Source organism: Aquila chrysaetos, chromosome 15 (assembly GCF_900496995.4).
Source record: "Aquila chrysaetos chrysaetos chromosome 15, bAquChr1.4, whole genome shotgun sequence".
NCBI classification, from domain to species: Eukaryota; Metazoa; Chordata; class Aves; order Accipitriformes; family Accipitridae; genus Aquila; species Aquila chrysaetos.
This window is the reverse complement of record NC_044018.1, coordinates 10914273-10975220: the sequence shown is the minus strand read 5'-3', so window position 1 is coordinate 10975220 and position 60948 is coordinate 10914273. Positions and strand designations below refer to the sequence as shown.

The 60948-nt window shown below is 45.2% G+C and overlaps 1 protein-coding gene across 9 annotated transcripts; it reads right to left on the bottom strand.

Annotated features, from left to right (window-relative positions):
• Window positions 1–3620: 3620 nt before the first annotated feature.
• Window positions 3621–32574, bottom strand: LOC115351194 (protein LYRIC-like). 9 transcript variants are annotated; one of them, XM_030037684.2, is made up of 12 exons: window positions 32007–32574; window positions 22135–22194; window positions 21058–21148; window positions 19523–19591; window positions 17435–17650; window positions 15893–15967; window positions 14267–14365; window positions 8551–8657; window positions 7724–7843; window positions 6629–6703; window positions 6331–6460; window positions 3621–5945 (listed from the first exon to the last, which is right to left on the bottom strand). In XM_030037684.2, the coding sequence occupies exons 1-12, from the start codon at window positions 32352–32354 to the stop codon at window positions 5827–5829; spliced, it is 1509 nt and encodes a 502-aa protein (XP_029893544.1). In that variant the 5' UTR covers window positions 32355–32574; the 3' UTR covers window positions 3621–5826. The 9 variants fall into 9 exon arrangements, with proteins under 9 accessions (XP_029893544.1, XP_029893545.1, XP_029893552.1 ...); XM_030037685.2 differs by having other exon boundaries at window positions 3621–5868; XM_030037692.2 differs by lacking the exon at window positions 32007–32574 and adding an exon at window positions 29519–29630.
• Between the last annotated feature and the right edge of the window lie 28374 nt (window positions 32575–60948).

Here is a 60948-nt window from a genome sequence, read left to right as displayed (position 1 = left end):
CACAGAGAAACTTATGTCTTTACATAGATACTGCAGTATGTAACACTGGATCCCTTCAATAGAATCAATAGAAAAATCAATAGAATTGGTGCAGAAGATGTGAAAAATACCTGGGCTGAGAGCACAGATTGGCTTTTTGCTTCCTTAAAAAAGATAAGAATGTATTGGAGTAAAAGCAAAGCATTAACATATCAATGAGGGGAAAAAAAACCTAAAATAAATTAGTCAGGAGGGGAACTTTCCTGTTGGTGACTCACACAGTGAAATCCTAGATATCCTGAAGTCAGCATTAACAAATTTTACCAGCCTTTTCCTCCAAGATGGATTCTGCTCAAGAAAACATGCTAATTCAGAGATTCAGTGGTTTCTTGTAAAAGAGATAAGAAAGCAGTAAGAATGTATGGCAATGAGTTCTGTGGTTATTGGATTTTACTTTTGTTTATTGAATTAATCAACATCACTTTGGGTTTCCTAATGTAATGTTCCAAGCTTCTGTACTTTTTGTTCTAGTTGATTGCTGTTAACAGTATGAATTATCTTTTACCAGCAAGAGTCAATTTAACTCAGTTCCAAACAGTTTAACTCACAACAGATGGATCAGAAAGTCAGGGTTAGAAAAGCAGCTAAAATATCACAGCATGACGTCAAACTTTTATTAGCACAAGACTGTGTTTCTGGGTTACTCGCTGTACCCTCAGGTTTTCTGAATATCAAACACTGAATAAAAATTCTTGTATTCATTTAGAGTATCAAAATCTGCTAAACTAAAAGAGCTGTGGTTCATTTATATCAGCCTTCATACTGCTGAGGAGCTATAAAAACGTCTAAAAATAACGTAATCCAAAACGGTGCTTGCAATTTCGATATCTCAGTACTTTCACATGACCAAAAGTGAGTGCTGGAAATGGGAAATGTCCTGTATTTAGTGGCAGTCTCCCCCTTCCAGCCCTCGGCCCGGACTTGCCTCTCCATGAATCCCGGCAGGGTGAACAGGAGGAACCTGAGGGAGGACCTGAACACTACCCGCTCAGCGCAGTAGAAAGAGTTACCTTCTGGTGATTGTTAGTTCTTTACACGTTGGCTCTTCGAATGGGTTTGCAGACTGGGACGTTGGCAAAGATTTCCAGGAGGAACACAGTGGCAGGCAGCTGATGCTGCCAGAAGTGCGCGATAAAGTTAAGTTACCACATCTCTGTAACTTGCACTACGCAGAACCACTACCAAAGGAAAATGGTGCGTGCAAAGAGGAGTCAACGTTTGACAAGAAGTTTACCAAGTTTCTAATATTCTCTTGATGGGACAATACAAGGGTCAATTCCTTTTACGGTGACTTTTTCCCAAGAAGACACAGGGAGTTTGTTTCTGAGACCAATGCATTACAGTGTCCTTTCAGCACGGGAGGACGCGCCCTTTGCAGATGAGAACATCTGCGGAGCCGAATGTCAGGGATGGCATATACTGGAAAGTTCAATTGCCTTGAAAAGGCCCCCGAGTCTGGTTCAGTACGATCACAGAAGGACAAGATTTCCTATACCTGATCTTTGTAGCCCATGACTTAAAAATCCCCTCTCCCTACAAGGAGCCAGCTACCCTTAATGGAGCAGGCCTGTGTTGTTAGCATAGTAAATAAATTATTTTCTGCCAAGCAATTAGCATGTCTACCTGATACTCGGCTCTTGCAGATATGTCAGCTGTGCCACTGAACTGCAGATTGGGTGGAACCTTGATAATTATAGATAATTACAATGATCAATTACAGATAATTATGGAACAGCAGGCCAAATTCCTCTCCACAGTTGCCCCACTTAACCCTGACAGCATTACACCATAGTTTGAGTGTGAAGCAAAGCTTCAGCCTCTGCAAGTGCATACTGCAGTCTATGAGTAAACACAGCTTTGTAGGTCAGGAGTTCATCAATTACGGCATTAACCACATCTTAATGCCCCAGATACCGTCTCACGGACCCATCGCTTACGGATACGGCCCTATTATTAGGGATATAGCCATTCTTCCACCTTCAAAAGGCTTCCCACAAGAAAGAGCATCGTTACAAAAATAGAGCAGACTGAGTTTAAGAGAAAGTTGAACTTAAAGCAGTGTATTTCATCATTTGCAGCTGCTGCTGTAACAATTAATTGCTTGCCTCTAACCAGATCATAGATGTTCTCCCAGCCACACTTCATCCTGCCTCCCACGGCGAGGCTGCACCAGAGGCTTGATTTCCAGCGGCTGGGGTGTCTGCAGGCACAGGGAGATCTTTTGGCTGTTCCCGAGGCATGTGCCACTCAAGCAACTAATAAATTGCTTAGGGAAAAGGCAGGGGAGCCAGCTGGATCTGGCCCATGAACTGGCAATTAGACTTAAACTGGGTTGATGAATGACTAAAGAGAGGCTACTCTAGATTTACCCTTCTAAGGGATAAGTTATGTGGAGGATAAAACCATTCAGCTATAGCATGAGCAATGCTACAACTTGTTGGTGGGATGTTGAATCTCCTGTCTGAGGACTTATGCTAGTCTAGTCTCCAGCTAGTAAAGATCAGAGACTAGCAGAATTAGCATATCAAGTGCATTTGTTTAACACTCCCGGTGCCAGAAGCAGCATAGCAGGCTGATGATCTGCACAGAATGGTTAATTCTCACAGAAGAGAAGGGGGGACATGTCTTAAAAGCATAGAAACCAGGGAGTAGCCTGAACATGCAGTGATGAAAGGAAAGGGGAATTTCATAAGGGGCTCAGAGGTCTGCTTTTCAAAGGCACTGGCCATCTGCAAAGACCATTTCTTAAGCTGAGTGATGTTTTTTCAGCCCCTGAGGACTAGGAAGTGAACGAATGGAAGTTAGCAGCAGTTGCCGAGTGCTTTGTGTTTTGGTTTGGTTAGTTTTTTAAACTCAGCCCCTTCGCTGAGGAACCAGACCCTCAGCACGCTTTCCCCTCCCTGGGAGCCGGTGTAGCAGCAGTGCTGGGGGACGCGGCGCAGAAAGGCGCCCGGCTCCACCCCAGCCACATCAACCCAACCGTACCCGACATACCCTGCCCAACTACTCGCACCAACGGTACCGATACGGCAGGTGAATCGCACAAACAGTACGTAGCCACCAAATCTGCCCTGCAGAGAGCTTTGCAATTACTTAGGAAAGCCTACAATCAACAGTATTTAGTTGTAGGAGTGTATTTTCTTTGCCTACATTAGAACGTGGTATTAAATAATGTGCTGCTATAAACTATTGAGCCCATCTGTATTACAGTGATGACTTCCTATCTGTGAAACAGTGGAGCCAGAAGAAAAATACAGCTCTTATCCTGATACCGCTGATGTCAGTAAGAGTGGACTGATGAATTTGACAGAAAACCTGGGTGATATAATTTGTAGCTGCTTGTCATCAGCACCACAGTCAACTTCTCAGTGTTACAGGTTTGGATTGTTCTTTCATCCCAACAACAGAAGAGTGTCATGATGATTTCCTAAACATAAAAGGGTTCAGATGAAGGAAATCTCTTAAAAAACATTTACAGTACCTCCTTAGAAGCTTGAAAATGAAATATTTTTAGCCAAAACCACGTGCTCTTACTCACATACATACAAACTAATTAAATAAACTGCTCATGAGGGCTGGGCTTTGGGCAAAAAGTTTTGATTTTTTAATTATAAAAACAATGAACATTTGAAATACTGTAACATGTTGAAATAAAACATAATTACACAGACATCAAAAAGTTTCCAAGCAGATATAGAGAAAAAAGCAGAAACAATCTGGAGTCTACCAATCTTGTGAGCTTCTCTATCATCTCTTTCATTCTTCTTTTTTTTTTTTTTTTTTGGATGACAGAGGTTATCTTCAATGCTAAACAAAGACCTTGGGCAACATCCTGGCCCCAATGAGGTCAATGAATGTTTTCCATTGGCTTCAGAGATAGCAGAACTTTACTCATTACCCACATACCCATTAACACATCGTCTAAATCCTTGAACTTGCTGTACTTGTTTCTCCAGTGAGGCCATGTATTTTCTTGTTATGCATCTGCTCCAAACCTGTTACTTTCCAGATAAAAGCTCGTTGGTCTATTCAGTCCATTCATAAACTGCCTGTATTTCCCCTATACTGAGACACAAACACCAAGATGTGCAGATTCTAGACAGTGGGCTCCTAAGTGGTCACAGTTAAGATTACCCCTCACCTGTCTGTCTGAAACAATCCTGCTGTGCTAAATTTCAGGGCACACTGTACAGCTACCTACCCCAAAAATCACAGCACAAGAGAACTGCCCTTTCACATACAGTAGCTAAACTCCAAACACAAATACATTGCTGCAATTAATTGCCTCTCTGAAGGATACAGCTGCTTTGACAGGTATGCAACAGATGAAGGCCATCAGGTAAAAGTATTGAGCTGCAGGTAAAGCTCAGACAAGCCAGCATCAGGGACTGGGTGGCTGTGATGGCAGAAGCACAGAGCTCTCCTCTGGCTCCCTGATGCAAACAGGAGTGCTGCTGTAGAGCTTTAACGCCATTAACAAACATCCCTGGTTACTCAGTGTCCTACGTGAAACGAGTTTCACAGCATCAGCCCAATGCCTACAGACGGACCGTGCATACGTTTAACATGCATTAATAACATAATCTTCCCACACAATCTCCAAAGACACAAAGTCGAATGCAGATGGAGATTTGACAATCACTGTCTCATCCTTTGAGGCAGCACTCCTAGGTTGGGTCAGGTGGAGGCACAGTCTCAGGACCATCTGAAGAAACCCTCACAGCTACCGCTAAACCTGCGGCTCCTCTAGGGATAAAGGGCTTCCGCTTTTAGTGGTGTCAGCTCAGCATTATTTATAAAACACACTATTCAATTGCAACACATTCCCTCCTCCATACTATAAGCCCTCTGACAATGAGAAATACAGACTCTTCAATAAATACTAAAACCACATTTTAAAAAATTTTGGCCACAAATTTAGTTTATATTAGAATATTTAAGTAACAAAATGATAAAAACTTCCAAACATCAGATTAAGAAGAATGATTTCAAAAAGTTACTTCAGTCTACTATAAGTACAAATGCAACATGCTTTGGACATACAGACTTTAAACTTCAGCCCACCATGAAATCTGAGGAGAAAAAAAGGGTTTAGACCATCTTTCCAAATAAGTTTAAAACCTCCTTTAGAAATTTTCCCTTGTGGAGCAAGCTAGCCTGACGTGGGTGAAAAGTTTATACTTACATGTCAGGGTATGAGGCAAAAAGCTGACTGTAGCAGCCAACAAGGATTTAAAAGATTTAGGAGGTTTGAGAACGATCCATGTTGTTCTCCCTTTGTCTCTGAACAATGCTTCCTTCTGTACATTACTAGCCTGTCGATGAGCACCTCTGCAAAAATGCCAGAGGAGACCAGACTAGCCGGTGGACCCTCCATGGAAATGAAGTACAATCACGGTCAGGTACGTCCCGACCATTTCTACAATGGCATATAACATTACAAGTTGACGAACAACATGACAGTGAAAAACTGAAAGGACTTAATGCAACCAGTCAAAACCCATTCAACAGCTTTTAATCAAGGGCAGCAGTTTGTAATGAACAGCCACACTGGTTCAATGCCACCTCCTGTGCACAGCGTGCTCATGCTCTCCGTTTTCTCACACACTCACGCTCTCTGGCTCACTGCTCCTCTTCTCTTCCTCTTGCTGGGAGGTCTCCTAGAGCCTCTCTTCCCTTTGGGCTCAGCGCGGCATCGCAGAAAGCAGAATCCTTGCAGCTCATCGGCATGCCTGCCCCATTGGGTTGTCACTCTGGCAGCTGCACAGCTCCCTCAAGTCTCCTTCTTCATTTTCTTCCTCTTCCTCCTCTCCTTTTTTCCAGGTACATCTGCCACACAAACAACAGGGGCCAGTGCCCAAACCTTCCGTGTGCAATCACGTCCCTGGGAAATGTTGGCTTTTTGACTGAAGAAGGGTATTTTGGGGTTCTTAGATGTGTTTTACAAGAGCCACCTACTTACAAGGGTAATCCAAAGTCATGGGGAGGGCTCTGTATGTTTTTAGTGGGCTCTGACTCACACATACATTTGCTTCCGCTTCACATTTAAAAGTGCTGTGCAAAAATTACTCCCACTAAATGCAATAGCAGTTTTGCTCATTAGCTCTGGCAGGAGCAGGAACAGCTATATGTCACAGAAAAAAATATAACAGAGCCTCTCTAAGAATTAACACGTACAGCTAAAGCAGAAGCATTTTGCGTATTCCCTTAAAAATGCATTTGTGAACACTTCTCAGATTACACATTATTCTGAAACCACAATTCATCAGATGTACAAAACCAATCACTTACTGTTATTGGGTGAATTATTAGCAATGTCCAAGGATTTTCTGAAGGAAGCACAGACTGCATCACTGCTATGTTTTGTAGATATCAAGTCCCGTGGGCCTTCTTCCATTCTTGTTTCCAAACCTTGCTGGGGCTTAATTGAAACAATATGCTTCACTAAGCATATGAGTTAAACGAAGCATATGCAAGTACAAAATATGAGAGAAAATGTCATTATTGGAGGGAATTAGAGTATTTAAAGAAACTGCAGGACAAATTAGTTTTTAAATGGTTAGAATATTCTGCCATGTCATCTACCTACCTCCTGTTTATTTGTTTTAGAAAGGATTAAAGTATTGAAATTGCCTTTCACTACCATCTTTCCCCTTGTTTTCCCCTGTGAATAGAAGAACAGCAAGATATATTGAGGTGAAAGTACTGTAATTGTATAGTAAGACTGAAGACTAAGATGTGCCCAGTGACTGCTAAATGACCACAGTCCACAGCACTATTCAGATTATTTATTAAGGTACATACAAAGCTAAAGCAACTAATTGGATGTGCAAGAGAGAGAGAGGCCTGGCAGCACTCTGGTGACTCATGGGCTGTCCTAATGACCATCTGAAGGATTGTGGTCAATGAGTTAGTTAAAAGCTTTTCCCTTAAAATGGAAGCATCAGAAGTTCAGGGAGCACAATTGTCCCAAGGATCAGGAGAGACCACAGTGGGTCTGAGGGGAAGACAAATAATACTACACAGCTGTATGAGTCCAGAGCAACATATTGCTAAAAAAACAATTAGGACATTTTGGGGGGTGCCACCCCGCCCTTTCCTCATTTCACTGAGCAGCAAGGACATCGCAGCCAAGGACTGGTCCAAAACCCAGTCAACACTCTGTTCCTTTGTACTTCCTATCCCAAATGAGCTGACATTTTCCACAGCCTTTGTCTGTTGCACTCTGAGACATTTTCCTCTCAATAAGCTTTTCACTGGTATAACATTGGTCTCACTTTATCTTCACACTGGCTTTTGGGAACCGCCTTTGCATTACTGTTAATATCTCCAGGTGACCTTCCGCCATAGATAAAACACAGCCCAGTTGTACACTAAACTTGGAGTGCATCTGCCTGAGAAAGCATTTTTTCTTCCATGATTAAAGCCATCTGCTCCTCTCTGCATTGCAAAATCAAACTGTTTTGTAAATATGTCAGGGAATACCGCGTTGCAAAAACCCACTGGTCACTGTGCTCACCCTTCTTTTATGGGAGGGCAGGGAGAAAAGAAAAGAAAAGAGAAGAGGAAGCCAGAAGATGGAGAGGAAGAAAAGCCCCCCTTAGGTCACATCATCCTAATGGAGAAGACATCCCCCTCTGCTCTTGGAAAACCAGACGCTACTCTGGGAATACAAAATACTCACATGCCTCAGTCCAGCTCCACCCCTTGCTTCCTTCACTTCAATTTTCTTCTTCTTCTGCTGTGTTTTGCTTTCAAGTCCGGAAAGGCAGAAATGAATGCTTGCTTTGCCTTTTGGCAAATCCTGAAATCATCAGAGATTTTATAAGAGGAGGTCTGGGACGTCTGATTCCTGTTTTTTTCAGGAAAACTGATTACCTCCAAGAGTGTGTGCTGACAGCGTACGAGCAGGGCATCTCTCTGGATAAGGTACACACCTCGGCTTAAGACAGCTGTTTGCAAAAAGCTCAGCACGCTCTTTCCCACTGCTGCCAAAGAGGGACATTTCCCTGGGCTTCTAGAAAGCATTTAAACAGCAAGCCTTCTGCTTCTACCTCTCTACCTAAGCTACGACTGTATCACTGTCAGCAAACCCTCTCACTTAAATAAATACGTCCCAATCGCCTGGGAAGGTGTGAAGGCTGGTGTCAGCTGTGGACTCTGTACACCTCTTTTAAGTCCCAGGAATTCAGGAAGGTCAGCAGCAGTAGAAAGAGTTCATTCCCGCAGGGTGGCAAACGCCTGAAGTTTGCTGCTCAGGTCAGCAATGCCGTCCGGATCGTGAGCTCCCAGAACCAGCCAGCTACCCTAACCCATCTCACGTGTCCTGCAACTGTGTCCTCCAGCTTCTCGGAAAGGTCACTCAGGGGAGCGACCACACCGCGTGCCTCCTCCCAGTGTGAGACAGCCCTCCTGACCGGGGGAGCCCGGCTCTAGGGCTGGGCTGGACACCCCAGTCTGGCTGACCCCAGTGGAGCAGGTCTCCCTTGGTCATCAGTGCCACTGCCTCACCTTCTCCTTTTCGTCCCCTGTCTGATGCCCCTCATCTCCTGTCCAGTTTCCCCACTCTTCCGTGGGAGCCTTCCAGTCAGAATCTAGGTCAATTGCTGAAGGATCATCTAGTAGGACAAACATATGAATGAGTTATGTTCAAATCCATACTACTTCCCAGGTTCACACTAGTAACACAAACGCTGCAGAGAATAGCTGTCATCTTCCTGCTTGCCAATGGGACGTCTGGGTGTGCATGTATGCGCACACGTCTTAAACGTATTTAAAAAGTATACGTTGACTGCTAATTCACAATTAGTGACTGCACTCTTCAGGAGAGGAGGAAAATTAAAGAAGGGCAGAAAAACACATACAGGAACAAAAGCCCTTCCAGCCTGCGCTTCAGGAAAACAAGCCGTACAAAACTAATAGCATGGCTTGTCAAACATTTTCTTTTAATTTCATGGAGTAGGATTCAGGCATATCCAGAAACATTGGCAGACACAGCAGGCTCTTCCACTCACTGCAACACACCATCCTCAGGGCAATTATTTGTATGGAAGAGTAATATTAGCAAAGGATTTGTGCATTTGTTAATGCTCTCACTGGCATTTTCTTTCCTATAAAAAATAGAACCAAGTGCATTCTGGACTTCATCTTCCTTTTCCATTTTCTTTTCTTGAATGTAAGCCAGAAAGGCACCATCACGGCATAGATTTCCAAAGCTCCCCAACATGCAACTCTAAATATGCATGAAATAGATAACACTCACCCTGCATCAGTTCTGATCAATTCATGGGGGCTAGGCAAAAAACTTTTGAAAATCTTTTGGGTTTCTGTATCTGCCAGCATCTGGTACCTTTGAAAATCTGGCCGCAAGCCCTCAGCTGCCTCTCCACAAAGCACTGGCAAATGATCCTCAGGCAAGAAGGCAAAACAGACAAGTCTAATTCCTTTGCCCAGACTGAATGAGGTGCAAAAAAGCAGATAAATCAGCATAAGATGTTGAAAGGACTACTTGATTATTTTTTAATGGTTTGAATGTCACAATCTTAAGACTTATCCTAACAGGGAGAAAGACTTTGAAAACACAACATATAATAATAACTCTTAGCTGATCACGTCTCTTAAAATAAAAAAAAAAAAACAAAAAAATCCCAAGCTGGATGGAAAAACTTCTAGTTGAAGCAGGGCCAAAACCAAAAGCATGCTGGGGATGATAAAAGAAAACTGTTTCCAAAAAGTTGCTCTGTCCAGTTTGCTGCCAAATGTTATAAACACGATTATAAACATTGCTCAAGTTTCTCAGTTTAAAATCCATGCCCTGTACATAGACACTATTTCTTTCCTTCTTCAAAAGGGATAGGAACAAGTATTTTTGAATGCATTCCCCCACAAAATTCCAGTCTAAGTATTTTAGGCAAATGAATGCATCTAGATTTGAGAGGTGCACAATATACATGAATGAGTTGGATGTCTGAAGAACAGTTTGTGTAAGCTGCAGCATGGGATACCACCACCAAAAAGCTTCTGCTGCTTCTCCCCCGTTAGCTTACCTGAGGGTCTGGCTCACAAATTCTGGAGGATTCAGCTGTCGCGGCTGCAGGCAGTACCAACCTGCACTCCCCACCCCGTACCTATGCTACAAGGCGCATCAGGGTGAGGACACAGCAAGTCCCAGCTCCTCAGCCCCCGCGGTGCACATTCTGCCTCTGCGCTGATATACCACAAGTGTGCCATGGCAGCAAAAAATAAAGGCAAAACCATGCTGCTGCTGCTAGAGAGGAGGTAAATTCTGGCTACCGGGAAGGTACACAGCGTGACACAGGGACTGGTGAAATGGCACCGAGACTTCAGGAATGACAGTCCCTCCTGAGCCGCACGGCAGCAGCGCTGCCGAGGGATGCTCTCGTGGGTGTGCAAGCAAAACGGACTGTAACTTAGGGAAGACACACTGGAAACCACGACTGTCGTTTTCACTTATTTAACTTCTGATCTCTCAAAAAAGTACGTTTATGTACTTCTTTTTAAGCATGAAAACAGTTTTAATGGCTAACTTCCTGCAATGGGCTTACATTCACGCTTCGCCCTCATCATGCGGGTAGGTATGAAGCTTGGCCAGGCAGTGGTGACTCTGCCTCATCTCAGAATTACTTCTCCTAAAGCATTATGTCCCAGGGGTGTTTAAAATAAACTCAGAGTAAAATTCAGTGCAATATAAGATTCTTTACAATTTGCTGGATTTGATGGGAAAATCGGATTAAATGTACTTATCCTAGAGCTCTGGTTTAAAACCTCTCCTTTTGTGTAGCGTATTTCCTTTCGACAGTGACATCTCCTGGAATGGCTTTAAACTTTGAATATTCTCTAATATTTTTAAATCAGCAACTGGTTCTCCTTGGGTCATAAATTCTCGCACAGGCTAAAACCAGCCAGTAATTCCTTCAGCAGGAGATAACCATGAACACAAAAAAAGGAACGTGCCGTGCAGCAGCAAGTACTCCTGCTCCCCTGGTGGGTTTAGCACTAATGGAGGTGATCTCTCCCAGCGCATCTATAGACCAACATCTTGGTAATACCCGCTGTTCATTTTTACAAAAGCGGTGCTATTAAATGCCATTTTCCAGCTAGGTTCTTGCTTGCAACCCACCTCAGTCCCCCAGCAGCTCCACAACCCTGCAGAACAGGCGAGAAAGGTGCCTGGCAAAACCAAAGCAGTTCCCAGGCTCAAAAATAAAGTGAATTATGCCAGGAGCAGAAGAGATTCACCCCCCTTTCTTTTCTCTTCTTGGCAGGGATGAAAAGTATGCAAACACTAATGAGCAGGGAAAACTGAAGATGAAAGAAGTTGCCCACTTCAGGGCCCCCTTCCCTCACGGAAGAGTCCTGGCCACCTCAACCTCCTGGTGGGACTGCAGGGACTGCAGCCATCAGTGCTAACCACGTGGCTTCAGCTCCCAAGACACTGCATACCCCTAGCTAAGGAAGGCTTAGATTGCTAAGGACTAATTGTTTGAATATGCAGAGACAATGACTGATGACAGCACGAGGATTAGAGGATTACAGAATCGCCGAGGTTGGAAGGGGCCTCTGGAGATCGTCTGGTCCCACCCGGCTGCTCACAGCAGGCTCAGCTACAGCAGGTTGCTCAGGGATGTAGCCATCCAGGTTTTGAGTATCTCCAAGGGTGGAGACTCCGCAACCTCTCTGGGCAACCTGTTCTGCTGCCTGACCACCCTCGCCATAAAAAAAAGCTTTTTCTTATGTATATGTGGAAATTTCCTGTACTTCATACCCGTTGCCTCTTGCCCACTCTGTGGGCAGAGCAGAGGCAACCACCCCATCGGGTGTTCACACACAGCGATGGACTCTGCTGGACCCGCTCCAGTATGCCCATGCCCACCTTGGACTGGCGAGCCCAGAACAGGGCGCAGCGCTCCTGATGTGACAACGATTAAGAATTAACCATCGGCAACATGTATCATGAATGAATGTCAACCTAGCAGTGTGTTGTTAAACAACAAAACCAGCCTGATTTATCAGTCTTTTAAACACTCCCACATCACGGCGACCACTCAGTTCCCTAACTGCTAACTCCCTCTCTCCCTCTATGTATATATGCTTTCCGTTGCAACAACACTTAAGCCTCAAACCTTTTGTGAGTTAGGCTGTTATTATTACCAGTACTTCACAAAAAGATAACCTGATGCAGAGCGGGGAGCTGGCCAAGTCTGCTCCGCGAGCCGGGGCAGAGGCAGGAGTCCAGCATCCAGCTCCTTCCTCTGTACCAGCCCAGCACGGAACAAAGAGACTCATTAAATGTACTGATCTGGATTTGATAAAATGACCCCAGCTCATATTCAGGTTATGAATGGCATTTTTTTTAGTTCACAGGCCTGCAAGAGCTAACAGGCCTTGTTTAACTGTCAAAGAGCTCATTTTGCCTGCAGCGCAGACCTTAATGCCAACCATTACCTCACCTAAATTCAGGGAATACATGTTCGTGACACTCCCTTCTGCGTCGATATCAAGGCTCATGATTCAAAGGAAAAAAACTACTACTACTAAGAAGCAAGCTGTAAGGCGGGCAGAAATCCTTCCATTTCTGCTTTCAATCAAAATGCTTCTGCTCCAACGTTTGCAAGAACAAGCTGCTGAATTTGCTCCTATCTGTTCTGCTCTCAGACAGACACGGCACTGAAAAAGCAGAGCTCTGCCTGGCTTTGCAACTGCAGATCAGATCCAGAGCGTGCCAAGGGTGACATGTGCTAAATGCAACGCAAGGAAACGCTGCTGAAGAGCTACCTACGTCTCCTCCCTCCTTCCTGCACCGGCGAGCCTGGGCTCACAAGTTCCAAATGGCCGGGTGCTCACCAGCAGCAACGTGGGGGTAAACAATCAGCACTAAGGGAAGGGAGTGCTTGGGGTTGGGGTTTTGGGGGTTTTTTTGGGTTGTTTTTTTTTTTCTTTAAAGCAAACCATGCTGTTTATAAAATCCTCTGATGGCCAAACTGATGCGTTTGCTGCAAAGTCTCAGTTACTGCTGGGCAGAGAAGCAAGACAACCGCAGTCTTTTCTCCTCAATGCACTCAACCTCGCTGGGCTCTCCTGTAGTTAAGGCAATCAGAACAGCTAGAGCAAGAAGGGGTCTGCTTGGCTTGTCAGCCATCATTCCTGCAAGAGCAGGGTAAGGCCTCCCAACAACGGGGGTATAAATAGATACTTCACTCGATCCTGACCATAAAGGTCAAGAGAAAAGGCCACACTGTTCATGCCAAATTATTCCAGCCACTCAGGACCCACGCTGGCCTTTCAAGCAGACTTTAAAAGTAAAAAAAAACATTACCAGTCATAAAAAGACTGAAACCCCCGATTGCTACAGTCCACCGGAGTCGGATTCTGCGTCTGGGTTCTGGGTATTACAGAGGAAATGTTAAGTTTTGGCAGAGGTACCCCGTGCTCTAGCAGCGCCCAGTGCTCCCCGCGGCTCTTCCCCGGCCACCCCACCGAGCCCGGGCCGGGGGCTGCCTGGAAAGAGGCCGCTCAGCCCCACCTTCCCCACCCCGCGACGGGAGGGAGGGAGACACAATGCTTCGGCTATGAAAACCAAACCCAACCCTGAATTCGTTTCACAAATGTAGTAATCTGAGATGATTGCTAACATGTGGGGGTTTTTTGAAGCACAGAGCCCGTGCTGTTGCCTCGGGCTCAGGAAGCCCCTGACCCACTCTCTGCTGGGTGTGGGGAGCGACACGGGGGGAGGATCGCCCTGTGCTTGCCTTGTTCCTGTGCTTATCTGCCAGCAGCAGCTATGTGCGACTGCTGGAGCGAGGACACGGGGCTACGAGAGCCTTCAGACAGCCTCCCTACAGCTGGTCTTGCTACCCAGAAACTCTAATTACACTTTGCACAGCAGTACGTATGCACCGAACAAGACTGTACCTACTGCAACCCTTTTTTGTTACCTTCCAAGTAAATACATAAATAAAATGCACGTTCTCGCCCTTCTCAAGGGTCCCCCGCCAGGCACCTGCTGCTCTGACCGAGCTCACAGTAGCTCTGGGCGCTGGTACAAAACCAGACCCAAACTGGATTTCTCCCTTACTGTACCAGTCCTGTGCGAATGAGCCACTTGGGAAGTGGACCCTGACTTTTGAGGCTTAGGAAACAGACTGAAAGGGTATCAGCATTGGTACACTTACTTGTCTTTCAATAGAAAAAGAGCAAAGAGACGTACCCTGTCCCTGCCATGCATCGTCTGCGGGGAGGAAAGTCGAGCTGGTGTGCCAACAGCATCTGGAAGGACTGTCCTCAGATGACTTACTCTTCACATTATCTGCATACAGGAAAGCGTCTTTTTTAAAAATGAAAACAACCAAAAAACCCCCAACCTAAAAGATAATCACATAGGTATAGTCACATTATTAAAACCAATTAAGCATGCCTTTATCTGCTCACTACGTCACGATGCCTGGATGTTATGTAATTTAAGCCATGCATTAATCTATGCTGCTCATCACAGTGGATTTATTAACGAAGGCTGGACGAGGACACTACACGCGTAAGTCGTGAGAAACAACCCACTCAGGAGTGGCTACACTAACAATATTCAGAGATGTAAACTTTTGACACATCTCTGCTGGGGACGTAAGAAGGGAGCTATAGTTCCTGCAGAACAAAAGCCGCATCCAGTGTATCCAGCTCCAACTCCCACTGCCTTCAGTGAGAAGGCTTCTGCTCATTCTAACAGAAATCCATAACTACCAAATGAATTAGTCTAAAAAGAAGACATGTGAGAGAGAGCTGCTGGAGGAAAAAGAAGAGTTAAAGGATTTTTATGATTATTTTCAACAACTAAAGCAACCCGCAGGATTCACATGCCTCCCTGAATGACTCCCTTTAGCCCCTTTCTAAGGTCTGTACATAACAGACTAGTGTTTTCTTAATTTCTTTCATACAGCAGGGTTTTCTTCCCATCTCCGATTTTTCCTTTCTTCCTTTCACCAAAAGAACTCCTTTGTTTATGCAGTTTTGCTCCGTATTGGCTTGATTTTTTACTGCATAAATGCAGATGTTAACAAGTATTTCTCCCTGTTGAGTAATTGTACATTAGGAACTGCTTGAATCCACTGATGCAGTGTTGGAAAATAGATGATAAAATATGGGATGTATTATGTTGACTACCATGTCTGGCTTTAGAAGCTAATTTCAGTGTTCTGGCACATGCTGTTTTGTGCACGGATGTCTATCTATATGTATCTCTGCTTGCCTTTAGCATCTCTAAAAAATTCAGTGCTCAGAGCCAGGCAGTGAGAAGAACAGACAGTTGCAGAGAGGCAAAGTGCAAGCCAGAAACGAGGCTCAAGATTAATGCAAAACCAGAAGATGCTCCATCCTTCTCAAGGCCTTGCATGGAGAGGCTCAAGCTGAAAATCCCTTGCCGTGCTGGAGAGGAAGCTGCTGGCTAGGCAGCCTCTAACAGGGCCTCTCCAACCTGGGCATTTGCTCCCTCCCTCGGTCTGAAATTCTCTGAATTTGTTGGTCATCAGAACACAACAGAAACCTTCTGTGCAAGTAAACCTAACAGAGAAAGAATTTGCTGGGGAGGTAATTTTTTTTTTTTTTATTTATTCCACGATGAGACACGAGTTTGGAAAGCGCTCAATAGAACATTCTGATGTCACTCCTTAAAACGCTGGTGCACTGGATTGCAGATGCAAGCAAGCTCTACAAGGGAGAGTGACTAATGAAATGTGGCTCCAGGGGAAAAGACCCATATGTAAGCAATGAGAGTACTTTTAAGCCAAGCATCTAAGAAAGCGATAGAAGAATTCAGATAGAAGTCCAAAGAGAGGCCACTCACCTAACTCCCTGGACAGCTCTGATAACGTCCCAAAGGTCACAGGACAGGATTTTACTTCTGCAATATCCCATGTTCCTGCATTTAAAACGCAAACAAACAGTAACCCAAAACGTGATCTCGCATTCACAGCTGGCGACTGCAGTTTCTACCTGACGCTCCCAATCTCATTACAGCCCTTCCATGTTCTCTCCATCCCAAGCCTGCAGCCACTGCTGTTGCTGGAGGAGGATCAAGCAAGGAGAAATGATCTTGTATGGACAGCGAGAGTCCAGCCTAGTCATCTTGTACACCTTCTCAGCCCTTCAAAGTGCACGTCACACCAGCATGGCACTTCTCTGGGCTTAATCAAATTCCTCACTTATCTGAACTGATGTCCCCTTTATGCACAACTGGTAGAAGTTGTCATCATGTGTCAGCTTGGAATTCGGCCTTTTGAAAGCATTAAGTAAAAAATGGTACTAGCTTCCTCCCCCCATCAACCCTATACTTTGAAAAAAACCAACTATAGCAGAGAAAGCAACTCATGTAAGGGCAACCTAAGACCATTTTCTGAATCATCAGAGTACTGGATTACTGCTACTGAAGGTGAGTCATCATATGGCCTTATATACCAATCAATCCAGCCATCAAGCTTGATTAATCAGTGAGATTGTAATGAAAATCAAATCCTTTGAAAATTAACCAAAAACCAGTATTAACCACTTTAACTTTTAACTCGTAACTCTCCCACCCCCTGCAAGAAGTCAGGAGGAGAGATATAAAGACAGACATAAAGTCCATTTACCACATAGTTATTAATTATTGGTATTTCTCTAGAATCTACAGTATCACCCACAGTAGAAATACAATGTGAGACATAATTTTGCCATAAAAATTGAACCATGATGGAAACGAAAAGTCATCAAATACCAGTGAGAGAGCTGATATCAGCATCTCCTAATCTTTAGCCTAATGGTCTGGCAGTCCATCCCTTCACTGCTTTAAAGGTGTCTGAGGTTTTAGAGACACAAGTTTCCCACCTCCAGCTTATGTTACACAGAGAATGTCCCAACAGCACAACTGAGACGTAGCTCTAAATGTCCTTATCTGGACACAAAGAAGGGGTGAATCAGCTGGAAAGCTGGGCAAACTGTGTAGGTACAGCACAGCACTGACATGAACAGACTACTTCCAACTATCAAATACCCAAACTGATTTAGGAATACCCTGCCTCATACTGCTTTGAAACACACAGATATACCCTGAAGCCTAGCTCTGACCATGTGTGAGCATCCTTGGAAGGAAAGGCTTTCGTTGCGTAGGAACCAAACACTAAATACCTGCGGGTAGAAAACAACTTGCACCCAACCGGTAGTCTGCAACACAGAAGAAATTCCTGCCATAAAGATCCCTCTTTTCACATTGCTGGAAAATAAATGACAGCTAGCAGAGTTCAAAGGGGGTGGACAACACTGTATGTGTGCAGGACTAATGTTGGTGGGGCTGTACTCTGCTGTAATTCATGAAGCTTTCCCTCTGCAACACTTGAACGTCAACACTCACCTACATTGGAGAAAACATCCTCTTCTGACCAGGAGGGTGCCAGTTCTTCCCGTATGGCTCCTGAGGCCTTCAGCACAGCCCCACACTCTGCCTTGGCAACGAAAGCGCCTTTTCCACCGCCACTGGTGTCCTCTGTGAGTGGCCACACCGCTCCCTTCTCATCCCAGTCAAAGGCAGGCTCAACCGCCGAGCTACCCAGGGATGCTCTGCTGGGGTCTTCTCGGGAATAAACAATATCATAGGGGTCATCATTATTTTTAATTACAATGAAGAGCTTGTACAGGGGAAACAACACAGCAAAGCCTGATCTAAACCCATCAGACGTAATGGCTATACTCCAACTGGAATTATTTACAGATACAATGACAGTAAAGCAGTGCCCCTGGGATGGGACGCTGAAGCAGCAAACGTGAAGGCCATGTGAGAAGGAAGGCACACACAGTCCAGCAAGGAGTCCCGCAGGAGATGACACCACACCGCAGAGGCCTTGGGCGTCCCTCCCTGCCTGCAAGGGTGGCTCAGTGCCTCCAGCGTCCAGCTGGGGACCCAGAGCAGTAAAGGGAGAGAAAGAGGACAGCAGGACCTCCAGCGAAAAAGAAAGCAAACCTCTTGGATGTTGGTAGTTCAAGGATGCTAGAGAAATCAGCGCCAGGCATAGGGATATTATAAATAATGACACGTATTTCCAACATCTATTGTTCCAAAGGACTCCCAAACCACTTTAGGACTCAATTTCTTGTGACTCTGGTGGGGAGGGGACCGCTGCTGGCATCAACCCCACCTTAATGCTGCTACTGCTGCTTCTTCCCTGCTAGGAAACAGCAGTCGGCGCTCAGCAGGGTTAGGGCTTCTTCCTGGAAGAGCACATTTCACTGCTCTGTAAATGTCCACACTGAACAGGACCACCACGACCACCTGGCTGAGCCCCCCGCACAGCCCAGGCTCCAGGACTGCACCAAGGACTCCTGGCGCTTCAGCTGTGACTTGGTCTGCCGCGCTCTCCTGCCCTGGGCCAGCAAAGCACTTATCACCTCCATGGGCTTAGCGTTAAACCACGCGTGGTTAACCTTCTGCACCTGCAGCTGGCACCACCGATACCAACAGGCCAACTGGCAGGAATAAAGCCAAATGTGGACCCATGTACTTTGCTGGTGAGCAAGTAGAGACCTCAGCACCTTAAGCCCTTAGAGACTGTCATGCAGATATTTAACTCTTGATAATCCAAACTCTTGATATTTAACTATATAATCCAAACAATAAAGTGGTCCCAAAATGTCTGTATATTTTTAAATTAAAATTTGCTGTTCACTTACCCTGATCTTCAATTTTAGCAGAGCATCTGAGAGCACTTTAAGACAGCCTTATTGCAGACAGTGCACAAACACCCACATTTTTCCACCTCTGTCTCCCAACTCCAAACTTCTATCTTAGCTTCTAAATTACTCTAATATATTAAACTTACAGGTTTCTCTATTATATTAATCATTTTATCACAGCTAATTAAAACATTTCCGAATGCCTTGATTCCATGACCTGCTTTCATACAGCGGTTATAATAACATAATTAGTAGATATGTATATAGGTGTAAGTGCATGGCAGACACTTTGAAATCCCCAGAGGAAAAATGTGAAGTGAGCACAAAGCATTGTTTCATTTTATCTCATTAGGATAAGAGTATATCACCCTTTTATAGCTGTTTACTCTGAGAAGGCCTGGATTAAAGAACCTGTTTGGAACTGCGCAAATTACACAAGTTTTTATATATCCACTGTCAGAAAGCTTCATCTATCAAGTCACGCAAAAGTAACTAATCCACATTACACCAAACCTTTAGCAGATCTCAGATCTAACAGACATTTGCTTTCCAAGTCCTATGGGTAATACTATGTGTTTTAATGAAAGCCTGGAGTAAAGGCAAGATCCCGACTAAGAGCTCCCAAAGCTGTCTTTTCCTAAGTAAACAGCCTAAATAGGTGCAAAGATTTTGCTGCCAAACGATGAATAGAGCAAACAGAAAGATGCTGGGCAGTGAGAAGGGGTGACAAGCCCAGCCGGATCAGGTGTGTAAACTGAGCCTGCACATTTACCTTTTTGTTTCAGCCTTTCCTTCCTTAAGTGTCTCTTTTCTCGGCTGCTGATCTTGGTCTGCCAAACTCCTACAACAAAGAGCACAGTTCAGTTGAAGTTAGCAAGAAACTTCCTTTACTGCCTTTATCGCTTAGCACCAAGGTAAATAGCTATATGATAGTTTCGGATGCTGGTTCTAAAAGTGGCATCAGGGCAGCGACTGCTGCCCTGGTCTTGCGCAGCATCTTCCCTGCGTGCAGCCCTTGCTGTCTCTGCAGAAACACGTTACATAAGAAATTCCCATCATGAACCTGTCTGTCGTGTGTCCTGACTCATGTAACTGCACATGTTCTTCTGTCCTTTGTGTCAGCCTGATGTGACACCCCTTTCCCTCAGGGAATATGTCACAACAGAACATCAACCGCCTTGTACGTCTGACAGCGAGAGAAATTCCTGAAAATCTTAACCATCAAACAAGGCTTCAGCTTACTGGCTTTCTCTAGCCCTGAGCATACCCTATGACTTATTCTGCGATGTGGAGACCCTCTGCCACGCAGCTGATTTCCACATGCATTCATTCACACCAATGGGGCCACATTCTGCTTCCACCCATGCTCTCTGTGACCCAAGAAGTCAGGGGAGGGACTGGCAAAAATGGTTAATACAGGGAAAAACACAGTCCCTGGTTCGCTAAGACAAACACTTCCCTTCTCGGAAGCATCCCTGAATAACACGGGAAACAGTTCAGCTGGCTCGTCTGTTCAAAAAACGAAACACCCGTTTGAAGAAAGCCTCTGCTGTTTCCCCTTCTCCTCCAGCAGCCTTGCAGGCATTCTGCTCCTGACACAAGAGCCCACAGGGAGGACTCTGGTCCAACAGCAGCGAGGGCTTCTCTAGCTCTCACCACCACACTAATCACATTATAATCTTTTAAGCCCAGAAAAGCTTAGAATTTGTTGTTTTCAATATGACCCTTGGTGGGGGGAGGCGGAGAGGGGCTCATGGGATGCAATGTATTTTCCAATGAAATTCTAGCTGCCTGAGCCTTGCTAGCCTCTGCCAGATTTCTCTGCAGATTTGCTTGCAACCAAAGATCTTGGCTCTGTCCACGGGTGTGCTGGAAATTGGCTGTACACTACCCCAGCGCCTTTACCAGCCTCAACCATGGGCACAACAAAAAGCTGCCTGGGAAGACCGCAGCTTCAGCTGCGCGTCAGCACGGCAGAGGCTGCAGGATTGGAGTTAGAGCGTGAAGACAGGAACCCGCTACCCAGTGGACCTCTGACCCCTTCAGAAATGCTTCCTCATCTGCGCATTTGCCATCCCTGTCAATGTGGTAAGGACCTGAGAAGTGTGGCAGGAAAGCACATGGGCCCTGTCCGTGTAGTTACACGTAGTAAGGAGCAGATGATAGAATTAACTCTCAAAGTGGCAATTCTACCCAATAATGCAGAACACTAGAATAGTAAAGAAGACCTCCCTTTTGAAATATTTCATCCCATGTTATTATTTGGTAATATAAATCAGATAACAGAAGAACCAGATCTTTTGTTACCTTCCTCCTCTTGCAGTTTGTCTTTTTCCACAGAAAGCAAATCTTTTGGCACCTCCTTGTCTGAGCACTGGGCTTTCCTCTTCTTCTTAGGCTATAGTATACAGGAGATAGATGGCAGAAAGATAAAACAGGCATTTGTTACATTTCATCATGAAGAAAAAAAGAGTCAGGGCGATAGTTTTGAAATGGAGACCATACGGTGGAGTCTTTAAGTGGGTGCAAAAGTCTTCCTGAGCAGACTTTATCGCAAACTCCAAACCAATGAATGCTATAGCTTTGGCCTACAAAATTTGACTTATCTGCTAGCTTAGAAAGCTCACGTTTTAATTCAGGCACCTGCTCTATAGTAAGATTTGCATTCATCATTCCTAACTCCTAATTTTCTTCCTATGAAGGAGGAAAACATAAAATTATTTACCCCCTGTACAATCAGCAACCCTGAAACCAAGAGTTAGGACCCTGCCTATGCTTAACCAAAAAACCGCTCATGGAACAGCCTATTGTTAATGAAGGTATCTGTAGTTCACACTCCTCCGAAAGGGCATAGCAGTGGCTGAGGCCTTTTTCATATGGCTTGATGAAACAGTAGAGCTAACCTTAAGCCTTCTATTTTGAATGTTCTAGTTTTAACATAGCGGTTCTTGACTTTTCCAAGGCGGGATACCCCTGCCAGGAACACGCTTCCCTGCCCAGGCTGGGGGGCTGCTCCTCACCTGCTGTGTGCTGTAAAGCACAGACACTTTCCTCCACACCAGTACAAGTGCTCAATGCCCAAGAGAAAACCCTCGCCCAGACCCAAGGAAATGTCCTGTGTCAGAGCTGGAACTGAAATACAGGAGATCCCAGCTCCCTCTTCTGGGCTTGGACCACGAGACCATCCCACTTGTGGTGACAGTGACAAGCACCACAGTGTGAGCGTGCCAGAGTTACTCGGTCTTATGTTCCCAAGTCATCTCTTCAGTGCTCCAACAACGGGAACAGCAAATTATCTTTAAAAAGGACTATCAAATAAGGAACACTCTTAAAACAAGTGTCTCTTGAAAGTTAATACATAAACTCTAAAACTCTTACTGGTACCTTGAGGAGCTTTTTCTCTCTGCTGTTGGCTGATGTTCTAAGCTGGCCATTCACTGGAACCTAGAAGAGGGACAGTAAAAAAATGCATTACGGAATTTGTATATTCATGGGTGTGTATGTGTAAATATATATATGCATACAATTATTTTAATACATTTTTGTAATACATATGATAGGCTGAAAGACACAGCTAAAAAATCTCCAGTACAAATCTGGGCTAGAATTTGTGGCCTTGTTCCAATCTGAGTTAATTTATTCCAAATTAATTAGTGTTAGCTAAGCCTTTATGAATGTAAATCCAGAAACCCCACATAGATTTATTCCAAAGCAGACATATTTGTGGTTTATCCTAAGATTTGTCTAGGATCAAAGTTGTTTTTCAAATAGGGTAAGCCTGTCTTAAAAAAGCAGCATAGACAGGAGAAGGCTTATTTTAATTCTTGTTTACTGGTTGGGGTGGACCTTATGTTCCCCCTCAAGTGTATCTGACCAACTAAATGAATAGCTTTCATCTTACATAGATCCTGTAAAGGAAACCATGAAAGTTTAAGGACTTTTCAAATTACAGTTTGATTAATGACTCGGCTGTCTCAGAATTCACTGGCAATGGCCAAGCTCCAGCTACAGGGGTGGGAGGGTGTAAATCTGCAGCTGAGACAGCAAGGGCCGTGCCAGCGAGGGCCACTGCGTGCTGCACAGAGGCAGCAGCATCCAAGAGAAGGCAGACCCCCTCCTACAGGTCCCTGCCTCTGTTTCCCCCTGACACACAGCGGGCACCTTCTCCCAATGCTGCTGAAGGAGCTTCAGGTGCCTGCAGTCCTCTTGGGGAAGGGAAGACTGCCGATGGATGCTTTCCACCGTCTACTCCTGCTCCCCACCCTCACAAGTCATCTCTGTCCCACAGACACTGTGGCAGAGGTTAACCACACGCACGCCGCAAGACGAAACCTGCTCTGACTGAGCTGCAGAGGAGCGGTGCCCGCTCTGCGCTCTCACAGATGCTGTCGCAGGGCTGAAGAATAACACGTGCAATTAACGGAGAGAGAGAAAACAGCACGCTCCGTGAAGTACTGTACAGTATATCAGGAAAGCTAAAACCTGGTTTGTTTTTTTTTTTTTAAAATGCTCACTGGGTGGCCACATCCCTTTAGGCGATGGGGACACCACCCCAGATGTGAGAAGCAAAAAGGCTCAGAGCCGCCTTGCGACGGGCGAGATTACAGCTCTCACACGGACACACGAGGCAACTCTTTTCCACAGAGCAACAAGCCTGCGTGTGTGTTATCCCAAAACATCATCAGGACTTGAAGCAGCTTCTTCCGAGAGATGAACCAGAGTTATTTCTCAGACACCAAAAAAATAATCTCTGCTGACGTTTGCAATGATTAGTTGCCAGCAAATAAAACCCTGTGGGTGATTGCCCGTGCCTGTTCACAGCAAAGCCAGCGGGGCTGCAGTCCTTCAGCCTGTTAATGCTTACTTCTTTGGTATTTTGGAGATTTTAGAGCTATTTTTCACAAGTCTCAGAAAGGTCTGATTTGAAGTGCATGTTAAAAACAGCATGACAGGCACCTGCAAGCTGGCAAATGCTTCGTCCCTGCAGGTGCTTGCTTGGAAACCTGGACCAGTTACCAGCTCGTGGTGAACACGGGTGTGCAGCCTGGACCTAGCAGGCTGGCGTTCAACGGACACACCGCAGTTATTAGGAGGGCAAGTCCCCGAATTGTGCACTTTGCAACATACCACTCTGAACACACAGACAACACCGATTCTGGGGAGAAAATCCCACTCTGCCTGCAGCAGGGAGGGAGGCAGCCTCTCACATAAGACGGGAGACATAAAACACAAAACCCGGGGGAATTTTGGTGAAAATTCGAACCACTTTTAGATATGGCAGATCTTGCGCTTACGCTACTCTTTCCTTCTCAGCATATGCTTCTGCCCAATTAAATGTGTGAAAATACAAATAGATCATGTCTTAGTGAACAACAATTCCTTTGCAATATAAAATGTTGGGGGGGCGGGGGCATGACTTCCCACTATATGACACAGGACTTCAGGAAAACTGAATTTTATGGGATGAATACAAGAAGGGATGATTGGGGGAAGCCACACAACATGTAAGCGCAATATTCCTTTCCAGTGTCAACAAACCCTGGTGATTTCCCAGCTCGCGTAACAAAATCTTCACCCTGTTTTCTAAAGGCCGTGCAAATGGACCTCCCAAATTCCGGCACTTTCAGCAAGACTTCTACCATCAGGAACAGAAACAGCAGCACCAACTTAGGAGGCAAGGAGGAGGATGCTTTTTTGCCTTCTTTCAGACACACACAGAGGATAAGAGACATCCCACCTCCTGTTAGCCTCTCTTTACATTAAGATGCTTCTGCAAGCATGAGGGACTACAAACAGAGAGGAGGAGCTGTCAAGATGAAGGACATGCAACTGTCTTCCTCCCGAGGCTGCCGTAAGGGAGCACAGCCCCAGGCCGTACAGAGCCCTCACGGAGGGAGGGAGAACTCCAGAGGGAAAATGTTGAGTGCAACAGAGAATTAGGGAAGATGCAAACTATATTGGCTCTGACAGACTTGTCTCAGCTGGGGCAGGATCACATTCCTGGACCTTCTCTCCGTATAAATGACAGCAAGCAAGAAGCTGGAAAAACGGCAGCACTTTGTTCTAATGCTTTGCCAATCTGACTGCTTTTACCAGACAAGCACAACATTTCTTACTTAAATGATATTTCATGTGCTAGTCAAACATCCCTCTCTCTCTCTCCATCACTGACTAAGAGGTTAAAAATATACCGTTGACAGTCATTTACTATATCCCAGGGGCCTTCATGATGACTGACCGGCTATTCAGCCCTAAGTACCCACCTGGGGCTCCTGAACCTTGTTGCGTCCTTCCTAATGAGCAGCTGAGTGCAAGAAAAAGACCAAACCTGAGCACTGACTGATGAACACCAAATAGCCCACCACTCCGGTGATGCTCTTCTTTCAAACCTGAAATATTTGTTGCTTCTCCACCATCCTTCAGGAATAGAAGCAACTCCCTTCCTTTCATCACCAAGTATTTTTACCGAGTTCAGCTTCTTTTCAGTGGAAAGGTATTATTCTAGCCTGACCTTTTGTACTAAATCCTGCCTTTATCCAGCCCCTTTTCAGGCAGTAAGCCGGCTGTAGGGCTCAGGAACCCCACCCTACCCTATTCTTCCCTTTCGAAGCCCTTAGGATACAGGATTAGTCATGCCTCTTTAGCATGCCGTTTGGCCATTCTGAAAAGGCAAAAGGAATTTTCATGATTTTATTGCACTTAATCTAATGGACTCATTAAAGAGAAATAAATTTTGTCAGGGTAATTTTTTTCTTAATGAAAAATGTAGTTTTGTACAGGGAGAACACGTCTAAACCCACCGCATTAAGTGACTGTATAAAGTCATCAGTGCAATTCCAAATACATTAAATATATGCTGAGAAACAGAATCAGGACTTTTAGTGGAATCAGACTTAGCATATTAATTTCTACTCACATTCTGTGGAACAATAGAAAGATTATTTTTAGTTCATGGCCATTTGGTTGGTGACCCAGTGGAACAGGATTTCCCCCCCACCCCCTGCCTTTTTTTCCTTCTTATGTAACCTAAGGTTATATTTCTGATGATTGCTCTGAAACCTTTATTCTCTTGAGCTAGCATTTAATTTAGTTTACGCTGTTAATATTGTTCTACATAAAGTCACAAAGAAAGAAGGCAAAGTAAGTGATAGGTCTTCATATGTTAAAAAACACTGGGTTTAATCATTAATATATAAACCATGTATTCAAAGCCATAAAACTGTACGCCTAGACACTTACCTTTATGCATTTCAATAGTTTCGTAAAACTAATCATTTTTACAAAACTAAATACCTTTGTAAGCGTCTATCAGATAAGGAAGACTGCTTTCAAATCTCAGTGCCACCAACTGGTTACAGGATTAATTAAAAATTTTGCGAACATTAGCTTCAGGTTCACTAACTGCCCTTCGTCCCACTTGGGGAAGGTGCTTAAAATTGCCTTCCTTAAGAAGGCATGCAAAGGTTTCCCCAGTAGAGGGATACTAGGACAAAATAAACTCAGCGTATGAAACCCAAGGGGAGCTATTATATGCTTCACACATTGGAAATCAGGGAATTCATTTAAGAACATGAATAAAGATTCGGAAAATTGTTTTCAGCTAACACTTTCAGAAAACTCGAATTATGTGGGTTGGACACTGGAAATGAAAGGAAGCAAAAACTACCCCATTCTGGCAGGGGGTCTGTGAACACAAAACCATTTCCAGATTTAAGAAATACTTCAATTAAATTGTTTCCTAGTACTCATTCCCAGCGCAAAACCCAATATTTTTTCACCTTATGTTACACCACAAGATAAATGTGGTGGATTTAGGCCAAAAGGCTACACTGGTACAGCAAAAGCAACACCAGCATGTACTAAATTAAAAAAAAAAAAAGGCAGGAGGGAGGAGGGGAGAAAAGAACAAAAAGAAAAGGACTTTCTAACTGGGGCACTAAATAACCTCCCTGAAACACGGTGTGTTACTACTGAACAAGATATCACTGCACTCTTCAGCTTTCTCAGTAGACCTTCAACAAGGTGAAAACTGAGCAGGAAGTCTTCATCGCGCTCAGCATCCTCTGGAAGATCTGGTCTTCGCTTCCTACACTACGTGCTACGAGTCGGATATTTGCAATACCACTTGCAGTCCACTGTTTGCTCTCTGAAGGTGGGTTCTTCCCTCCCGCGCACAGAAGCACAGGCTCAGCCACTGGGTAAGCAAACCAGAGCGCTGCTGCGGCCGGCCAACAGCTTGTGTTGCTCCATCAGCAGACAATGAGCAATCGGCGTGACAAACGCGTTGGGAAATAAAGCAGCACACTGAGTTTCATCCGTTCTGAATCAGATTTTCATAAATGGAAGCAGACATGCTGGCCAGTCGGGCTTTGCCACGTGGTCCTGTGCCGATGATGGACTTCGGCCTGGGAGATTTACCTCCTACGCCAACAGGAACCAGGTGAATGGGAAAGGACAAGCCTGCGTTTGTCAGAGGAGAAAGGACGGGGTTCAGGCAGAGCAGGACTCCACCAGAATGACAGGAAGGCACCAGCTTCAAAGAAAATTACTCATTCAGTCCTAACAGCTAGAGAAATGATAACACAATGGCAGTTTCCGCTAAGGTGACAATGGGAAGCCACAAAAACATATTAAGTTTGTTAGCAAAGCAAACAGGGCTCTTCACGCATGGCAGAAAAACATAAAGGCACTTCTTTGGGCCGTGCCCGCTCGCAACACCACACACACACACCTGCAAAGGGGAGGGAAAAAAGAGCAGGATCTTGGTTTGTGATCAATATTGTAGAAGTTAATCACCTTATTATTAATAGCTATTATTGAGATGTGTTAATACAAAGTTTTCCCTGACAAAATCACTTCAGACAAATGTGTTCCCAGTAAGAAAGAAGAGTCTGTTGGAAGGGAAAATCACATGGGAAACACACGCAATGAACAGACGGAGTTATATGGGAAATACGGACAGGGAATATGTGAAATTTTTCCCTTCGCTTAAGGCGCCCAGCAGAGGAAAGAAAGAGGCGGTGTTCCCATCAAGTGGATGCTCCAAGAACCTTGGGAAAAAGATCTGGGCCACCAGCACAGAAAACCTGTTCCTCTGCACATATTTGCAGGGCTGAGGTTGCCCATAGGAACCCCTTGAGCACTAACAGGTAACAAATACAGGCTGATGACAAGTAGCAGGAGCCAGAACTGCAGCTGCAGCCATTCATATCTGAAGGCAATTCCAAGAGAAAAATTAGAGAAGCAGCCCTAAGATGCTGCTGCCTGCGTTACATATCGTCCCGCTGGCCAGCCTTCCCAGGATAGGCGAGAGACCACATACAGCAGCCATAAATACGGGGAGCCGACAGGTACCTGCCTCAGCTCAGCTGCTCTTACCTTCTGACAAAATGTCTGGGGAAAGACAGAAGAGTTTCCCCAGCGTGAGCGGATTAAAACCACTGTTGCAAGGAGGGATGAAGAAATCAAGTTTCCTGGGATTTGCTATTCTAATTAATTAGAGCAGCATTACAACAAGGGATCAAGGCTCCATTTTGTGGAGGCAATTACCAAAGTCCAACACCTTTCCAGGATACTTACGAACTCAATTCTCATCCAAGACAGCTGTATGAAAATAATTGTGCAGCCCTGTTGCATTGGCATGAAGAGCATCGTGTAACCTGAAAAGGTAGGAGAAAAGGTCTATCTGCATACCTCTGGAGCTGAGGGGATTGATCTTTAGTTCTGGTGCTGTTAAGCCACCCCTGCAAGAGGCAAAAAGTATCTCCAGTTTATAAAGACACTTCTGAAAAGCGGAAAGCTTTCTTTTGGGATGTATCAGATAATACGTATTTTTATAAGTTGCCTAAGGAAGATGGTATCACTGCATTTGTGCAAAAAGCGCTTCTTTTGAACTGACCAGTTTGCAGAACAACCCAAAACCTCTGAATAAATGCAAACGCCAAAACTCAACAGCAATCTTGTTCGGATCAGTTGGCTTCCAACAAGTCTTGTTAGGAATTTCCTAGAAGACTCTTTATTAGGGAAAAGGCTATCCTGAAAAAGAATAAACACCCTCCAGCATCATTTCTAGAGATTTTTATGTGTGTGACAACAGCGAGAATATAGCTTGTTATGTGTGATGCATAATGAGATTACATTCAAGATGTGCTTGTACGATTGTGTTGAGGCCATGCATCCATTTGAACAAAGTTTGTTCAACAGACTTAATTTCACGTGGGCTGTGACAGCGATTCAGACTGGGTCTTACAGTGCCCAGCCTGCTCTGAGACCAGAAATCACTCCATCCTGTTACTCTGCTACACGCAAAATTAACAAGTAGTGAGATGAAAGGCTTGAAAGCTGACCGCCAGCAGCACCCGCATGGGGAGAGACTAACATAGTGGTGCACCGTTGCATGTGAGCGACTTGGAGCTGGGAAGGATTTGGATGGAGGTGGCTGGGAGGGCTGGGCTGTGGCTGGGAGCTGCACCCCGGGCAGGAGCCCCCCCCCAGAGAGCTGAGGGCTGCCCATTGCTGCGGGGGACAGGGGCGCGCAGGGGAAAGGAGATCAGTCCTACATCAGAGCAACTGCAGCCCTGTAAGAGCACATCCCCCGGGAAGGCAAGTCTCACAGCCCACCCATGGGGCAGCGGCTGGGAATCACCGACAAACACACGTTTCCAAGCTGAAAAAATAATTAACCACCTAGTTTCTTTTAATTAAGATCTTGACTTATCCACCACTCCAGGATACGCAGATGTTTGGCTGCTGGGATGTATCAACACACCTGAGCACTGGAGGCGATTCGTCTCTTGGCTTCACACCTCAGCAGGCAGCAGAGAGGGGCTCCCATCCTCTAAAACCTGTGCACCCCAGCTTATGGCATTGGCCATGTCTATGGACGGAAGACTTGGTTATTAGTAATATCTCTCAGGCTGCCTCAGTAGAGATTTTCATATGCAAATTTGGGCATATTAAAGGTGTTCTGCTGTTCTGGCATCCTTGCATCAGCTAAGTGCCGAAGCAGCATGCAGCGTTTTACACTTACGTAAGGAGATAAAGTTTTTGCCTCAAGGATACAATGTTCCAAAGACAGAGATAACATGATGGGAAATGACAAGGAGCAGTGGAGAAGGGGGGTAGGGAAAAGAAAGCAAAAGAGACAAATAGAGAGGAGAAAGGGCAGGGTACTGTCATGTGCCTGAGTTTTTCATTTCAGCATGTAAGACGTTTTCCCTCGGTTATCTTTCTCGAGGATCTTTTAAGTTATTTTTCTTGACCAGCCTCTTCTCATCCTCCACCTCCTTAGGACCATGTTTTGCCTCCCCTGCACTTACAGAAAAACCAGTGGGTCTCATATAGAGGATGATGCTACTCTGTGTAAATGCGACTGCTAAAGTCCGGCCCATAAAGAGTAGGAATCTCTCAGTGCAGCAAAAGACGAGAGTAATGATAGAAACCGCAGATGACTGTAAACAAATTTATCCCTTCAGTTGATCTCTTTCTCCTCTTCTTTGGTTTCTGTTATTCAGGCCTGTGAGGTACAGCATCTCTGACCAGAAAACATCTATTTGAATCAATGTCTTCAGCTTGAACTAATAACCCCGCCACCAATACAGCACCGGGTCTGTCTCTGACAACAACGTGGGTGTCTACCCCTTTCTGTCCCACATTGCCTCTAATAATTGGTGTCTCTGCAAAATTTTAATTCATTCTGCAGCCAAGTCATCTAGTATCGATGATTATAAAGCTATAATAAAATTGTTATTGAAATCCCTCTTCATCCCTTGACACAGGCAGTTCTGTTTGGATTGCTTTTTGATTTGATTGTTCTTTACTAATTCCGGGATACCTACGTTGTCGGGCCACAATTCTGCTCTCACTGATGAAAGACAAAATACACTAAAATGGAATAGCCTATTAAAATGTAACTACAATACAACTAAAAGTTAAAACTTCCATGACAGAATAATAAATCTGTGAAAACTAGTGTTATGATGGAAAGCCTGACACATTTGTGTTCATGAAGAACAAACCCACCTATTTTATAGCCCACCTAAAAAACCCCGGCAAATTAATTTTGTTTGTCTTTCTCAGAAGTGAGACCTAGGAGATACTAGTAACTGACAAAAATGTTCAGAAATGCTTGATGTATTAAGTACATACTTACTTATGTTCAGTATGTTCTCCTGAGAGCTTTACTTCCCATATTGCAATACCTTGGTCAAATTGTTTTCTGTAATTTATGCTGAGATTTTCTGCTACAGACAGCTTACAGCAAGTCAGTGACACAATCATGACAATGTCATATGGAAACTTGATCGCAGTGCATCATGTCAAACTCACAACATATACTCAACAAGGTGCTCGCAGCTACAAGCACATATTAATGTGATAATAGTATTAGTAGCTGACATACGTTAGTAGCTCACAGCTACTACCACATATTAATGCAATAAAAATGAAGCTTCGATTCAGAGTAAATACACATTATTAGCACATTGTATTAACGCCACAGCAGAGATACTATACTCGCGTCATCCTTCTTAATATGATGGACATTAACTGGAGTTTTCTTAATTCCCTGCAAACAGGATCAAGCCCATATAGAGTTACAGTGTTAAGACAAAGCGGCAGAAGAAAGGCCAATACCAGCAATCCCAGGCCAGGTGCTCTAGCAACCTGCTGCCTTGCACTGTAATCTTCACGCCACCACAGGGCTCAGAGAGGAATGCTGAGCCCCCTCACCCCTAAACCACCCAAAGAGGTTTGGGGCGCTGCATCCCTAGGCAAGACAGGCTGCCGAGGTGTGCGAGATGGGATGGGAGGGGAGGGGATGGGATGGGATGGGGTGGGACGGGATGGGATGAGATGGGATGGGGTGGGATGGGATGGGGTGGGGGTGGGATGGGATGGGGTGGGATGGGGGTGGGACAGGATGGGATGAGATGAGATGGGATGGGATGGGATGGGATGGGGTGGGACGGGATGGGATGAGATGAGATGAGATGAGATGGGATGGGATGGGATGGGGTTGGGATGGGATGGGATGGGGTGGGATGGGGTGGGATGGGATGGCGTGGGGTGGGATGGGATGGCTGTAGCCCGGCGCGGCTGGGAGCAGGGGGTGCACCCCGGGCTGCCCGGCGGGGCTGCAGAAAGCAAGCCAGGCAGGAGGCAAAGATGCTGGGGAGGAGAGAGGGAAGGATGCTGGTCCCGGGGAGACCCCCGTGCCGGGGGCGGGCAGCGAGCCGCCCCCCCCCCGCCGCCCTTACCTGCGCCGCGCGCCTTTGTTCCTCCGGCTGCCGCGCCGGCAGCGCCCCGGCCGCCGGGCCGCCGGCCCCCGCGGGGCCATCCTCCTCCTCCTCCTCCCCCTCCTCCTCCTCCTCTTCCTCCTCCTCCTCCTCCTCCGCCTCCTCCCGCGCCTTCCCGGCGGCTCGGCGGCGGCGGCGGCGGGCCCCTTGCTCGGCCCGGCCTCGCCGCAGCCCCCGCAGGACCAGCAGCGCGGCCGCCCCCAGCACCAGCGCCGGCCAGAGCAGGGCCAGCAGCCGCCCCGGCAGCCCCGCGGCCGCCGGCACCAGCTCCCCCGCGCCCAGCGCCAGCCGCACCGCCGGACCCAGCATGGCCGCCCCCGGGCCGCCGCCGCCGCCGCCGCTCCCCCCCCCGCCTCCCGCCGGGGAGAGGCGGGCTGGGGGCGGAGGGGGGGGATGCTCCGCTCCCGCTCCCGCTCCCGCTCCCGCTCCGCCGCGCACGGAAAGTTGTTGCCGGCGCCGCGCTGGCTGCCGCAGCCGGGAGCGGGCAGCAGTGCGGCTGCGGAGCCGGGCCGGGCGGAGGAGCCGAGGAGGGGGGGGTTCGGGGGGGGGGGGGGCGGACACGTCTGTGCTGACGGGAGTCTCGTTGCGAAGGGTTTGGCCGGGAGGGCGGGGGGGGGGGGGGGGGGGGGACACGACACGGACCCCGGGCGGCGCCGGTCGCTGCGTGGGGGGCTCTTCCGTGGGGAGGGGGGGGGGAAGGAGTTAATGCGTCGGGTGAAGCTCTGCTGGGGAAGAAGGAAAGCGGTAAAACGCGAACGCGATGCGGTTCAAAGCAGCGGAGCTGCGGGCATCAGCATTGGTTTGAGGGCAGGTGTTTGGTCGAGGCTCGGGAGGCACAGCGATGTTCGCAAGGGATGCATTTGTCCAAAATTCTCCGGTCCAGGCAGAAGACTTTTTAGGAATGTACTTGTGTTCTCAGGCGCCCTTACAAATATGTCATTATCGAGCAACATCCCTGTGACGATTCCAAGAATTGCCCGAGTAATGCGGCGCATGATGTTTTCTCATCTAGTGCTGATCCTCGGAGAAATAACAGTTTATCACCGCTAGCAGAACGCTAAGCAGAGTGCCTCAAACCACAAACCTCTTTGCTTTGCTGGATGGAAAATTTCTCCACCCACCTGATGAATAAGGGCAGGTGATGCTTTCAGAAAGTCTTTTTTCAAAGTCTTAGAGCTTCTTTTAAAGTGACAAGTTGTATTTGATCTTGGCCACTCTAGAGGGACAACCTCTGAGAAATAAGCAGTGAATAGCAATAGAGGGAAGGAACAAGCCCCTAATTCAGAAATGCGTCTCTCAGCACGGTCGTGTCTCGCACCTGGCACAAACTCTGGGGGACTCACCAGGGCGAGGGGGTGTTACTACAAAGACGACAGTAAGTAAATTGTATAGCATAAAAAGTCATATTTGTAGCAAACTCGGCGCAGAGAAGGGATTGGTAAGGGAATGGTCTTTATCTGGCCCGGCTTTATTTCACACCCGGTGGGGACTGCTGTCTCCTGAGTGCGGATCCAAGCGCTGGAGCTCAAACCCAAACACATACCCGTGCAAGAGACAGCGATGGGGAAGGCTCGTTATCCATCCTTCCGTTGGATTGCCAACTCCTGAGGGATGAAAGATTTATTATTCCCATGTCCTGGGCCTAATTCCAACTCATCCTGAACAAGTCTAGGTTTTGAAGGCACAATGAGGTGTCATAGCACTCTAGAAATTTCCGGACAAGATACAAGAAGATTGTCGATAAAATGAGGTGCTGAATGGCTTTATGGGGAGAAGCAGGTTTGGGGAGGGAGGGAGAAATGCTTAATACACGGGAGAGTGCCGCGGGGTTATGGTGGTACTTCGCATGCTGTTGGAATGGCAAGTTTCTGTTTAAACATAGATCCCACAAATGATCTGTTTTCTGTCTGCCTGTCTCGTCCTGCCTACCCTCTAAAGTTCAGCACTGACTAATCTTGTGGTCTGAAACCTCAGAAATGTCAGTGTTTCTGTTCCTAGCCCTGATACTGATTTCTTAGGAGAATATGCCTGTCTTGTACCTATCTGGAGCCCTAAGCTGGTAACTGAGTAGTCACGTGCAAATGTCAGAGACAGGGGGCTTCCCCGAAGTTAAAAAATGGCAGTTATGTGATTAGTTTTATGACATTTTAATTTGATACTTGTCTTTTTTTTTTCCCCTGTCTTGATTTCTCTGTTCGTAAAATGAAGATACATCTCTCCAGGTCTGAGCTGTTAAAAAGCATACAATCTATACCTCGGATCATAAATAAATATCACTACTTTCAGCTCATCTAAATTAGTTTGCTTTTCTTTTTCCCAGGGAAACATAAGCTGAAAGACATTTCAGGAATCAGCATTGCTTAACTGACTATGAGATTACTGTTTTGCACCATTGCTTTCTGGTTTGGGTTTTTTTTTTTCCCCTCCACAAAATAAAGGCAATTACTGTGGCTGGTCTGTAATGGCATTTATTTTCAAAGATAAGTATCACCATATTAGACCTTTTTCTAGTATTAAGACAGGCTAACTTAACAGCATATCACTTACAGTATTGGTCGATGAAAATAGCACAAATTATCATGATGTCATGTTATAAGGAAAGCCTGAAACTTTATTGCAAGCCTGAGAAGATATTTTCCTATTTATGTGTGACATAAACTAGTTGCAAATGTCTGATGGGGAGTTGTTCTCCATTCAGACACAGAAGGAAAGTCCAATAATCAGGAGCTGGAACCACCTATTTGTTGCAGATCAAAATGCAGTTACTGTACACTGACAAAACAGTCCAGTCGCTAATGCCTAGTGGGTTGTATTTGAACCTGACTGCTTCTGCGTGCAGCGTTAGTCATTCGAGGTGCTGAAATGATGAAGGTAGGCTTTGGGAGTTTTTCTGGGGAAAAAATCCAGTCGTCTTAATGTTTAAATGTTTCATGAAAACAGTTTGATTTTGACAAAACCAGATCACAGTTGGGGAAAAAAAAAAAAAAAAGGCAAAAATCTTTTGGGGGCAGTTTTCACGGTAAAAGCAAACCAGTATTTTCTAGCTGAAATTAAAGCATAAACTTTTATTTCAGTTTTCTGTTGCACTGTGAAAAAATGAAATTTTCTGAAAAAGTAGGGAACAAAATAATTGCTTTAATAACATTTCACAGAAATTATAAGGTCCTGACCTGACATGTTAGCAATAGACTTAAGGAGTCACCCACGGAAGCTAAGAGAAGTACCCTACTCTGACGCTGCTGTGTTTAATCACCAGCAACAGATGTGATATAGAAAAATAAGTGATTTCAAACAAGTCAGAGATGTAAAGAGGAAGCTTTTAAACTAGCTCAGCAAAAACACCTTTCGAGGGGCAGCGAGAAGACCTTTTGGCAGTATTTAATACTCTTTAATCAGCTTCCCTTAACTGGCAGTTCAGAAAACCCTAGCTGAAACACGGCAGGCGAGTTTGGTTTCTAACAGCTGCTCAGAAAACCTTGAGTGAGGGGAGAGAACGAGCTGTGTCTTCCCTACTAGAAGCAATCGGTGCTTACTGCGTTGTTCAGAACAGACCGCTCTCATAGAACTACAAGGCTTTGTCCTCCCCTCTCTGAGACTGTGGGAATTTGGGGTAACTACATGGAAAACAATGGGGTTTTGCACCGGTTTAAGCGACACGGAGCAGGTCTCCTTTTGGCAGCCGGTTTCTGAGCCCTCAGTCGGGAGCTGTTTCTGGGGAGCACCGTGCAGACACAGGCGGGACGATGCTCGGACGCGGCCGAGATCAAAGCGCAGGTCTCCGTTCCAGGCGTTCGTGGGTAATGAAACGCAGAGCGAGGCCGTGTCCCCCGGGCCCCGACTCCTGCCGTGGGGCCCCGCTCCCGGCTGCGACCCTCTTGCTGGGCTGTACCGAAGCTAATTGACAGGCTGAGACGATCTCACAACCCGCGGCTTATTTCCAGGCTCAAAGGGGCGTTCGCACCAAATCCCGAGGTTCGTCTGCTGTTGCGCAGCAGATGAATTCTAACATCTTTGTGTAATTCACAAACTTTTCCTGTTTTTTCTCCTGTCTGAAGCGTTGGTGCACTAGTGACTTTCCATGGACACACGTGAAGCTGATGAAGTACCTAGCTTGGTTAGCCTATCGATGAGGAAACTGAGGAACGTGCTAGCTGCAGCTGGCAAAAGTGTGACAATAACCAGTAATGAGAGAGGAGTGCTCCATCTGTTCAGACTATTCAGCTCCTTGCGTGGCTGCCCACGTGGCCAGGTATTTGCCATTAAATAAGATGATTAATACCTTGACAAGTTGATATCTGGCGTAGCAGTCCAGCATTTCCTTTTGGCATATGTGGCTGCTTTGAGGAATGCGGCTTTATAGATTTTTACTAATTATCTAATAGCTTTTCAATCTCTTGTTTCAGGACATGGAACTGGTGTTAATTAGTTGCAGATCTTCGGCATACCATTCTTAGCTGATTCCCCTAGTAAATACGTTTAACACTTGCCTTGGTTTCCTGTACATGATTCATTCGGTTGGTAAGTGATCCATCTTTGTTTGCTGTCAAAGTCTTTGAGTTGGAAGAGGTCTTGAATCATGTTACTTGGCTTTTCTGAATAGGAAGAAGAAATAGAGTCAAATAAGCACGCAATGGTAATGCAGTCAAAAAAGAACCATGGCCTGGGTTTCTTTCACTAATAAAAAGTTGTGTAAGCTTCAATTTCCCTTTCATTTTCATAAAGAACATACTGGAAACATCTATTTAGCCAAAGATGTGAAATTAAAACAAAGAAACAAAAACATCTTGAAAGGAGGAAAGAAGGCACTTTCCCAGCTTATGCGTTAATTAAGACCAGTCAAAGAAAACTGCTTCAAAAGGAAGGAGGAAGCCAGCGGTAAGCACGGCTGCAACTGCTTTTAATGGGCTATAGCAATGACATGCATGGCAGACAAAGTCATAGCAGGCATTAATGCAACAATGTCAGTTCAAAGGGTACAGCGAAAAAGTTGGAGGCAAACCTGAAGCTACTGAATAGTAAAATTGTCTCACTAGCAGTTTGTCAGCAACAGCATGGGACAAAGGAACTTGTTTAGCAGAACACGATCATCTTGAGAACTATAAACACTGCTGGTTTAAAGATAAAATCAAAGGCCTTGAGAGCAAAGCAGAAGTAGACATAAAAATATGCATAGTTGGCTTTCCTGAAGGCGAAGAGCTTTGCATCGCTGTCAAACAATTCAGAAAGAAGCTGTTAAGTGCCCCAGGTCGCTCTTGCACCCTTAGCACCCATTCTTCCCCTGGATGAAAGCCTGTGCAGAGCTGCATGAATATACAGCACCACTGGTAGGTTTTCTGCACATCCCATCAGCAGTGGAGATCTGGGAATCTGGCAGGAGAATTTATTCCCTTCTCCTCTACAAAAAAGCTGAGTACAACCTACAACAGACTATTATAAATTTTTAATACAATAGAAAAATAGATTTGTCTATTCAGCAGCAGGAGACAGGACTGTTATTATGTTCTTTACATGCATATTTCTTCTCAGTGCTGTTCAGCCTGTGTCTCTGATCCAGCTGTCTGGGAAACCAGCTGGTAATTTTCTGTTTCTTTTGACAGGCAGTTCAAGCTCTTGCTTTAAAAACTTCCTAGGTCCCTTTATCAGAGATCGGCAGCACGTGTGCATTTTTTCAAGATGATGATGACTACAAGGAAGTCTCCTAAAATCAAGATAAGTGTCTGTCCTTGCTTTATGCCAAACTGGCGCACGACACAGTGAACACAGAGTAAATCAGTGATGACATGCAGTTTAGTGCTATCAAAAACAGCATTCAGAGAGACACAGCTGACACACTGGAGGGAAGCAATCATTACCCTCAGGGAGGCTTTAGTGTCAAAAACCTACGAGTACGTATCCACTGATAAAAGGGTGGCTTATGCTACAGTGTTCAGACCACATCATATTCTCATGCGATCGAGGTATCAAAGGCCACAAAGTTTTCCCTAGATATGTTCCCATAATCTCTGTATCTGGAGAGGATCTTCCACTTTGATCTGGAGACATGAAGGTCTGACAAATGTACTGCATCCACCACATCCTTCATGGTTTCTTCTCATGTTTAGTCATCCTCCATGTGAGAAAACCTACATCTTGTTGCTAACTTAATGTTATCTAGTTCCAGTTTTCCACCGCTGATTTCTGTGACTTTCTCTGACAGATAGCCTTCTCGTAGCTGTTGTATTCTTCCTGAGAAAGTGCTTCGGTGTCACAAGTGTGTTACCTCTTAAACTCACTTCTGACAAATAAAAGATACTAAATCTCTTTATAGGTCTCACCAAAAGGCATTTCCACCAGATCTTGTGCTATTTTTGGAGGCTTTTATTTTGCACATCCCCTTGACATCTTTTTTCTGTGTCATCATATGGAGAAGTAATATTCAGCCGCTTGAACCTGTTCACTTGTTCCTAGCATATATATTGTGGGATCATTTTAGCTCTGTTTTCCTCACCAACGCATTAGGGGCTCCAGTGGAGCTGCCTGCTCATGTTTTTCCTGCTTCCTAGCCCGTTTACTAATTTCAATTCAAAAATATTTATTGGGTTACTAGACTAAATGACATCTACAAACTAGCAGGACTTGTTGGTTGCCAGCAGGTGACTGCCCCGTACTTGGTTCCTTCCCCTGCAAGGGAAAAATAATGTTTCTACAGCACTTAGTCTATCTTGTCAGCTCTGACTAATCTCATCACAATGTTGGGAAGAAGAAGGTTAATCTTTTTGTGATTAACAGGGAATCTGGAGCACTTACAGATAGATCTTTCTACGGATATGGAAGAGATTTATGGTTGCTGTATAGGCTGGTAGCCTTGGTCAGTATGATAACATTAGCGGACAAAACCCTGATGCCTTAGTGTTGCTTTCAGACAGTCTGTCCCATCGTATCTATATGGCAAGTGTGGTCAGTGGATTAAAATTTGCTTCTGCACTGTTCGCAGTATCACTTTCTGTAGTGAAGGATTATCATAAATGCGTTTGATTTCTTATATTCCTGGCATACCTCCTGCAAATAAAAGTAGCTGATGGAGGCTGTATTTTAATGGTGCTCTGTAGGTACATGCCTATTTGTTCTGGCCACAGTACACATGGAGCTGGTTGCTCAGACCTGGTTTGTGTTCAGTGCTTTCCCATTGCAGGCAGAGAAATTGTGAGTCTGGCTGTAAAAGACCACAGCGAAGTACCCAGAGCTGGTCCATCACTGGAGCTCGTGTTCCAGAGGGACAGCCAGGGGAGCTGGGGTGAATCGTCTCAGCATGGGGAGTCAGACCTGAGACTTAGGGGGCTGCTGCCCCCCAGATGTAACCTGGTCATAGATGATTTATTGCTTTGTCTTCTCTTCCTTTAATCCCAGGTCTCCTTATACCTGAAGGAGATCATCCTTCCTGGGCATTGCTGTTCAGACAAGCCCAAAAAATTCAGACATTGCAGATTGCTGTGGTCTCCTGGATGTACAGAAACCAGTGCTCAGTTCATAAGTGTGAACCCTATGAGTGAACCCTGTATGCCCAGGGAGCTTGCTGGCCTTTGCCTAAGACGAAACGCGTGACCCCGGTTCCTTCAAAGGCAATGTCACAGCGAAGGGCTGAGTCTCTTCCATGGTCGGTAGTTGCCTGGGATGCGCGTGTTAGCACAAAGGTTTGTTTTATTGAAGGCTCTGTCCTGTGAGCAGCCAGGTTGAAGGCCTGGAGTCATCACGAAGCAGCTTCTAGATCTGGCTCTGCAGAAGAAATCTCTATTAATGACTAAGCACTGAGGTTTTTCAAACTGCTGTTTTGTCTAGATCCCAGGCTTGTGTCCCTGAGTTGTGCCCCGAGGATCCAGCCAGTGTCAGAGCAACCTGCAGGATTCGGTGGGGTTGCTGCTCCTCTGCTCACCCTGCCCAAAAAAATGCAGCCTCTTGGGATGAACCCGACAATTTTTGTCTCCTTCCATTTCACAGGGAGCCACGATTTCACCGTAAGGCATGTGACAATGCAAGCAATGACAGCAATGATTTCCCATTTTATAATTACCATGGCAACTATATCGTAACTTAGACTGGCAACGTTTATTTTCTGGGGTTGTCTCTCTTAAAACATGACATAATTTAGCATTCAAAGCTATCCCACCGCCCCGTTCTTGCACCACCCTGCCAGCCGTGCCATACGACAACGTTTTGTTGCAGCAGTGCTTTTGGAGATCCCATTCATAGGGTTACTTGTTCCTCCACATTTCTTCCCAAATAATGCGGCATTTCAGAAGGGAGGGCTGCGTTTGGTAGGTGTTTTTCAGACGGGAGTATCTTGCAATTTTCCAAGCCTCTGTAGGAGTGCATGTTTAAGCCAAGCTCAAGTCCTTCAGCTGTTCCCTACACCCCAGGTTCCTTTCGCGTTACATTTTCCTAAATTTAGGGTATTGAGCTTAAATTCACTGCATAAGGCATCTCCTTATGAGACGAGATGGCTCTTTTCTCAGCTGTCAATAACTGTGCTGCCCACAGCTTACCGTGGCCTTTAGCTACCACGCAAAACATGCAATTCAACACATGCAAAGCAGGGAACTAAAATCTGTTTACCCAGCGTGGATCAGAGGCAGTCCTATTTTTAAGCCTAGCTCGGGAATGTGGGTAGCAAAGCGTCTCAGGAGGAGGAGGTCCAGGCTGGAAATGGTGGGCAGCCACAGCAAGGCAGGACGAGCTTTCTGCCTGAGCCGTGCTGCTGCTGGGCAGAGCCGTGGTGGCCTTGGGGCAGGCGGGAGAGGGGCAGGCGGCTCCATGCCCGGGTCCACCCGCTGAAGAGAAATCGGGAGCGACGGCTGGACCCCGAGGCCTCTCTCCGGGAGGAGCTCGCTTCCCATCGCGGCTTGCTCCTGCCGAAGCCCTCGCAGTCAAAAAGTCACAGCTCGTTCTGCCTCCTGCTTCCAGCCCTCGTGTTTCATCTGTAGTCCTGCCGTTGATCCAAGGCCCTCTCCGAAACCTCCTGAAGTCAGGGAAACCGGGAAAGGTCTTCAGCGTAACAGCTCTCCTCTAATTAGCCTCAGGTTACAGGCGGCGCGGAGGCGGGGAAGGCAGCTCCCATAGAAAAAGGGTTTGGAGTGGACGGCGTGTCCTGTGGGAAAAGCTCAAATCCTGGAAGGAAATGCTGGCCATCATTATGTCAGGGGTCTCTGCTGACACTTCATCATGTTTCTGTTTGAAAATGAATCATTTGCTGTTACAAGCAAGTTCTAAGATGATTAAATGAAGCGGAGGACGGACAGCAATATTAGCCACATTTTCAGTCTACAAAAGGGATTTTGTTTTTTTATGTTCTTGATATTTTCCATTTTACTTCTCAACTAGAAAACATAACCTTCTGGTTTACATGCCCCCTGGGGGCCGTGTTCACCTCCCGGCTCTGCTGGGTAACTCTGGCCAAGCCATTTCAGCTCAGGAGTTAATGGCTTTGCTTTCACATCCTTCATCTGCTTGTCTCCTCAGATCAGCGTTCCTCAGACTCCACCAGCCCATGGGCTACAAGAGGCAACAAGTTTTCCAGGCAACACCACCCTTTGCTCTCCCTGTGAGCCTCAGTTTTAACTTCTGAATTTCCTGTGCCTGTGAGTAGCATCGGGGCAGGTTCCCGCAAGCCGTGGGCTAGCGTGGTGATGTTTCAGTGCGGGAGCCGTTGATGGACACCTAAAGCCTCGGAGGAGCACTGGTGTCGTGCCAGCTGTGAGTATTAATGATGGTTATTGATCTGGGAGTTCTTCATGCTGTAGAGAGAAAAACAAGCCTTAAAAACTGCCTAAATCCTGAAGCAGATGGGATTTAAGGCATATGTCTCTCAGTATTTCTAAGCAGCCTGTTTAAATAGTTTCTTGCATGGTGTGCTGGCCTTTTTCCATTTGATGCCTAGGCATATACCTCCCCCTCATTATACAGTCTAGATGCCAAAGATGCCAGGTCCTACAACTCTCAGTAGCAAAATCCTATTAACTAACTGCTAACATAATTCTGTGTCTAAAACGCAAGACATTTCCTTTCCTAATAGTGTCAGTAGATAACATGCTAGTGATGTGAGGCAGTCGGATGTAATTATAACAGGAACCAGGAGTGGGATTAAAAAGTTCCAGGTCAGTTGTGTCTCTTGAATTACGACTTTGTCCCCCTGGGGAGCTCATTCGTATACCAACCACCTGATTTCCTGAGCTGCCATAGACAGGTATGGAGCACAGCGTGCCTGTTCTGCAGTGACTGCCAGGAAGGTGCCCCTTGTTGAAATTTTTAAATTGAAAATACATTTGGGATGACTTCCCTCACCAGTCCTCCCTGGTGGACCTTTGAGCTCAGAAATGCTCCTGCAGAGGATGTGGGTTAACCTTGTGAGGAATCTGACTACCCAAATGCACAGACTTTTTCAGTTTTCCCGAAATGGTATTGCTTTCATGTTGTCAGATAAGAGATACTTGTGGTTAAGAGTGTAATGCAGTTTCAATAATAAATATCTCTATTGTTCGGTCTAGTTTTCAAAAGCTCTGTGATCCCAGTAGCATATAAACAACAGGAACTAACGTATAATATAAGGCAGTGGTCAGCGTTCATTCCTTGTTCTTGATCTTCTCATGCACATGCACAAGCAGCCCCTCTGAGATGCTGATCTACAAATGATGAGAGTCTTCAACAAGCTCCAAGAACAGAAACTAGTACTTTATTTCAATTTTCAGCAGCTAATTTTCAGACTCGTTTATCACACTGCTGACGAAACCACCACTGCTGAGTTAGCACTTGGGGGAGGGCACTTGGATGTGGTGGAGATGGCACCAATCTAAGCCCCAGCTAAGGTAATAATCACCTGAGCAGAGTGTATATTCCAAAACTGATTGATTCAGAAAACTGATGGCATTTTGAACTTGGTTAGCACTTTTTTACTGGGAATTCAACATGCCCTGACGGTCCAATCCTGCTGTGTGCTGGCTGTGTCGAAGCCCTGATAAAAACGCTGCTTCCCAGTGGAGGACATTCAGTTCATATCTCAGCCACACGATTCATCGCCACGTTAAAGCTGTCACAGCTTGCTCCAAATGCATAAATGTGGGGCCTATGCAGGAAGGTGAAATGCTGTCCTGAAATACTGCACTGGTACTCCTTACTGTACAACTGTGTCAGCTCTGCACAAGGTATACCCTAATTCACTCTGCCTCCCAACGGGACCAATTAGATTATTTGCAGTACTATGGTGATGTGCCTGTGCTGTTTCCAGATCAAGAAATGCCTTGTTTTGTACCAGTGAGGAGGTCTGCACTGGACTGCCCGAAGAAGTACTCTGTGCTATGGGAAGCCACCAGCGGACAGTACTGCATGTGCCTTAGGGACTGGGCATGCGATGCATTCGATACATGGTCCTGTGTGAATGCACAGATGAGGGGTCAGGACATCACAGGCTGTTAAGATGCCATTGCAAGAGTCTGGAAATAACTCTTTGCAAGATCAGACCTTGAAAGCAGAGCATCGCCTGCAACCCCAGACCTCTTGCCCAGCAGAACCCAAATAACAGCCCTAAGTCAGATGAAAGTTTTGGAGCCCTGAGCACAGGACCGCTGTGTGAGACCTAAGAGAGTCCATCTGTGTGATTAGAAACACAGCTGGAATAACTGTGTTACTAACTCATGTACCAAGACAGCTTCCAGACAAAAGCAGGCAGGGCTAATGCAATCCAGTGGGCCATATTTTCCTCACCTCGGGAAAACACTTCTGTGAGCAAGTGAATTTCTTGAGTCTCAGGGTTGGCAGTAGCCCCATCGTGAGGATCAGGCAGGGGCAGTGACAGACTAAGCCATGGGACATCCTAAGAAGTATCTTGGTTTTAAACCACTTTTTGAGACCCAGCATCCCCATGTTGCTGAGGGATGCTCCCCACTGCCCTTGAGAAGCTGTGGTGCCCTTGGCTGCTCGTTTTGTGGGGCCAGTCTCCAACATACCTCTTCCATTCCCGCTCAGTTCACCTGGAGCTACAGCCTGACTCAACAGCAATTGCAATGGTACCTAGAGCTGGCAAATAGGCTGGGAAGCTGAAATTGCCCATTCCTTAGTTGTCTGTGCGCCTTATCTGCTCATGGAACTGAAGAGCAAAAAGGAGGTTCAATTTTCCATTAAAATTTAATATTGCAGAATATGGCCCTGCATCCTGTGTGCGTCATACCACCTTTGATAAAATTACTTCTGAGCAACAGGGACAGAGGGAGGCCCTTACGTGTCCGTGCCAAAGCAGAGCCCTTCAAAACAGTGGAATGAGCGGTCTTGGGAAGGTTGAAGCCTCTGACGGGGATGGCAGGCACAGTCACCCTACATCTGTGTCCCTCACATGGGAACAAAATCACGGTCGTGCGCGGGCAGACCGTGGGAGCTGGCGGTTGCAGACTGTGCACACCCAGGGAAATTTGCAATTCCAACAGCAGATGGCACAGTCCTAAAACTAAACTCAGCCTGCGAGGCAGCCACGGGGAAACATTGCCCGGGCTGCGAATGTGAAAGATCCTGCAAGAGGATCCTGTGGAGTCAGTCTACTGATTTGTCAACATAAGCAAACTGCCTTGAAAATAGTGTATTTTCTCTTCAGGAGAAACTATTTCTAAAAGAAACTGCATATATGAGACAATCTGGCAGTAGTGAGTTTAGTTTAAGTCTCTCAAGTACAGCTGACGGCTTAAATGTAATTATAAGTTTTTTGGCATCCATGCCTCATAAAGCACTCTTTTAATTATCCTTGTATGATCTAGAAACAATTCATAGTGGCCACAGATACAAAGAAATTCTATTTACTGGAAGGAAAGTGAAACTCCACAACAATTTAATTGAACAGTAATGTCTTAAATTTGCTTTCGTGCGGACATAATCCTTTTGTGTTTCTCAGCCATCATCCACAATCTTACAGAATTAGGCATAAAAATCATGTTCTGTTACATTTGGAATTTTATGAACTAAGTGAGATTTGATTATATCAACCCCAAAGCCCCCAGCCCTGTACATATGAGAAAAGCAGTGCACCAGACTTAGCACTTTGGTTCCATTAGCATCAACAAGATTGTTGGGCAAATACACTTATTTTGGCACTTTTTTTACAAACTTGCAGAATAAAACCTAGAGATCTTCCCTCAACAGGCAGTATGGTAAGCCTGGATGTATAATCCAGGACAACCATTTCATGATGTTTAAGGAATTAAGAAACTAATCCATCCTTTTGATGCACTAAGGAATTGCTAGAGGAATTGTCTAGTGGTTAGATCAGGAAACTGTGAGTCAAGGCATCTGTTCCCCCCTTTGTCAGTGAATCATTTCCTCTTCTTCGAGTCCCACAAAACACCCAGACAGAATCTGTCCCCAAGTAAAATAAACTGTTTACCAGATTCGGTCCCCATGTAGCTCCCAGGCTACTGCTTGTGGTAGAAGCTCTATCGTGTGTTAGAATCTGAAAGCTTTAAACGTCAAAAGAGAAAGATGTGTTGTGGTCCTGCATGTGAATTTTCCCTCTGCAGATTTCACAGAGCCCAGAGCTCTGTTATCAGCTGCCCCGTGATAGCACATAGAATCTTAGCATGGTCCTCATTTTGGTAGATGTCATAGAAGTGCAGAGAAAAAGACTTTTCCAATGCTAAGAAGCATGTAATTTATATTAGTAACATTTAAGGACTGGACTGTCCACCTCGGTTAAGGATCTGGTGACTTTCTTGCAGTTAGGAAGAGGCTGCTGTATTCAGAGAGCGATTCAACCCACAAATTTTCAATCTTTTCCTTGGGATAGGATGAATTGTTTTCTGGAGCTGTCTGTCTCCACTGTTTATAGAAGGAAATATCAAGTGATTTTACTCCTAACTTACTGCCTCAGTTCAGTGCTTGAATGGCCATCCTTGACTCCTGCTGTAGGCGTCAGACCACATTAAGCGCCAATTCCTTAAGTTTAACACAAGTGTACTTGCCGCTGTGTTGTGCTTTCAGCAACTACAGTTGCTGCTGCTGTTTTTGCAGTTGCCACGCACTCCCTGACCCCCCCCCCCACCGCACACTGAGGACTGCTGCGGCTCTTCTGGTCAGTGGAGTCTGCTCAGGAGCCAGCACCTTCCCAGAGGCAGTCAGCGGTGGGCAGAGAAACAGCGCGATGCTTTACTGCCCAACACGCTAATCGGTCATCCTCTTCCACTGCTAATCAAGCAAACAAAAATATGTGTTCTCAGAGATACCAAGGATTAAAGGGTTTACAGTTATTTCCCACAGGGATTCCAAGCATTCCCATATTTGCAGTAATTCCCAGAAGTTTACATCCCAGTTGCCTACACAAGGAGAGCAGTGGTCTTCGATGATCAGAGAAACACGAGTTCTGAGTCGAATAACCCTGCAGAAATGTCTTGAATGTTTGGGATTCCTCCTCCAGAAATATCTGTCTGACACAAGAGGAGATTAATCTCACCTATCTGCAGCTTTCTAAAAGGCTGGTGAGCAGGAACGCTCGGTAACCAATGGAGGCAGAGAAGCAATTTCAGGCAATGTAAGTATGAAAGAAATAATGCCTTAAACAAGGGAATCACAATGGTCTATTCTTTTCTTCTGCTGTTTGTCTTAAAAACAATTAAAACTGTAATTTTCTCACCAAGAAAATAATTTTCAGTTTCATTTATCTATAAAAATTCAGTTTGCATTTGCCTGATACCTTCCAATTGGTATGTTTTTTTCTACTTATCTGTCATCAGAGGTTGTTGTGGTTCAGGTACATGAATGTAGGTACCTGGACTGTAGATGTTTACAGCTATTTTAAGCTCTGCTTGCAAACACTCCTACTGGTATTTCTCATACCTAATGGTATTTCTCACTCTAAGGTAGAGTAGGCCTAATGATCAGCACTCCAGAAATGCTGATTTCTCCCCATTAATGAGGAGGGCCTGGGGTCACTAGCTCTGGTGTAGATATCCGCACTGCAAACATCTAAAATTAAGTGGGATAAATCTCATTCAACAAGCTTGATACTTTAAGCCCCTGTTCAGCAAAGCACTTACTGACAGTATAAAATGAAGCCTGAGCTTAAATGCTTTCCTGAACTGAAGCCTCAATTACTTAAGGAATGAGAAGACAGTCGTGGGGTTTCATAGCAGTTAGACTTGCACGAGGCTTACGTTGGATTTCCACCACGCAGTCCTACATACTGTTCTATTCCCCTACAGAAAACACTTCTCTTCCTTCAATTTCCTCTTCCAAACACATTTATTTCTGACTCCTCCCGGCGCTCGCTATCCCCGGCTGAGTCACACAGGCGGTGTAACCCAAAACTGGGGCAGGCGAGCAAGAGGCACCGCAGACTGCCGGCATTCGCAGCTCTTCGCCGCTGGTTCTTATCCTTTTCTTTTTGCTTCAGCGTTTAGCACTAAATTCTTCACTGCTCGGCTGAAAACTTTGCTCGAGAGTGGCAAGACTGCACAAATACGCGGTGGTGGGATGAGCGAACCTCGTGTAATTTGGGGCTTGGTTTGTCAGCTTCTGGGGGCAGGTGGCCGAGGCTGAGAGCCCAGCCCCATCGCGTGCGTTTGCACGAGCAAACCCCGCGCTCGCAGGGCACAGGTCCGAGCGCGGGCACCGGTACCCGCGTCGTGGTGTTGGCCTGGGCCACCGTGCCGTCCCGCGCGGCATCTGGGCACATCCAGCCCCAAAACGCCCTCTGCAGCCTGTCACCTCCTCCGGGCTACCAGGAGAACCTGGCTATGGGAGCGAACCTTGAAGTTATGCTCATTATTTTTTATAGTCGTCTTGCGCCTTTGAGGCAGAGACCTAATCATCACTTTTATGCAGAAAGAAGTTACTACAGTCATCTCCTGAGCTTGGCCAAAGCTTTTGGGTGCAAATAATAAATAATGGTACTGATTTATTATTGTTGTGCTCGTGCTGTAAAGATGTTAGAAGAGATGTCAAAATACTCAAATCAAACAGACGTGCTTTGTTTATATGTGCCATCGCTGTGCTATACGAGAAGCAGAGAAATGAAATTACTAAACTGAGATCAGCCATCAGCAAGAATTGCTGCAACCCTGAGAATGTGCAGAGTGCAGACTAAGTGGGAATTAATAACTGTAAAAATACAGGGACACCAATGTGGTACTTTTTTTCCCTGTTACACAATTTAGACTCTGTAGTCCCTGCTGGTCGATAAGACCAATGGAGATGCAATCCCAAATATTGAGCAATACTGGTATTGATAATCACAGACACCTGAACGCCACTCTTAGTTTCACTCAACTGGTTAACTACCTAACAAACTAAATAAGTAAATTAAACCCAATAGTAGCAACACAAATGTAATTGAGAATTCAGTTAAATCCAGTAACTGTCTTTGCCATGGGCAAGGTGATGATGTTAAGGGCCGAGGGAGACTGGGGTCAGCATTACTTGAAATAATCAGCAGTTTTCTGGGCTGAAGGACATATGTATCTTTCCATAACTCCTCAGCTCTGACTGCCATTTACTTCTGTCAAGTGCTTATGCCATGTTTACAAATGGAAGTATGAGTCATTATCAAATGCATTTTCACTTGTTTTTCTTCTGGTATTTTCTATAAAATGAATAGTTGCAGATGTCCGTGTAAAAAAAATTCAAATCACTGTGTCTTTCACTCTATTAGCACTGAACAGCTTTGGAAGATAATGAGGCATACTTAAATTTCTGTTTTTCCCTCCTGATGATACATTTAAAAGTTAAAATGAGGAAAAAAATATCTTTTTCTTCCAATTAATCCATGTGTCAAATTTTTATTATTAGATTTTTATACACTTAGCAATAAATACTATATTTTTATCTTTCCCCCACCTTTTATTTGCAAGAAAATATGTCAGTATTGTCAGTAAACTGCAGGCCGGAAAATAGATGCGTGTGTGTTGTAACTTTCTGAAATGCGCTTTGGTAACATAAATAAATACGTTTGGAGTTTTTCAAAGTGGGAGAACCTTTCTAGTGGAAATAAAAATGCTGTTACATGTTTGCTGAGAAATGTTTATTTAATCTCTTTGACAAGTTTTCAGGAAGAAATGAGTGAATCAGATTTTTGTTTGTTTGTTTGTTTTTCTCTTTCATTGTATTATGTATGAATTAAAATATCACTGTAAAATAACCTGTACAGATAGGTTTAATTTTCCATTACTCTAAAAGCAGTATCAAGGACAAATTTACCTGCAGTTCTTATTTCTGATTTTCAAGGACTCAAGATGTAATGAGTAATTAAAAGCTGCTAGCAGTGCAAAAAAATCTATAAATTCAATAAAAGTAATTAAACTCCCTCCTTGCATAATTCACAAGGTTTCACAATTCTCTAGCATTTCTCTTTTATATAAGACAACAACTGAGTCAGAGACTTCAACAGATTTTGTTATAAGCTCATTTGATGCACAGTCCCTGTTTGCTTTCTGACCATGGTCATAAGATGATCTACATCCAATTAAATCTCTCAGTCTGTGAGTTAGGTATTCATTACACACCCCTGATGACTACGTACAGCAAAATTGCATAATGTCTTTGTAAATCTTATTTGAATGAATGAGTCGTTGAATTAAAAAATGATGTAAAGCTTAGTTCTGCCCTTTCATATGTTATACTTCACTACACACTTTCGAGAATTAGCACCCGGGGAGATGAGCCTCCACTTTCCCCACAACACCCGTGGAGGTAACGACCAAGCATTCAGGGTCATACTCTGACTCAGTGGTTATTATACAAGCAAGGTACCAGTTAAGGAGACAGAATTTAGGCAGTTTATATTGAAGCCGGTATTCCTTTGGCAGTTATTTTGGTTTCATAGTATTTATTTGGGGGGCAATAAGGTTTCAGCCCACAGAAGGGAACTGTTGTAAAATCTAAAAATACAATTGTATGCATGACAACATCCTTGCCCTATAAATATAGGGAAAGCCTATTTTTTTGTGTGAATTTATGGCACGTGCACTGGCTGTGAAACTGGCGTTCCCATGTGCATCACGCTGCCATTGAAAACCGGCATGCCTGTTGCTGAGATTGTGTAAAACTTTTTGTTTCGACGATACTGTAGAGGCAGGAGTGGGCTTTTAATAAAGTAACCTTGCTTCTTCATGCTAGTCTAAATCACAAGGTCCAGTAAATTGCCTGTGGAGTGCTGTACCACGTTCAGCATTACGTAAAATCTCATCTCTGGAGTTTCTCAGTACATTTCCAAGGGAAGTGAAAATAATGCTCGCTGACCTGCCTTTGGGTGTGAACTGTGCTGAAAGCAGTTACAGCTGTTGACAATGAGCCCTTGAAAACCTGTCCCTTGCTTTTCACAAGAGCAAACAGGCTCACTAGATAAGGGCAACGATTTCGGCTTGCCATCCTCTGAGTCTGCAGGAATAGTAAAATAGTCATAATCCAGCTGATACTACTCACAGTAGTGTAACTGATACTCAGCTCAAGATATTAAACACATGTTTACCTACAGGTAGATGTCCCGATACTTAGCTCACCAAAAGTCATTCGTTAGTGTTTTTTTCTCTTCCTTGGACAGTAAGAGCCTCAAACCTGAAGGATAATTTTGTCGTGCTTTCCTCTGGAATTAGTCCACAAGAGACTGTGCACTGTCTTAGACAATTCCTCTGCCACCTCTTTCCCTGTCAGCAGCCTGGTGAGATGCTGGCGGACTGGCAAGTGCGTGTGGGCTTGCCGACGGTGTTGCCGTTCATAAACTGCTCCCATGTGTTGGTCAGGCATTTAATGGGAAAGTAGATTTGCAATGGAGTTAAACCCCCTAGGAGACAAGACACAGCCCGGCAAGAGCTCTGACCAGAAAACTGATTTCTTGTTTCACCACAGGAGGAAACCACTATTTTTAGAGATGAAAAAAAGAATATGAGTGAGGGAGAGTCACCTGCTCCAGCATAGCCAAATAGTCAAGGTCCTTAGTCCAGGTGTGGTGAGAGAATGTGGAAGCTTTTTACATTGAATTTTACAAACAGTACCTTTTTTTCCTGAAAAATATCCCCACCTTTAGAAAGACCAAATCTAGTTATAGACCTGGGTTAAGTTTGGCCAAAAATATTGACCGTCAAATGGAGGCATATTTTTTGAAAATATTACTTTGGTATTTCTTCCTGGTATTTGCCAAATATAGCTTTTCACTTTTCATTGCAGAAAGGCCTCTTGAATTTAAAAATTATCTTAAATTTACAAAAGAAACCCTTTGAAGGGTTAAGTTCAATCTCCCCCAACAGTCTTAAAACATTTTGGTTTAGATCAAAAATATCTTAGATGGTAACAAAAGTATTTCTCTTCTCCAGAAACCCCAAAATTCTGCTTCTTGGTTCAACCCAAGCCAAAATTTCCCCTCTAACTGTTCATTCAACCTCTGACTAAACAGGAAATATTTTTTTATACTCAGATCTAGACGGTAGACTAAAGGTCGAGTCCCTGTCCTCATGTCCAGCTATTTGTGGAGAGGACATTTGAACTCTGGTCTAGGCAAAGGTCCCTGACACTGACCTCTTAGCTACCTTTGTGGAATAAATTTCTCCTGTGTTAAGCAAAAAGTCTCTCCCTTTTTTCCTCCTCTAAAGCAGATACACATGTTCTAGCAAATAATTTTGGTTCATATATACTAAAACCTTCAGATACAGAAGGTTTCTAGAGGAAACTTTTAACCCTTGCTAGCTGCCAGGGTACTTATGGGGTGATTTCTTTTCCTTTCACGTTTCACCAAGGGAAGTGGCTGTCACAGAGGTGGTAAATGAAGAAATTGCTCCCCAAAAAGCAGCCTTACTGGGGCAGGCAGGGATTCGAGCCACCTTGACCCCATGGGAAGGGGGCAGAGGGGCAGCCTGGACGACACACCAGCCGTCTGTGCTCACAGCAATGCAATCAGGACTGGCAGGGAGCAGGACTGCTTAAAGCCCCTACAATTTAAAAAAAGCGCTTGACATAACAGGTATCCCCATGGGGGCATTTTCCAGAGGTAGCACAATGTGGGATTTAGGGAGCCCCTGCAGCGATAACACGTTATATTTCTTAAAGGTTTTGAGAAGCAGTGGGAGATGCAGAAGACAACCTGGGTAGAAGTTAAACCATTTATGGCAAAACACCCTCACAATTAAAAAGAGGAATTAATTGCCTCACAGCCAGAAAGGATGAGGAAGATCTCGCTTGCTTTCCTCCTACATAGATAACAAAGGGAAATCAGGAAATGAGAATCTGAGAAAGAAATGGCTAAAATGCTAATTTTATTTCACTAAATTGTTAGGTACTAACTTCAAGCAATGCAGATCCAGTGCACATGACTGAGCTCATCACAGTCATTTACAGAAGGAAGAGAGGTAAGATTTGCCCAGAGTGGTTCTTCTGGTGATAGAGAAGCAGATTTAAATAGGATTTATTTAATGAAGAAGCTCCATTGAAACAGGAGCCCAAACTGCCAGATTGATATTGCAAAGTCCCAAATTCTCATCTCCACCTGAGGGAGGGAGGGAGGGAGGCCCTTTCACCGCATACCCAGGGTGGTTTTTTTGTGTTTTTTTTTTTTTTCTTAAAGCATTATCTTTGATGCAATGCAGTTGAATGCTTGGGCGTTTTGCCCTTCCCTATAAAGTAAGGATGAGTTAAAATTGGGTGTATGTGGTACAGAGAGGACAGACAATGGGAAACTAAAGGCAAGACATCCTTTAATCTGTGCCTAAGCACAAAATGGCTGATGCTGCTCCAGCCATGAGGAGGGCTGCTCAAAAATCACGCACAAGTCAAGACAGAGCCAAGCTATGCATGCAGCAGCAGATTGATTTTTTTTTTTTTTTTTTTTTTTTTTTTAAATGTGAACCAGGGCTCTTCCACAGAGAAAGTCTCCGTTTCATCCCACAACTCCTCACTGTCAGCTGCAGGGAATACGGCACCTTCGCTCCAGCCGATGCCCCTCGGGCTGCTGGCGTGTCCCAGGCCCGAGGACGGCTTCTCCCAGCCAGCGCCGGGTGCTGAGGACTGTTTGTTCTTCTCCTTCTTGTCCTGCGTCGTCCTCGGCACCGCTCGGGTATTTCTCTTCTCCAGTGTAACACCGCTGGTTGTTTCCTTGCTCCGAGGAACGCACAACATATGTGAGCGAGCTGCAGGACGTGAAAGCCAATGCATTTTTTTTGCTGTGAGAGGGTGGGGGGAACGTCAAATATTTCACGTTTCCCTTGATTACTGTATCTCCGTGAGTCACATCCTCGGGAGCGAGGCAGCGTGGCTGGAGGGCACTGGGAGTCTTGGTCTGCCGTGGCTTTCACCTCCCAACATCTCTCATACTCCGTTATCGTACCCAACAGAGACATTTCTCCACTCCCGATATTAACTCAGCTGCAGCTTCAGCCCAGTCAGGCTGGCTCGAACTTTGTACCATGTCACTCATGTCTGCCACCCACGGCGCGCTCCGGCTTCGCGCCTCCGCACAGGAGGAAACATACTGAAAGCTGCAATGCCCATGGCCTATTATTCAAAAATTTGAATGCTGCGAAGAGCTCGGTTAACCCCGTGCATGCTGCTCTGTGTGCACAGGGAGGGGAGGCGGCTTGAAGGGAGTTTCTGTAACACGTAATAAGAGGGAGAATATATCCTGGGACCTGGTAGGAAGGCTTTGGAGAAATACAAATACAGATTATAATAGCAGCTGGCAAACCTGAACTAAATGCAATTCATTCCTGATGTAAGGACCTTCAAGGCTAATATCAGTGCCAAAACATGCTGAGGGAGGAGGAGGAGAGGTACCAGGTAGAAACAAGGATTTCCAGGCTCTTTTGGACGTCACTAGCACTGGTGCCATTGTGGCTGTCCAGGCAGGAGGTATCTTGGTCTTCAGCCCCATGGACACAGAGTGTGCTGGTAGTGAAGACTTGAAGGGAGAGAAGGAAGAGAAAGGGGTATCCTCAGGGAAGATGGAACATTGTGGGTAGGAAACGGCTGCACCATGTCTCAGATCGGCTGTTTCTCTGCCTCCCCCTGCTCTCCTGCCCTGTCTCACATCATGTGCTCAGCTCATCCTTTTTCCCCCTTGTTGTTCCCTGTGTTTCCTTTCCTTACCCTCCTTTTGCATCATGCCTCCCCGTGTACCTGAGCACATATCCCTCTTCTCGGGCATCAGAGGGGTGATGGTTATCAACCACATTCTCCGTTGCAAAGAGGCCAGTGCTTCACCAGGTAACTACTTACACTGGTTTTTTTAGCCCACCTCTCTGTTTGCACTCCCATCACTTTTGGCTGTTTGTTTGGTAGAATTATAATCCTCTTATGGACCACGTAGTATTGTATTATTGAAACCATCATTGTTACTTACATTAGTAATAGCTAGAAGCTTTACATTTTTTGGCCTTGGTACAGTGAAAACACATAGTAGGAGAAAACTGCTGCACCCAGAAGACTTCTAAACATGATGGCTGGGCATCTCAAAAGATGTGGAGTCCACTGGCCCCATTGGTGAGCCTGGAGAAGAGCCACCCCCAGCTTCCCAAGGGAGCTCCAGATGGATACCAGTGTGGTGATGGCCCTGAGAAGGTGAGGAGGTGGCCTGAGAGAGTGATGACTGCAGATGCAAGCAGATCCCTGGCTGTAAGCAAGAGGTGGTACAGCATGAGCCACAGCAGCCCATGGCAAAACCTGTGGCATGGAGACTATTGGGCACTATGGTGTCTAGGGCAACTGGGAGCATCTGCCTAGCCTAAAAGGGCTCCATGGGGACATTCTTCACCGGTAGCGAGGCTGGGATCATTGTCCATGGGATACTCACAGCCCTGGAAATGGCCTGACCAGTCACCTCACTGAACCATCCTGAGCACAGGCACGCTTCAAGGGGAATCTGACCAGGGAGGAGGGCAGCAGCCATCCCTTCGGCACCATCACATCTGCGAGCAGAAAGCTGGGTCCAGGCTAATTCCTTAATAACTACACTAAGGAGCAAGGCTGGCGCTTGCTGACTGTTAATTCAGGTTTCCCAGACTAATGCTTCCTTCTGTTTCCTTCCCTCCCTTCCCTCTAATAAAGTTCTGCTCATTTACAACACTTTGTTAAAGCTTGCTGCTGTGACTAGGAAAACACTGCTTAATCTTGGGTACAGAGTCATTTAGTCTCCCAAGTTTCTGAATGGGACGTTGAGTCAGGGTTGCTCCGGTTTTCAAGGCGGCATAGTTCAAAACTGGACCCAGCTTAGTAGCACATGCTGAAAGTGTTACAAAAGTAAGCAGACAAGACCAAAAAAATGGGATGACGACAATGAGGTGAGGGATGCTCCCAGGGTCCCTTACCAACTCAAGATATTCTATGATTCTAAGACCCAAGCATGGGTCTCTTCCAACTTGAGATATTCTATGATTCTATGATCCAGCAGACCATCAACAGCAGAGTGGAGAAGAGATGTCTGAGTTAGGCTCCTCTGCCTGACAACATGTCCATCACGAGACTGAGCATATAGTGGACATGGACACGTCCTGACAGATGCAGGGTCATGTGTTTGGGTTCAGTTTGGCAAGTCTGAATATGCCCAGTAAAGTCTCGTGCTCAGCTATTTGCCCAGCCTCTCTCTTCTTGCTATTGCGCCTTCGTTTCTTCTGTTGGAAGTTCTCACACTGGAGGGCCTCCATCTGAGAAGACTCACTGTCACTGTTGTAGAGGGGGTGGTAGCAGTGTGGGTATGACCTGGGAATTTATTACTACCTTTGCTCTCTGTGCTCTATAAAAATATTAAAAAATGTTAGAGACCAGTGCTGCATCCACAGACATGATCCATCCATGACCTTCTCTAAAAATGCAATACCATGTCACAAAGACAGTTTCAGTACCTAGAATGGCAGAATGAAGAGTAATAAAAAGTATGGAAATAAACACTGGTAGCCCTTGGTATCTGTACCTCTCCATGCTTTGAATAGAACAAATAACAGTACTATCTGATTTTTTTCTTTATAATCTTAAATAAGACCAATATATGATGTTATTAGTCTGCCTTTTTAATTTCATGAAATTTATTAAAAATTCAAAGATTAATCCTTTAGAAAGTTGGGATGGGTTTCAGCTCTGTATTACGACTCCTGAACTTCAGTGTCTACATGCAGACCACACCTAGTATGCATTTTACACATGAGACTATCGTGGTCAGTGGAGAGCTTGTCAGTACAGCCAGTGAAGCCCAGCGAGCAATTCAGGTCACCAGTCCCCAGGGCTATGGGCTCAGTTCGGTTGCCCAGACACGTCCTGGGGTGCACAAGACTTTTATGTGGTGCTGTCAGAAATGACACAGCACAGAAAAGACCCAAAGTCTTTAGCACTGTTGTCTGGAAGACAGAGAGGGCACTAAGAAGGTCTCAGGTGATAAAAAATGAACCACTCCTTGCCTCATGTGCTGACACCTAGATGTAGACACCTCAACTTAGTGTCCTAAACTGAATCTTGACTTTTTTACAGTAACTTATTGCCTCCTGCTAAGTCCTGATATCTGAAGTGCTGCTGAGAGCCTCATTTGCTCTTGTTCTTTCATGTCCTGGCAAGATAAATCCTAAGATGGCACCACTGTGAATAAAAAAAAGTTCAAGGACTGCTTTCTGCCCCATGGTCTAAAGTTGTGGCACTCCTCATGGCCACACAGGAGAGCAACCTTCCTCCCCAAACTGAGTGGCCACATCCAAAATCCTATCGGCCACAGTCCAGCTCCTGAACCGTGCCTGAGCTGTGACTGTGAGAGTGCAAGCTGGCCTGGATTGGGGGTGAGCGATGGCCAGACCGTGGGCGTCTCTACACTTTGCTAGTACATTTGTATCCTCTGTTCAGAGAGCTGCTTTTCAGTGTTATATCCACTTTTTATGACAACAGAATTTTTTAAGGCCAGGATGAAATGTGACTGAAATTTTCTAAGATATGTTTTTTCTGTATAATGAAGGGAAAATCACAGCCACAGTGTTGCTTCACTTAAACCAGATGCTTTTCACAGATACCTTGCAAATGACAACTTTATTCAGCTAAGGCAAACTTGCAAAGCCCAGGAGTGCCAGGTTTTCTGAGAGCTAACTGAGTTTTGCCCTTTCATCCCACCTTGGCTTCACATTGTAAAAATGCAGATGCTTAGGAAATTGCCTCCAGCTGCTGAGTGATCTGAGTTTCACAAAAATAATAAACCTTGATCTGAGATAGATGACCTTGTTGTCAGCAAAGGATCTTTAGGCTTGGAGAAGAGAACTTTACAGTCTTTTTGCATTCCCTTGCTGCAGCTGTGGCACTCTTTCGGTGACACCCAGAATTGCTCATTTTTCTTGGGCAAGAGAGTCTTGCGATACACCCAGAGCACAAGACTCGTTTGGGTGTTTTGTGGAGATATGTGAACTAATGCTTGACTCCCTCATTCAGATACTGTCTGTTAGGTTAGTCCTGGCACTGTGGTACTCAGCGTGGAGGAAAACATCTGTTTTGGAGGTATGCAGCGCTTATAAAGCTACGTTGTGTCTCTACACGGAGACCTGCCCTTCAGGTCTCTTTGGATGTCCTGTGAATCAAAAGCACCTAGCTTTTCAGTCTTGGTTTCTTCAACTAGAAGAAAGGATAACACTATTTTGTTTTCTCTTGGGGGATCTGTGCTGGTTGATTTATGAACGGAGATGAAGTCTGGAAGTCTTTATGTAGAGGCTCGCTATAATGCCAGTCTTTTGTACCATGTCTCCCAACAGACCAAACTATGCATTAGGGACATCTGATGTGCACAGTGGAAGCCCAGCAACTACTGCCCAACTGTCTTTATGGCCCATACAATATTTACTGTACTGCCAGGTTCAACAGTGCTGGAAAACATGCATTGTAGATGCAATTTAACTGTAGAAATTGTTTAGAGCTAAAGCTTTAGTCAGAGTATATGGGATTTTTTTCTTCTCTACAAAGCCTGAGGGTTAGTATCTGTTTAACATTCAGGAGGCAAGAAATACTTCCAGCACTTGGAAACAGTGAAGAGCATCCTTCTGGGATCCCTGAGATGAGGTACTAAATCTTGTAATGAACTTGCACTCCTTGTTTTCCTATTACAGCAGACGTCGAGGGGTAGCAGTTGGGTCCCTGTACATCATCACCATCAGCAGCAAAACACATTAACTCAATGCTGCTAATGAGCACCAAGTGAGCACTGGAATAGGAAGCTATGTTGACATTTAAAAGATCCCGGTTATCAGGCTCCGTGTTGCCTAATTGTGAGGGTTGTGTGGGAAGCACTGCTTCAACATCTCTATCTAGTATGGACATGACCGGCAGCAATACACTACTCCTATGGAATGTCAGTTACTGCAGGAAACAATTATCCTTTCTGAATATTCAAAATATGTCAAAACATTCTTCCTTTTCCCTTTTAGGGCTCATCAAAGCTGTGAGTGTGTCAACATCATTCCACCTACTCGGAGGTGGCTCTGGAATATCTGATTCACAGGCGTTTCTCTTGCTCAGCGTTGAACCTTGTGCAGCCGTAGCCAACTCAAGCCTTTGCAAGTAATACAGGCAAAAATGGATTTTGCCAACCAAAGGGTGGTCTGGTCAGCAAGTACCACCATTACATTCCTTTCCTTTCCAAAATAGGGTGCCCATGTCCAAATTTCCTGTAGCCCTGGACTACGCTCATTCCAAAACTGTGCTAAGTGTGTCTGAGAGAGGGTTAGTTGACCCAGGCCAACAGCACGTGAGGGACTATCCTACCAATTTAATAGCATGGGTGATCACGTTCTGGAGTCTGGGCCTAGGTCTTGACACTTTAATTTACTAGCAGAGATAGAGCCAGTGAGTAGTAACAACAGGATCATCCAGTCAACTAGTCTGATGGTATATCATGGACTATTATGTCTCACCTTGCTTCCCTTTCATAGGGGTTTGCCTAGGGCATCTCTACTAGGAAGACATCCAATCTTGATCTGAAAACATCAAGAGACAGAGAATCCAACCCTACTTTTGGTAAGTAGTTCCCAGGATTAATTGCTCTTGCTATTAATAATGCATGCCTGGGTTTCTTTGTATGAATTTGTTTGGCTTCGGCTTCTAGCTGTTGATTCCTGCTATGCTTTCTCCACTAGATGAAGGAGATCTTTTGCATATGGTATTATCTTGTTGTGGTGGTACTTGTATACTTTAGCCAAGTCATGGCTCCATCTTTTTTATAAGGTAAGCAGAGCGATCCCTTCCAGGCTTTCACTAGAGAGAGACATTTTCTCTCATCCTCCCTCTGACCTGTGTCCAACTTTTCCCATTTAAAATACGGGCACCAGAACTTTTTGCACTATGCCAATATTAGTCTTACCAGAGCAGTGGGGAGAGATAAGATCAGCTCCCCACTCCTACTCACTACTTCCTTGTTCATACATCCATGAATCACATTATTCCCTTTTGCTTTACACTAGGAGCTCATGTTGCCGCCCTTAAATTCAGTCTGCGGTCCTTGATTTCCATGGCTGCCTGCTATCTACACAATAGGCTCCCTTCCCTGTTCCCATAGGAGTGCCTATACTAAGACACATCTTCAAAATCAGGTCTTCTGCACTCTCTGTGTTATAATGTCCTGGGAGTGTGCTGCAAAGTTAAAACCCTGAGCTGCTCAGGTAAGATTCTTGGGTATGGAATAAAGAAAATAAATAAGAATTGTTCCTTAGAAAATGAATGATGAAATTCCCTTTAATGTCAATAGGATTGGGATCAGCTCATGGCATTTGTTCACCAATATGAACCTGTAACTAAATTTTCCCACATCTACAAAATGTGAAATCCATGCTGCTCTAATCCTTTTTTCATGTACAACATCTTGTAATTACTGTAACCAGTGAACACACATTGGCTCCTTCACGCTGCTATTGACAGTATTTTCTCATCTTAAAAAAAAATAAATCAGGTCTAACCTGTCTTTCCAACAAAGATTTTCTGCTCATTAAAATCTGAGAACTGCTGCATGGATTTCAGCTTGATAGGCAGAAAGTATCTCATTTGTCCCAAAGGCAAGTGTAGTCTATGTGGCAAAGCCAGCATTATGAAGTGTTTTAAATCAAATCAGAGCTATTCTTTGAAGGACTCTGATTGTGCAATCATCAAGGCATTTTTCATGCTGGCAAGAAAAGACACAAAGCAAACTGATCTGACACATTTTAACAGGTATTTTTTAGATATGTAGATTGAAAGAACAGCCCTGAAACTTTAACGTGAGTGATCCTTACATCTTTGGGCCTACTGATTTTGATGAGAGTTTCTGCTCAGGAAAGGATTTCAGGGTTTGACTTGTGCTGATATTTTCTGCCGGTAATTTTTTCCATGTAAATATGAGGTCGCATTGATGTCATAACACCAAGAAATCAGTCTTGTGGTCTCATTAACAGGGTACAAGCATCTGAAAGTCTACAGGTTTTTGTGGCTAGCCAAGGATTACAGTGTAAACTCAACTGTAATACAAATTGATGCTTGAAAGAAGAAAGCACATGTGAAGCTGTTGACTCTTGTGCACAATATATTATAGCGCAACAGCTCACAAACTCTGCCGTTAAAACAGGACTTGGTAATTCTGAGGAATGCTACAATTTGTGTCTGAAACTACTTTTAGAGACTTCGTGTGATTAGTGTTCATGTAGCTGTCATTGCCCGATGTTCACATGAAATTACATGGCTATGATTTCCGAAGAGCCAGGATGTGCCCCGCAGCACCTGGGAGGAGGGACGCATCCCCAAGGCCCGTGAGGTGATGGCTCTCCGTGAGGGCTGAGCACAGGGTTAGGATGTTTGTGGAGACTTGTACCTCTGCAATATGCATCTCACCGTGGTTTATTTGTGCTGTCCCAGGTCTCTGTAGCATACCCAGTATGTGGATGCCTCTCAGTGATGTGTTCAACTAATCAACTACCTGTCACATGCATTTGAGATGCAGTTTTGC

What these genes read in the sequence shown, in the direction of transcription:
- LOC115351194 (XM_030037684.2), bottom strand. Translation starts at nt 32,354, where the DNA reads ATGCTGGGTCCGGCGGTGCGGCTGGCGCTGGGCGCGGGGGAGCTGGTG. An exon ending in GAGAGAAAAAGCTCCTCAAG is followed by an intron (nt 21,149 to 22,134) that starts GTACCAGTAAGA and finishes TGTATACTATAG; the next exon opens with CCTAAGAAGAAGAGGAAAGC. An exon ending in GGATGTTTTCTCCAATGTAG is followed by an intron (nt 15,968 to 17,434) that starts GTGAGTGTTGAC and finishes TTTTAAATGCAG; the next exon opens with GAACATGGGATATTGCAGAA.